The 65415-nt window shown below is 41.0% G+C and overlaps 4 protein-coding genes across 8 annotated transcripts; 2 read left to right on the top strand and 2 right to left on the bottom strand.

Annotated features, from left to right (window-relative positions):
• Positions 1-29298: 29298 nt before the first annotated feature.
• On the bottom strand, positions 29299-35238 carry cbx5 (chromobox homolog 5 (HP1 alpha homolog, Drosophila)). The gene is made up of 5 exons (XM_067592278.1): positions 35063-35238; positions 34337-34500; positions 33553-33781; positions 32726-32826; positions 29299-31108 (listed from the first exon to the last, which is right to left on the bottom strand). Exons 2-5 carry the CDS (start codon positions 34462-34464, stop codon positions 30967-30969), a joined length of 600 nt encoding a protein of 199 aa, XP_067448379.1. The 5' UTR covers positions 34465-34500; positions 35063-35238; the 3' UTR covers positions 29299-30966.
• Positions 35239-35777: 539 nt separating this feature from the next.
• hnrnpa1b (heterogeneous nuclear ribonucleoprotein A1b) lies at positions 35778-39973 on the top strand. Of its 2 annotated transcripts, XR_010928674.1 has the most exons (12): positions 35778-35897; positions 36432-36548; positions 37000-37146; positions 37250-37460; positions 37553-37645; positions 37731-37781; positions 37859-37927; positions 38014-38139; positions 38226-38360; positions 38453-38519; positions 39717-39771; positions 39853-39973. XR_010928674.1 is itself a non-coding variant. In XM_067592277.1 (11 exons), the coding sequence occupies exons 1-10, from the start codon at positions 35886-35888 to the stop codon at positions 38506-38508; spliced, it is 1017 nt and encodes a 338-aa protein (XP_067448378.1). In that variant the 5' UTR covers positions 35778-35885; the 3' UTR covers positions 38509-38519; positions 38702-39008. The 2 variants fall into 2 exon arrangements, 1 of the variants encoding a protein (XP_067448378.1); XM_067592277.1 differs by lacking the exons at positions 39717-39771; positions 39853-39973 and adding an exon at positions 38702-39008.
• nfe2 (nuclear factor, erythroid 2) lies at positions 39569-51766 on the bottom strand. 4 transcript variants are annotated; one of them, XM_067592275.1, is made up of 6 exons: positions 51655-51766; positions 47476-47670; positions 45093-45162; positions 42449-42527; positions 42171-42308; positions 39569-41438 (listed from the first exon to the last, which is right to left on the bottom strand). In XM_067592275.1, exons 4-6 carry the CDS (start codon positions 42494-42496, stop codon positions 40158-40160), a joined length of 1467 nt encoding a protein of 488 aa, XP_067448376.1. In that variant the 5' UTR covers positions 42497-42527; positions 45093-45162; positions 47476-47670; positions 51655-51766; the 3' UTR covers positions 39569-40157. The 4 variants fall into 4 exon arrangements, with proteins under 4 accessions (XP_067448376.1, XP_067448377.1, XP_067448374.1 ...); XM_067592276.1 differs by lacking the exon at positions 47476-47670 and having other exon boundaries at positions 51655-51752; XM_067592273.1 differs by lacking the exons at positions 47476-47670; positions 51655-51766 and having other exon boundaries at positions 45093-45279.
• Positions 51767-51833: 67 nt separating this feature from the next.
• copz1 (COPI coat complex subunit zeta 1) lies at positions 51834-58599 on the top strand. The gene is made up of 9 exons (XM_067592279.1): positions 51834-51940; positions 52406-52474; positions 53559-53640; positions 53731-53822; positions 56930-56985; positions 57082-57159; positions 57277-57328; positions 57410-57448; positions 57949-58599. The coding sequence occupies exons 1-9, from the start codon at positions 51923-51925 to the stop codon at positions 57994-57996; spliced, it is 534 nt and encodes a 177-aa protein (XP_067448380.1). The 5' UTR covers positions 51834-51922; the 3' UTR covers positions 57997-58599.
• Positions 58600-65415: the final 6816 nt, after the last annotated feature.

Raw genomic sequence — 65415 nt, forward strand, 5'->3', positions numbered from 1 at the left:
TAAGAGAGAGAGAGCAGTGCTTCATCTCTATAGTTCATATCCGTGTCTTAAAACAACAACAAAGTACATATGTTATTATGGTATGTAGCCATGAAGCCACTGAGTCATACAACCCTCCCACATAAAGTCAAAGACAGCCACAGACCTAATGTGTAAGTTCACTGCATACCGCTAAAACCCAAAAGTATACAGCATGCACAGTTAAGGAGGGGTATGTTCCGTCATGCATTATTTATGTCAACATCTCAAAAGCAGGGGCGCTGTGTTGCTCTGAAAATTCAAAACTAAGTTCAGAAGGTCAACGGAATACCTCACCTAGAGATCCCCCCTCCCCCTACGTCTTTGGCTACAAGCCCAAGGCAAATATGAAAATTTCAGTACCTGCGGCGCAGTGCCACGAGGACAGTGACAATGAAACCCAGATAAACAGCCACTCGTTTGACCTATGGAGAGCATAAATTTACCACCCATAAATCCTTGAGTGTTTCAGCTCCGTTTGGCGCATTTGCTGTGCCTCTCTACCCAGACAGAGAGAGGCAAGTGTCGGGTATCAGTGCTGCTGTATGAGCAGCTTTCATCCTGCTCCTGGTTCTCACATAACTCAGTCCTGCAGCCTTTATCACCGCCTCATAAATAACTAGGCTATCGCCTGATAATGTCCGCTTAATGCTTAGTCAATAAAGCCCACAGTAAGAGGGGCCTTTTTTAGCCTCTCTCCTGTACATAAATATAAACAGTGCAGTAGATTGATGTGATGGGCAGGCTCTTTCTACACTGGGACAAAAAGAGGCAGCGTGTGGGCCTGGGAGCTGAAGGTGGGCTGTGGGGCTGCAGGTGTTTAGAGGAGATAGTGGGCTGTAATGAGGGGGCTGCAAGAGAAGGGCTGAGTGGATAGCCTTGACTGATCACCTGTGAAAGGCACATACGCACATATACACACAAATGACAGCACACAGACACTAACGCACAAAGGCACATGCGCACATAGGCGCTCATTCTCACTCCCCCACACACACACTAATGCCATCATTAGTTAACCCATTGGTGTCGATGCCTGGTGCACAAAAGCTCATCCTCCCTATTTGAAGGGCATTAGAGCATTATGATAAAGTGACTCCCAGATGAACTGCTTTTGTATCTTGTTAGCATCTTTTCTTAATCTATTGACACATTTGCAAAACAGGCCATACACTGCTACCACAGAATTATATCTGGGGATGTAAGTTTCATTGTATTGTGCACATTGCACGGACAGTTATCGACCATTCACACTAGTCATCAGACCATCCAATTCCAGCATGGCGCCAGGGGCAGCTGTAGTCAGTGCGCTGGCTGGAATGGGATCAGACTTAGCCCTGGGGAGACAGAAGAGACTGACAGGGATGTTGCTGGGTTGAACGAGGGGGCTGATTGTGATCCATGAGTTAGTCAGTGCAGCAGCACCTGGGCTTGGAGCAGCAGCTGGGAGAGATGGGCAGGGTGACACAGAGTGGGTTCAAAATGAGAGGGATGATCCAATCAGCCTATATTGACATATTCGGTAGTGTGCAGTTGGTGTGTTTGGTTCTAATATGAGTGTTTACTCTGCACACATTTTGTTAGGCCAGTTTCAGCCCCAAGATGAGATTGAGCAATTAAATTGTCATGTTTTGAATTCCTAAAGTCAGTTTAATATGGATTTGTTTTTGGGATCATCATCTTTCATTGGAGCTTTCATGATCACTAAATGAGCACAATGGAGCTATTGAATGTGACCTCTCTGTCACTTCATCATGGCTAAGCTTGCCAAAACCACATTGGCTGATCATTCTCAGTTCAACTATGACTTTGAAGCACAGTAACTTCCAGTTGAACTCCAAGATAAAACAATCTGTAAATGTCTTGTTTTCAATAAACTGAAAGGGACTATCTTGGGGCATTTCACTTTTATTCGTTCACATGTCGTCTTACTACTGTGCTTTATCATTGATCTCATGTTTGAACTAATAATCACTTTGCCTTGCATTAAAAAAACAAAATTGTATGCACCAAAACATGCTGTTGACAAGCCTCAAACTATTATTTTTCTAACTAAAGTTGACCTCAAAACAAGGCATGTGGCAGCTGCCAACTTTTAAATAAGAGTCAGATAGTGACAGTATCGTCTTCATATCATTGTTCATTAACTTGGCAGATGATGCAGGTCAAGTTCCTACTTTATATTCCAGTGAGTTTACATCAAAACTGTGGACTCAAACAGCAAATCCACAGCAGTGACCTCTGAAAAACTGGCTCCTCACATGAACAAGCTGAAAAAGATATCATATTGTATATTTTATTCTAGTAATGAAGATACGTTGAAACTATCTGCCATGAAGCTAAAAGATATCTTTTCATCAGATATTAATTAATGAAACTACACAACAAAGCCAAACAGTGAAAACAGCAAGACCTTGGTATCCTCCCCGAAAAAATAATGACTTCATAATTTATACATAACATGTAAGGCTGTGTAATACAAATTAATGACTGACCAACCAACCTTGAAGTTACTGGAAGGACTATTTCCTCACCACAGAGATGCTAGTTGCTCTTAGTGTAGCTCCTCTCTTAATATGCTCGAGAGTTAGCAGCATAGCAACAGCTATTTCTCAACAGAAGGCAAAGAGATGGGATTATTACAGATGAGTTTGTCTGACTCTGGGAAAGTAATACAATAAGCTTATTTGATAAAATGTTGGGTGTACTTAAACACATTACCCAGCGTGTCTTCAAAAGCATCACTGTCATCTACCCCTTGATCTGGACCTCATTTATCAATATTTGCTTCAATGAATGGCACTGGGAGATTTTAAAAGCTGGACCAAAACATTGAATGTGCATGAAAACATTTCAAGGCTCAATGTTTCTTAGGTTTCTTGTTTGTAAATTCTATAACAATTTGGGTAGTGTGTTGCTTCATTAAAAGTTTTAGTAATTTGATTTTGAGTTCCCCAATGATATGTTTGGGGATGGAAACTCTGACAGAAATCGCAAAGAAATCTTTCAGGTGTTAGAAGGCAAAGCAGAATTCAAATGACACATGCAAACATCAATACTCTTTTTTACCTCATACCCATTTTACCTCAAATTTGCAAATTTGAGTTAAAAAAAATAACCTTAGCCTTGAGCTTCTTGCTTTTATGGTTCCCTCACAACCTCAGGCTACTGATTTCATCCCTGGCAGGTGTTGTACTAACGTAGGAGGTGCATCCATGGGTGAGGTGGGGCAGGGGCCAGATTTAGGAGGAAGGTGAGCTGGGAGGTGCCCGCAAACTAGTGGAGGCACCACTCCGAACACTGCGGCAAATGAATCTCCTGGGTAATGGAGACAGAACTATTGCAAGATTAGGAGAGACATTAACTGGGGTATCAATAAATAAACCTCTAATTAGGAAAAAAGAAGCGGAGCGGAGCAGGAGCAGCAGCACAGGGGGAGAATATCAATGGCACGCTCACATCTGTATGCAGGCACTGCTCTCTGGTGAGGGGCTGGACCTCATGGGGGCTTCACCAATGGCATTGGCTCACGCATCCATTCCTGACCCGCCCTGGCGGAGAGCGTGCCCACTCTTTGACTGTGCAGTGAACCCAGCGCACCCTCCCCCTCCCTCTAAGCCTCTGTCCAAGTGCAGCTCCCTGTTCTCCACCTTTTCCTCTCCTCTTCTCTTCTCTTCTCTTCTCTTCTCTTCTCTTCTCTTCTCTTCTCTTCTCTTCTCTTCTCTTCTTCTCCTCTCTTCTCTTCTCTTCTCTTCTCCTTTTCCTTCTCTAACCAGCTTATCTGCACAGTGCCCTGAGTGTGCCGCTGTGCTCTGTGACTTCACCATGATTGATTGTGGTGGGGGTCCTCCATTCCCTCGGTGAGAGAGAAAATGGAGGAGGAAAACAGGGGAGAGGGAGAGCGAGGGGAATGGGCAAAGCAGAGAAGCCTGGAGAGAGAGCCTATGATGGGCAAAATGAAATAGAGGCAGTATTTGTGTATGTACACACATACACACATGTATGTGTCTCCATCTATTGGTATGCATACAGTAGAGTATGTTCAAGTAAAATGTGTTCATGTTAGGAATGAAAATAGTGGGCAGTAAGTATCCAGTTATAATGTGTCAGGATTAGTTGGATGTCTGGACAGTAGGGGGATGTGGAGGTGCAACCTAGGTGTTGGTGGGGGCTGAGGGTGGAAGGGTGCGTGGCGCTGACCGCTCCCTGTCTCTCCCCCTCTGTTCCCTGGAGGGTAATAAAGACTGATGACACTGATGCTGTGCCATCCGGCTCCACAGTCTCCACTGCACAACCATTTGCGCCATCATTTATCCCGCTCCCCCCCTCCCCGCTCTAATTCTGCTTTAATAACCGCCAGCTCCATTCATCAGTGTATTGACGGGCATGACAGGCGGTGCGGCACACACTAACTCCCTGCCCTTTACTCCCTCACAGCCGGGGTCATCGCGAGGTCACATAGTCAATAATCACAACACACCTCACTGTCACCTTGGAGCGACTGCATGCCCTGCATATCTATCCTCACGCATGCCCGAGCTCCTCATTGACTTTACTGCTTAGTACCCAGCACTGTGCACATTTGTTAAGGTCTCAGAAGCTATGGGCAGAGTTAGAGCTGCACCACAGGAAGCATGCATAGCAGAGGAAGTGTTGATGCTGCTCCAGTGGTGATACAAATATGTGAACGTGGACTCAGAGGACTCCCATTAAACTGAGTTAGATTATTCCAGTCTAACCAATGTCAAAAAGATTTACTGCATGACTCCAAAGTGTGCATTCTTTCAACACAGTAAGTCTGTCAGACACAACATCATATTTACACTTTGCTCTCACCACTTGTGTTTTGAAGGGGAAGGTTTTGGAGAGGAGGGAGGGCTACAGTCATTTGTTACAGGTGCAGCCTCTCCCTCTCTCTCCTTGGGAATTCACCTCTTCATATGCAAAACATGTCCTGCTGTCCTCCGACTCCAGCACAGTTTGCTTCCGTGACACATTTTTTCTTCATTCCAGTTTGACAGTGACATTTATGTTCATTTGCTCTGTGCAATTGTGAGGCATCTGGAGAGGCTGTTTCCCTTTTTTTCTCCCTCCCCTCACCTCTTTCCTTTTTTCTCTCCTGACAAAAAATATTAATGCAGATTTGCATGCCACAGTGACTAAGCCCTTGATGAACAGTTGGATTTTTGGGAACACACAGAGGAAAAACACCTCTGCAATTATGCATGGCAAGTAGGCTGAGCAGGTCGATGGAGTCTACTGTTTTTAGATAGATTACAATGTGTGTGGTAACTCAGAACATAGCCAGGATCAGTGGCACTGGGAATCTGCACCAGTTCATGACTCTTGTGATGTTGCTGAGTATGGTGGAGCTGGGAGTTGTGGTGCACTGGGGAGCTGAACATGCTGCACACTGCGCTGGGCCAGGTGGCACCCACCCTTCTTCCCTGATCACATGATAGTCCCTTTCTTGACCCCTTCTGTTCACACATACAGGCATGCAAACATAACAGAGGGACAAGTACAAGCAGCCATGTGTGGCGCACACACACATGCTGAAAAAGAAATAAGCAACAACATTTTATATTCACTGTAAAACACACACTGTAAGACACACACATGTGCATATAGACCTCCCCACCCCCACCTGAGCCCTGCTTCACCTATCCTGGCCAGGCAGCAGCAGCAGCAGCCAGGGGTGTGGGTGCTGAGGGCTCTAATCCGCGGTGCAGGTCCCATCGGCAAGGATCATTGAGCTAATTAATAACGTGGCACAGAGAGGGATGGCAGTCATTAAGGAGCCACGGCTGCGTGTGCTGAGATGCTGTGGGCTTCTGCATGGGAGTTTGCAAGTGTGTGTGTATGTGTGTGTCTGTGTGTGCATGTGTGTGTGGGGCGGACGGAAGGGCGGGTGAGTGTAGGGAGGGGGCACTGCAGACACAGGGACTCACTCCGGCATGCAACCCTTTGATTCATAACTCACAGAGGCCAAGCAAACATGAAAGCACATCATTATACAGCCAGGCACACATGCACATATGCAAACACACATACGGCATGGGTATAAATGCTTGCACACAACACACACATGCAGACTTCACATAATTTACTGTAGTGAAACTTCAAATAGACTCAGTTGAATTTGCAACAGGGTCAGCCAGAGTGCAGCTGAGCAGGATTTCCTTTTCTCTTTGTATCAATGAAGACAACTCTGTGTGTTAGGCTACTCCAGTTGGACCACATTGTAACTCAGACACACCCGGAGCAGCACAGTGCTCCATAGGGCTCTGTATAAAACACTGTATTGCACCAGCAGAGCCTATCATTCCAGTCTGCAGCCATATGTTAGGAGGCGCTTTATACATCGCCAATATTTACTATAGGCTAGGGGACCAGAAGGCTAAGAGCACTTAGTTGTGTGAGGCAGCCCAATAGCTCAGCCTGGGCTAATGAAAGGAAACAACAGGAGCAATTAGCAGTGTAAACAAACAGCTCGCTGAGGCCCCAGTCTCCTGCCTCCCCCTGACAGCAAAGGGACTGGCAGCCTGGAGTAGGAGGTAATTGGGGGAGCTAGGAGCTGAGACAAAATCAATGGCAACGCATGCACAGACACAGCACGATTACTCACCACCCTGCGTCACAGCCCCGGGGACTCAAACACAACAAGGTATTGTAGCAGGTTTGACCCTGCCGAGCTTACACCTCACCTCAGGAAATGCTGCTTAACTATACCTCAGTGGTGTTTGAATGTACACACACTCATACAACCACAGTAGCATTAATTTCAGCACATGGACACAAAGACTCAGAGACAGACACACACACAAGCACTCATACTGACAGCTGACACGACACAGCATACAGGCATCGCACTTTGACCACTAGCCATACAGGGGCCTAACGACCTTCCTCTCAGTCTAATTGATCTCATCTTGGTGCCATTTATGTGTCTGCCTGTACACTAATGTCTCCTACTCACTCACTCATTGGGAAGCATCGGCGTCTACAGTGCGACCATGTGGCTGCGGCCTGCAGACAGCCATGAGGAAGTCACGGCCATACGTCTCCTCCCTTTCCCTGAGTGGAGACGCAGGGCAGAGGGGCATCACTAATGCAAGAGGCTGGCTGGGACTTCCACTCTGCAGGGCACATTCTGCTGTAGGCATGGGGCTTCTGCTGTCTGAGTGCTGGCCAAGACAATAATCAGGAAGAGAGACTTTCCTGCAGAGTTTTACTAAAGTCTCCTATACACTCATTATGGGATGTTTACCCAAGTACAGGTTTAGTCTGAGCCATGCCGGACTTGTTGGCTCCTGTCTTGGGCATTAAGATGACATGAATGAGTAGAAAGAAAACAAGCATAAACTTAAACGATGTACACAGATCATTTTCCTTAAGTGCTAAACAGCACAATGTAAAACAATACTCCATTACAAATAATAGTCCTGCATTCAAAGTTCAACTCAATTAAAAAGTAAAAGTATTGATGGTGCTGAATGGCCCTTTCATGGCATATTATTATATATTTTATCATAGATATAATATTCATGATGGATCAACATGTAAGCAGCATTTTAATGCTGTAGCAGGTCGAGGTGTTTTTATGTGATTTTGGACAATGTATTCTATGATATTGCATCATATTTAATAAGATTGTGAGTAAAGTCTGAATCTGTAAAGTAACTAGTTAACACAAAAAGTGGCATTATATGATGATATGATAATTAAGCTGAAAATATTTGTCGATTAGCTGATCATCAGAAAAATTATTATCAACTATTTTAATAATCAGTTAATTGTTTAAGTCACTTTTCAAGCAAAACTCCCAAATATTTCCTAGTTTCAGCTTCTTAATTGTGATAATTTGCAGAGATTAACTGCTTTTCTCTGGTTTGTATCATTGTAAATTTTTTTAACATTTTAAACTGGGGTAAACTTGGGTATGGGTCTCTTGGTCTGACAAGACCAAACTTTGAAGACATCATCTTGGACTTTAGAAAAATGTGATGGACATTTCTTTTTACTATTTGCTGATATTTTATGAACCGAATTAAGTATAAATAGAGAAAATAATGAGCATATTCACTGATAATGAGAATAATTGTTTGTTGCAGGATATTTGATTAAAAAAGTTGACTGGAGTGTAGAGCAGAGTACATGGGTTCATGCTTTGTGTCAATAAACATCAGCGCTGCTGAAGTGTCTTTTAGCAGGACATTGGATCCCTACATCTCCAGGGATGCTAAGTGTGACCCTGTGCTCTGCCCTGCCTATGAAAAGAAAATTTTCCAATGTAACAATAATGCACATTTTTATTATCATTATTCCCTCTTTACGTAAGTGATAGTAAAAAGAAGGATATTGGCTTATTCTGCTCTTAGCACTTAAAAGTTGCACTACTTAACAGCATCAGCAAAATGTCAAAACTGAGGCAAACTGAATGACTCAGGACAGTATTTCAAAAGGGATTCCAAATGGACATGAATTTTGAGCACACAGTGGAGCTTAATCTGGATCTAAGAGACTTATTCAATCATTTATGATTCAGAAAATTGGGGGGGGGGGACACTACATTCATCACCTAATTCAGCTACATTTCTGATTTAGTGGTCAAATGGATGGATATTGCCTCTATTAGTCCTCATTATTACTGTAAATTCTGCAATACCGCCAGGTCAGCTCGGTAGGGATTATGGACCATTATGAGCAGAGTGGAGACAGAGACAGAGATACCTTCTCCACCAGATGCAGCGCAGGCAAAGTGGAGGGGCAGGAAAGAGGAATGTGACCAGCCTCCATATAATGTTAATACAGGAGCCAGAGCTCTGATTGGGGTCCAACACAATCCCATTCAGCTATACTTAACAGCATCCTCGATAACAGCATCCCTCAGTTTGGAGAGCCAAATGTCTGGATGCTGGACGATGCACACACACACACACACACACTGCCTGCCCTCCAAATACCAGTGCATTACTGCCCAGGCGCTCATTGACAGAGCTGCCACTCAACACGAAGATGGATGGTCCTCTTGGGACAATTCCAAACCTCCTTCATTGACTAATTTGTGTTGCTGATCTAACTACCTTTGAACACAATGCTGAGGTGAGTGTGTGTGCTCTTTGAGAGTGTTTTTTTTTTGTGTGTGTGCTTTTCTGTGCCAAACAGTGACCACAGTTCCCACTCTCTTGGCATTGGTAAAACACCCTCATGGGACTGCCAACAGTCCGTACAGAATTAGAAAACCAACCAATCTTTTCTTCCAGTAACTTTAAACTAAAAGTGATGCTCTCTCTCCTGAGATGCTGCAAAAATAAGTCCTGTTGCTCATTTATGCATGTGTCCCTGCAAGTCCCTTGATTAAAAACATGTAAATGACTGCTTTAAGATCCCAGCTTCCCTGAGCATTATATTAACCTAAACAAGCCTTTAAAATTTGCATTTTCATTTTGATTTCGAGGAGCCTCAACAATCCTCCAGCCACCTGTCTCTATTCCACTTCACACTACCAAAAACATCTTTATCTCCTATCAGTCTCCAATTTGAGTGTGTTACGACCATGGACTACACACACATTTTGGCAGACATTTATCACACACTCCCAGCCATGTCGATAGTCACCAGGCTAAGCAGGCTCATAATGAATTTGAAGAGTTGCACACCTATAGCAAAGTCATTTACTTTATCAGTCCGATAAAAGGAAGTGATAAGATAGTGGCCCGGCACTGTAAGAGTATCAGCCTCACTCCACTATTCATCTCTCCAAGATCTACAAATGGCCAAGCTCATCGCTCAAGGCAGCCTCACAGAGCCGTTATCTATAGAATTTAAAGAAGGGCTAATATCTCATAAGAATGTGTGCTTATGAAAACCATCATTTCCATATCATTATCAACCTTGGATATGTGACTGCCGTACTAAGAGGCTTCTCTGGCCTCTCTGTATCTATTCTGCTTCTGGTTCAGGAACTGCTGGGAGAATACAGGTGCAAATATGATTTGGGCCTATTCCTCTTATGAAGTTGACCCCCTGTAATTGACACAGACACACTGGCAATTTGATTAGCTCTTCCTGCTGCTTGAGGGCATTTGGCCATAGCAACCTCAACGCCTGTTTCATGTACATAGCTCCACCTATTGGTGAAGTCAGAGAACAGCATGAAGATCAGGATAAATCTGAGTTCCCTGACTCACATTGTGTTTGGAATTAAGCCACTGGGCCAAATCCAAGAATATTTAACAAGCCAAGCCACGGCTGCACCTCACACCTAAACAAATTAATGATACAGGGTCATCCCTGCAGGAGCAAGGCTCCATAATACAACTGGAAATTATGTAAATGTTTTTTTTAGTTTTGTCATGTGCTGTATTATCAAACAAAAAGGATACATTTATTATGCCCTTTTATATTTCTTTGTTTTTCTAATGTTTTTCTAGATATATGTAAATGTGTGTGTGCATGTGTGAACATGCAGACATGCACACACACAACATGCATATTTGGGTGTGTACGGGTGAGTAAATGTGTGTGTGTGTGTCCACAGCCAGCTTGTGTGTTAGTGTGTGTGTATGCATACACTAAAAGTAGTTCATCCCGTTAATACAAAGAAAACTGATAAGAGGCTCTTGAAACACTTGAGATAAGCTTTCTGGCTTAAGTGCACTGACATTGTCACCAAACATGCAAGGCGTAGGAATGCAAGTCAAGAAAAATGGGAAAAACACACACACACACACACACACACCCTTCAATAGCAGTTTCATTCACAGCGCTGAACAAGAATGTGCTCAATAGCAAAACAGTGTGTCACATGAAGTGAAAATTACTGTACATCCATTCATCAAGATACATCATTAAGGCTGTCAAACATCAAAGGCTCTCTGATCACAGCTCATTCTTGAGAGAGACACCAATAGCCTCATTTATCATATTTGTTTAAGCAACGCGAGACAGAGTGAGGCAAGACGGGAAAGAGAGAGGAAGAGACGGAAGAGAGCGCTGAGAGTAAAAGTCAGGAAAAAGTAGAGGAAATTAATGTTCAAAGAAAGGAAAATAGAAAAATGAAATAGAGAGGAATACATGAAACAACAGAAATATGAACAGGAAAGAGAGAAAAAGCTAGAATAATAAAGAGAGATGTAGACAAGAGGGTGAATAAATAAAAGTAGTAGTATGTAGGTAATTAATAGCAAGCAGCAACAGAGTTTTTTAACACCTCTGTTTGTAGTGGGACGCCACCTGGACTGAGCTCTAACCCCTGAGGCTCTCCAAGGTAAGCATGCCAGTTCAGAACTTCACACACCTGCATGCACCAAAAATGTGCACAAAATGCTATCTCCCTTTCCATCGTATTATTTTTATTATCTACATCTCACTCTCACCTTTATTTGACCTCAAGAGACTTCCAGCACATCACTCACTTCAGTGCAGATTTATTATCATTTATTATTTTATGAACATGGGAAACATTTTGGGGGGGGATTGTATTGCTAATTTATATCCAAATAATGCTTGTAAGAGGACATCTTTAAAGTTTATGCAGCTCATGATCAAATGGTTTTTATATATCCCCAGGCTCTTGTGTTCTCCAAATTGCTTCAATAAATAACTTGTAGGTCTAATTATGCAGCAATTAATTGCAGCCAACATGGAATGCCCATCAATCTTGTAACTTGAAAAAGTCTTTTCCAGCACAGCCTGGCAGTCCAAATAAGAAATTTGATTAGATTCTGCGAGCATGTATGAGATTGTGTGTGTGTGTGTGTGTGTGTGTGTGTGTGTGTGTGTGTACCAGTTTGTCATTATGTGTGTGAATGCATTTGAGTGTGACTGTGTGTGTATGTGCGAGCGTGAACATGTGCGAGTGCCCATGGAGGTTACAGCCAGATCACAGTAGAGAGAACTCCATCCCAGCAGCTCTTTGCAGTCTGCTCTCTCTGCCGTCTCGTCCAGTTGCTATGGCAGCAGCAGTGAAGGCTGTATCCATGGCCAAAGGAGGAAGCTGGCATCCCCCAATAACAGACCTCCCACCCCTCCTCTCTCTGTCTCCCCCCGCCAGGCTTCTGACCCGCTGGTGAACCTGCCTGGGGGTCGGAGGTCAATGGCTCAGAGCTGCCGAGTGACAGTGAGGGATGATGAGGGAGAGAATGAGAAAGAGAGGAGTTACACCACACAGATGGGGAGGAGAGATGAGAAAATGAAAAGATGAGACCAAATTTGATTACTATCAAGAGGTGGGGGTGTGGGTGGCGATTCCGCATTTTAGAAAATGGCTGCTGTTTTGTCTTTAAAATGGAGGAGGAATGCGGGTCCTGTTGACTTTTTTTGTTCTATAATTTTAATTCAGCATCAGGGTTTGTTTATTGTGTATGTTTGTGTGTATGGGTGTGAGCTGATAGGGTTGAAGGGTAGGGGACAAGGGAAGGAGACAGACGGTTTGAGACGGTGGGGGGTTGAGGGGGGTTCTCAATCACTTCCACTTTTTTGTTTTTTCGATTCTGTGTGTGTGTGTGTGTTGCATGGGGCCACAAGTGAAAGTGTTTTCTCTCCTTGACTGTGTACAACTTGTCTGGAGAGAGTAAAGGTATGTGTGAAGAGAGTTATCTGTGTGTTTAGTATGTAGTCAAAGGGGTTGATATGGTAGGGGGGAGGGTGGTGGGTGTCAAGTGAGTTGACCCCTGACCTCTCTGCCTCTGAGAGGTCAGACAGTCTTAGGTTATTTCAGAACATGACTTCCTCACCTTGAAGAGTTGTGTGCTTTCATACCTAGGGGCCTTTAAAGATATGCAGCTGTTCATCAGCGTTTGTCAGTTGCAATTTCCCAAAGCAAAGATTTGCTGACATCCTTCCACATTTTTCTGTTCAACAATGAAATGTGGCTTTAATTTGGCTGAGTTTACCTGAACTTGTGTGTGGAAGAATTATTATCAAAGATCATTCCAATCCAGCGTGCAAACACTTACACATGTGGTTTTGTAAAATCTTTAACAGAGTGATCAAAAAAGAAAAAGGATCCATAGTGCAGAGCCAGGAAAGAGGGGCCGAGGGAGATGATCCCCCCTCTATAGACACACACCAACACCTGCAATGTTACAACCTGTGATAATAGATTATCATCAACCCTGTTGCCAATATGAACCAGGAAATCACCCACTACTCCCTGAGATAAGAACTACAGTTCCACTGGGGAGCACAGAGGCTCCTTTGAATACTGTGAGGATAACATTACCCCCTAGTGGCTAATATTTGCAACTGCACCCTAGAACTCATGGGTATGACTGAATGTCAACAGCAACCCATACAATCAATCTCCATCCGTAACACTCTGTGGTCCATACAGTAGCTACGGAGGAGAGGCTCTAACACTCTGCCTGTTCCATCTGATACATGCAATATGTCAGCACTATCAGACATAACTATAAAATTTTCGTTAATCTCTGTCATTATCATTGGCTGATGTGGAGTGCAGGAGCCAGTCAGTTAGGACTGTCAAGCAGAGACCCACACAGTAGCCCAGAGGGCAGGACAAAGAGTGTATGTTTGCTTTTCACACACAAACACACACATACACGCTCAGGGCACTATGCAGACACTTTACGCAGTCCCCTCTCACTGCTGCATTCTTTTTCTTCTGCGTGTGCTCCAGATGTCGTGTCCTCTTCGTCACCCCGTTTCTTCGCTCCGCTCCGCTCGGTTCCCCCGCCCGGAGACTTGTCACAGCCCCTAACCGCATCAGGAGCACTGCTAGATTGGATATACATGATCTGTCCATCCATCAATGGGGAGAGGGAGGGACAGATAAATGGTATCTGTGAAGAGTGAGAGAGAGAGATGTGAGGAGAAGGAGACAAAGTGAGGCAAAGTGTCATTTGCAAGCATAAACAACGCAAAGCAAAGAAGACATACATGTTCAGACACAGAAACATTACAATGATATTTTTACACAACACACGGGAACATGCATGTGTGTATCCCAAGCTCATGACAAGGTTTACATAAAAATATTTTCTACTCTAGATTCAGTGACGCTTGGATCCCTGTTCCTTATCGCTGTTATTGGTCAGTAATGTGATTAGCGATAATGTACATCTGTGGAAAAGTGGATTGGCTGGCAGACCTGGCACATCTGTGTTGCCATTGGAAGCTGTTCACAAGCTTCCCTGAAAAGTGGAAGGCAGTTTCAGACTTCATCTGCTTGTCTCTGTCCATCATTATCTGTCTCTCACTGATGGTTTAGCTGCTGATGCTGAATCACCACTCCACTTTTTCCTCTTCTATCCTGTGAACTGAATGAGCGGAAACATGTGTGTTATAGCCCCTGTTAGATGTGTTACAACACGGTCACTCATTGTGTAAACCTCTGGGAGCTGAGCTAACTCTTGCCTCTATGAAAGGTAAGATTATCCCTGTTGTACACCAAGTTAATCGAGCAAATCAGATTCTGCGTGGAGTGATGATCTGTGAGATATTTGGGTCAGATTGTACATTTGCCTCGTTGGTTCTGACCATGTTTTGTATGTGAGCTATTCAACTATAATCATGTTTGATATATTATATTTTGAAATTTGAACCTAAGGAATTAAACTAATAAGGATTTCAACAATCTCTAATACCAAGCGTTATGAGAACAATAATTCTGGAGATGCTACCATGTCATTTGTAAGAGTGTGGTTTCAACTGACAAATGAATAAATCTAAATGCAAAACACAACATCGGACTGCAATAAAAACAATACTGCTCCTGTCATTCCTACTTGTGGTATTGCTTCTTATAGCTACAGACATGTACTGTTATATATTTGTGTGATGGTTACTATACAGTAAGGAGGGTTCAATCTGAGGTTGCCCCAACACTCCATCGTCTTATCTTGTGATATTCATCTATGTCTGCTCCTCTATCTTTTCCATACATTTCCAGGTGATGCGGTATCATGAGCACATCTGTACATCTCCTCCTTCTCCCCTCTGTCTCCATCTTGTTCTCCTTATTCTCCCACTCTCCTTCCCTCTCCCCTCTCCTTCTGTTTTTCCTCCCACCTTTACCTCTGCCTTCTCCTATCTTTCCTTCCATTTTCATACTGACGCCCCCCACGCCCCTCTCTCCCTCTATCCCTCTCTCCCTTTCTCTCTGTCCCCTCTCCTCTCCCTCTCTCTCTCTCTCTCCGCTGTGCTCTGATGAATTGCCTTCCCCTCCCGGTGAACTCGACCGATAATCCTGGGGAAGCAGTAAAAGACCATCGATCAGCCCTGCAGACAGGCCCACAAGCCACAGCACAGGAACAACACGCTAACAACAAGCCTCTGCACTTGGCTCTCAGTGTATGTATATATGTGCATGCACGAGCATGCACGTGTGTGTGCATGGGCATGTATGTAGGAAGAGGAGGTGGCTAGCATGACTGTCCAACTTGAGTTGGAAGATGGTTTGTATGTTTGTTCTTTCACTCATGTGAGCCACATATAATACATGAGTCCCAGAGAGGTCTATCTCAGAGAATGCTTTAAGTCTATCACTGCTGGTAGTGTTTCATGTGCTATGTTTAGCTGCATGTGTCACCGGCATGCTTAGCATACACTGAAGAGTTCCCTCTGTGCTCATCCTGCTTCCTCACGCACGTGATTCACTCCCTGCTGTGTGTCATCCACTTGGAATGTGTGCATATATGTGCTAACGTGCATTTCTATGTACGTGTGTGTGCGTGTGTGTGTGTGTGTCTGTTTGCCTCTTGAGTGTGTATGCTTGTCAGCATGTGTATAGTATTTGTATATGTATGCAGCACACACAGGAGCCATAAATCATCTGGCATTCTCCAGGCCCATCCTGAAGGAGAAGGGTAGAGAATGCACATGATCTTGGGCAAAGCTTGATGGCTATGAAATTGACCAATTGATTGATTGAAACAATTAATTTTGTACCATGCTTTTATGGCTGAGAAGCCAAGTGATCATTAGTTTGCAACAAGCAAGTGAAGACAGTTGGATTGTTTTATAATTTCTACTGAAACATAGCAAAGAACTAGCTACTGCTCCAGGCTTAGGGTAATAATAAGCTACCGGCTATTGGTTTAAGTTATATGACATGATATGATAGCTTGGACTGTGCAAAGTCATGTATGAAGTCCATTCGTCTTCATCCTCCATTTTGCACACAAAAATAAGCCAACTTGAGCGATTCAAGCACAAGGCAGCCAATGGTCATTATTCTATCCCCTTAAATATGACAAATTGAGGACTGCTTCTATTGAATCCCATTCTTTACATGCCATATTACAACGCACTGCTGTTCGCCAGTGTGGAGGAGCTTGACCATAAAAAGCCAGTTGCTCGGAAAATAAATCTCCACTTTGACAACCGGTGAACTGCTTTTCATTGAGGAAGCTCACCATTCATACTTTATCTCCCTTTTTATTTTGGAAGTGTTTGTGAGTTGTCCTTCAGTGCCTTTCTCTCTGCTGCCTTTGTTCCTAATGTACTGGCAAGGCTGACTTCATTAAGCTCTGTATGCGGCAAACACATTTATGTCCAATTTTCATTTTTCCTATTTCATTTTGCCGTGATACACCACAGCACTGCCACCAAAGCGGAAAATAAAGCCCCTATCAGGCTTGAAGCCATATGCTCTTTGTGAGCAAGGTGACACCTTGTGGCCAAAGTGGAGAACCGCGGCACCAGCTGAAATCCGGCACACACAAAAGGGGGGAACAGCTGACATACTGTACAATGCAACTTGTCCCTACCAGAGAGCTACCCAGCAATTATAAACTTTAGAGAATGGGCTCCACACAGAACAAGAGCAAGGCACGCACACCACCCCACTGACCTAAAAAGACACCTGCAACAGGTATCTGTGGTATTCCACAACTATGAGAAGGCGTTTCGGGCCCTGATTCTTCTAATACTTGGGGAATGACTCAATGTTAGGGTGTGTGTGAAGGTGCGTGTGTCCCTGTGTGTTTTCCTGAGAGTGAAACGCCACTACGGACATTGACAGATCGTAGGGGAATGTTCAATTGCAGGTTGTTGCGTCCTGCTGTCATTGGGCTCATCTGTCACGGGGCAAGGCTAGCTGGGAGGCAGGAGGAGGCAGAAGTGAGGGGCGTCACTCCTCCCATAGATGATGATCACACCGGGGCTCCTGCCAAGCAGGCTGCTGGCCCTGTCTTGCTCCTGTGGTCCCTTGGAATTCTTCTCCCTCACAGTCAGCCAGAGCAATAATATTACAGCTTTGATAGAATACACTGTAGACAGCCGTATGAAGCAGCGAGGGATTTTCCCACTTGAATACACTACAGCTCTGTGTCTCTATCTCTCTATCTTTTGGCCAGGGCGTTGTGTTGACTGCACCGAATCTTTGTTGAGATTAATTTGGCAGCTTGGGGGATTATTTTGGCTGGATGATAAGATATTTCTTGCTACAAATGCCACACACATCTTTTTAGAGATGAGTCAATACGAAGCCCTGCAGGAACATAACTGATCTGACCTGCTTTCCCTCACTCTCCCTGCTAGTTTGCCTTACCCGTCTTGCACTCCGATAACCTCTCTTGTGTCTTTCCCACCTAACCATTACTTCCTCTGTCCTTTGTTTGTTCTTCCTGTAAAGAATCTGCTGTTGTCATACTGGCACAGCCTTGTTGCCTTTGTTGTTACATGAGAAAAGATACAAACAGGAAGGCCAATTACAGCCCAGCAGTCATCTATCTGTCAACCATTTGACAGGAACATAGCACAGCCAAATATATGGCTCCCCCATAAATCACAGCATCTCACTCTAACTAGCCTGTCTTGTGTGAGTAATTAGTAGTATCATGCAGAAGCATTTCAGTGTCCCGAAATACCATTAGATCATTTTCCTTTTGATTTTCAGTCACTTTTCTCCAAAACCCACACACTCAAATAGCCAAATGTTACTGAAAATTATATGCATAAAACTGATTTAGGAGGCACTCAGGAAATCGATCATGCAACAGAATCGTTTAATGTTTAAGGAAGGGCTGTATGATTTGTGGATGTTGAAACAGAGTTCATATTCCACATTTAAAGATTAAAAAGAGGACCCTGTATTTTCATAGTGAGCCCTAACCACCTCGTACCCCCTTGCAGCAGTCCCACCCTGAGAGCTCCATTGCTATTGCAGATGCTTTATGACGGGCAATTTAGCTTCAGCTGCTATCTGAGCCATCTCAGGAATGGACGCGCTTAGAATCAAGTGCAATAAAGCAGAGAGGGAAGTGGAGAAAAAAAGAAGGGGGAAGAGAGAAAATAAAGAGACAACAAGCTCGTCTGGACAGCCCCTCTGGACAAAAGGTTTGGGGGTAGGGTCTCCAGTGGACACACATATACACACAAGCACAAACCCTGGTTTCCCATGCAGTCTGGTAGACCAGGAAGAGGCATACCTGTTTGTTTTTGCAGGAGCTTCCAAACAAGGCCAAGCGTGTGTGAGTGGATTTATGCACACATGCTGACCTTTTCTATATATATATGTATATATGCATACATTTTTGTTCTGGGTCTATACATTTTTGTGTGTGTGCATGCATGCATGTGTGTGTGCATGTGAAACATTTGGTCCTCCACATCGGCTAGGCTTTGTTGAGTCTGCTGAGCTCCAGGAAATCTCCTGAGACGGGGAGACAGATTTACACCCTTTCCCCTGAGAGGGCTTTACAGCCTGGGACCCAGCAGAGCAATGGAAGGGCCAAGAGCGCCAAGTGAAGAGCAGTGTGATGAGACAGAGACAGAAAGAGAGGGGGAGAGAGGAGAGGAAAGGAGGGAAGGATAAAGGGAGAGAGGAAGGATGAAATATGGCAGAGATCGGGAGGAGGGGATTGTGATATCGATGGAATGCAACATGGCTGCTATTTGCTTGCTGCCCTTCGCCTCCACTCACATACTCTCTTTCTCCTGTACCTTGTGTCTCTCACTCTCAATTTATCCCTTCTGCTCTTACACACACACACACTTGCATGCATAGACACACATGCACAAAGGGAGGCCATAAATCTGCCAGTGAGTGCTGCTGGATAGAGACACCCAAGACAGGCCTATGCTGTGTTTGGAGAGAATGCAGATGTACCTGCCTCCAGCACATCATCCTCTGTCCTTCTTCCTCATCCTCCTTCTCCTCTCCGCCCCTTCATTTTATCCTCTCGATCTCTCTCTAGAGTTTTCTGTCTCATGTTCTTAACCCCTTTCAACCTTAACTCGGCTCATCTCTCCACTCTACTCCCTTTTGCCTTTTAGTCTCACTTTAAAGACTGACGCTCTCCCACTTAGGGGAAACAAAATGCTCCAATGGAGTCCAGTGGTATTGTTGTGCCCAGACAAGGCTGAGGCAGAGGACGGACAATAGGGCGAACAGAAGGGGAGACACGGCTCGCTCTATAGGCGGCACCTTGTGGGGAAATAATGGTAACAAATACAGGGTCTATGCAACCTGTTTTCTACAGTTCCTCTGTCTGAGAGCCAGTATCCATCATCCAGTGACAGGTCTAACTACCTGCTGAGTGATACCTGATGTCCTCTGATGGGCTACGTTCACAGCCATCCACCTATACTTGATATGTCTGGGATAAAGACAGACAGGGACATCACAAAAGAAACGGGAAAAGTCTTGAGTAGGTTTCATGTTTGCTCATAATGTACAACGTTGACAGCAGGTGTAGGTATTGAGGGGATCTATTAAAAGCATCTCTATTAGGCAGACAACATAATAACCATAGCTAATGTTTCAACCCATCTGTATCAGCTGTGATGGCCTCCAGAGAAAACAGACCTTCAAACACATGCATGCACCCTCACCTTCACAACAAAGCATTAACACCTATGCTTGACATTAACACAACCCGGCCTTGCATAGTCTCCCAGTAAAAACAAGGCCTCAAACACAGGGACACACATGTAAACACACACGGTCCAAACAGACGTGGCCTGTATGACCTGATTTACAGCGAAGTAAACGGTTTAAGCCGCACATCTCACTCCAACACCTAAACACCTGACAGGCCTCTCATAAATAAGACTGGCCATAGACTACCACATAATTTACACCTTGGCTATCTCCTAAGCTAACATGTAACAGGTCTCCACTCCATATTTCACCACCCTGAGCTCACCACTCACTGGAAAAGATAGACGTGCAAAAGTTAGTCCAGAAGAAAGGGGGCAGGGGAACTTCAAAAGAAAGAGGTTTGGATTTTGGGATGTGGTGTGGGGATTGAAGCTCTGTGGGCTTGGAGTAATGTGTGTGCATGTGAGTGTGTGTGGGAGCGTGCATGTGAATGACCCTGGCCTGGGGCATAGCCTAGCCTAGCCTAGCCACAGCCCAGCTCAGATCAAGGCCCATAGCCAGGAGTTCCACTTCTTCGTCTGCCATAAATCGTCCCGCCTTTGTCTGTTCTCTCTTTCACTGGCTGAAACTTATCCTCCTCCATTAAGAGTGATGGATCAGCGGCTCTCAGGGCGTAAGAGACTCTGAGGTTACAGGTCCTTGCAAAGATTGTACTTTACACTGCAAATGTGAAAGAAATATACACACAGGCATACATCCACATACGCCCCTACACCAAACTGGCAACATGAGACATTAAATAAATTTCAAGGCAGGGATGTGAAAAGAAGAAAAAATGGAGTTGTTTGATGTTGAAATAACTTCACAGCAACTGATATGCATCTGCAATGATAATGTTTTGTCTTATGTGTAAGAACAATGATGTATCTTTTTCAATGTTTTTAGTTGCAGCCTAATGGTTTTTAATTGTCAGGTGGTTCCCTTGGATTTAACAGCATCTGTGCTCCCTCTAGTGGCTGCTTCCTGCCATGGTCACCTGATATGTTTCCATGCTTATCCATATAGAATAGGACCTACTATAAATCTGTGTTCATAAGGTCTTAAATAATAATCATTTTAAATTTACTACAAGATAAGTGCCCATGTCAACCATACATGTAATATCACATTATCAATTAAGGTCACCAAAGAATGCCATAATTTGTTTTAATTGTAATTAATGTACATCTAAAATTATAGACTACTGTTAAAATAACATGCATTATATAACCATGAAGACAGGTAAACAGAATGCTATCTCAGAGTTTTTGTTTTTGTATCCAAAGGAGTTGGCTGTAGGTATGGAGCTGTTTTTCCCACAGCATGAGAGTGATAATAGTTTGGCAAGAGATGTTACAAAACTTCTCCACATGTTACAACAACGACCTCAGATCAGCAGCTGTGGTGTGTGTGTGTGTGTGTCTGTGTGTGTGTGTGTGTGTATGTGTGTGGGTGGGTGTGTTTACTTTAAAAGTGTGTAGCAGTAACCCATGAAATGTGTTTTGCTATAGTATGTTTTGTAAGTGTTGAAACAAAGGTCGGTTGAAAAGATTAATAGCTTTGATATCATCGCAGACTATTTAAGATGTCAAAACCCTTAATATAAATGGAACTGTTCTGTCATTAATAAACAAACCAAACCGAGCCCAGAAGAACTGAGGCTTCTGGAAAAATGCCATTTTTGTGGCAAACTAAGGAAATTGCAATAATCCTTTTATCTGCATACAAATGCAAAGACAGCCAGCTCAGACTAAATGTAGTAATCCTCGAGCAAATAACAGACCTAGACAGCAGAGGCAAATAAATATTCTAATACACAGCCAAATGTTATTTGTAGAGCGTGTGCTGTTGCATCAGGCTGCAGCTGCAGGCCAGCTGAGTGATGTTGCCCTCAGGTGGTGAAAGTGCAACACAGCAGCAGTGAATGTGAAGTCCATCAGCCAGCTGAAAGATTCACTACTGATGCTTTCATCTGCTCGCTTGTATAGTACCCCATTTGTGTTTGAATGAATCGTGTTTTTGATTTAGACTGTGTGTGTGTGTGTGTGTATGTGTGTGTGTGTGTGTGTCTTGTGTTGGAGGTGGAGGTTGTGTGTAGCACGCATGCGCAGTGATCGGGTGAGCAGTGGCCTTTGTCTAGGAATGTTGGCCTCATGCGCTTGCGCGTTGCTCCGCCGGACAGCGGAGGCACATAAAGCCTGGTAAATTGCACCAGGGCAATAAAATGGCAATAAAATGACAACAACAGTGCATTAATCCATCACCAGGGAGCGCTGAAGGTACTGTAAAGAGCTCTGGCTGGAGTCGGGAATGATTTCTAGGGTTTATCAGCTCAGCGGCTGCAGCGCTCATTCAGCATGCCAGGGGGCAGTGAGGAGCTGAAATTCTCCCTCCCAGTGGACTAGGCTTATATTAATATCAGGCAGGTAAGAAACATTAATAAAAAAGATGCAGCAACTTTATATTGAGTGGACCAGCTTCTTTTAATTAGAAGACAGTATTAATAAAATGAAGGAATGGTGCTTTGAACAAGCAGGGGGGTGATGGAAATCCCCAGCTCTCTGCCTGTTTTAGCATAGTTGTTGCAGTATTTTCCATGACATGTTCTCACAAGGAGGCAGAGCTTCACTGTTGCAGCGGCGCAGCCCCTCCAGCGTGCAGCCTCCCCGCCGGCTCCCTGTGGCTCCTGGAGAAAGAGAGCTTTATTCAGGAGCACCTGGATTTATGTGGGGGAACCAGAAGCAGCAGGTGATGGAAACTGCTGGCCCAGTAGGTTGGCTGTGGCCAGGGGGTTCTGGCAAGCTAGTAAGTGGGCCCAGTGGGTCACACTGTCATTTCCTGTTTCTCTGCCCCTTTACTTTCTTTTTTACCGTCCTTCTATCCCAGCCTGCCTTCATCTACTGCCCCTGCCTTCCTGCCAGAATCACTTCCTCCAATAGGAAACAGATGAGTAGCTCAGAGACTGTGGTGGCCGTGCTTTGCCCTTCTCATCATCAAGGCAACACATCTGACATACATTTTCACATAGTTGGGGATAAAATATGCCTTTTAAAGTTGTCATTTTGAAGTAATGCAGTCTTGCTAACAAAACTTATCAAAGGTTATGTGTCTTGGCCAGTTAACATCTACAAAATACTTTCTTTTTTAACAAGATTGTTGATGCTGCCTACAGGTGAAAGCATTCTCTTCAGGTTTCAACATGGATACTTATAAGAGCTGGTTTACCAATGACAATGAATTGTTGGTTTTGTGCCCGCGTCTCAGTGTAATTCACTGCTGACATGACAACAAATTTCAGAACACATCTTTGAGAGAGAGAGACTCTGTGGTTTAAACATTTAGACCTCCTCTCCCCAGATGAAACCACTCGCTGGTTTGCCGTCAGCTATTCCACAGAAACAGCATTCTAAACTGAACCAGGTGTGTACATGCCACAGTGGAGAGGTCAAAAGTGGAAACACATGATCAACTCTTTCTTCTTCTTCCTGCTCTTCTTCCTCTAATAACCTCTCCCTGGTTTTAAAAAAAAATGCTCTGTGCTAAAATGCACCATTAAACCTTCCAATAATGCTTATGTAATGTGTAGTTCAGTTCATGGTGAACAGATTTCATACTAGGGCAACACAGTGAAATTGGAAGAGGGAAATGAAAGAGAGAGAGAGAGAATCAGACAGTCAGGTAAAACAGGGGGATAGGAGTAGGAGGTGTCCGTGTTGTGGAAAGACATCTGTTTGGTCTGCTCTGCTTCCCAGATTCTCTCACGTTTACTGGACCCCCGCCACACTGCTTTGCCTGGGTTTATTTCTGGCCAACAGTTGAGATGAAGGACTGAATGTTTAGACATTAGCTGTTTGGATAAATTGGCTCATATGTGTTACAGATCCTGCAATTGAAGCCCTGTATCACTCCTGCGCCCTCAGAAGTATGACACCTAGGACACATTATATTTCACACAGATTCTACCATGAATCAACGTGCAGACTATCCTCCTCTATTTCACTAAGTTTTATTACAAATGTGTTTACTGCTAATCAGTGTAATGGACTCGACTGTGAGCGCTCGAATGTGTGTTTAACGTATATATCCTGCAGGCCTCGGGACATGACAGGCCCCTTACAAGGATGGTGGTTGTAATATTGAATTATAAAACCTATTCAAGAACCTGTCAAGAGCCCCTTTATCCTGTGTGGAGTAACATCTTCACCTTCTTTTATGTGTTAGATTTGTTATGCAACTCGGCTTTATAAAGTATTTATCAAGGCTTTATAATCCACTAAAATTATAATCAGTCCAGGAGCCACCTTCAGCAGCAGACCAGCCCGTGTTGCTGAAAGCTCTCTATACCGAGGCCTGGGCAAGCCTTGCAGCATTTTAAGTGCTGCCAGAAGTATTCCTTGTGGATCAGTTAATGTGAACTTCAACATCTCCTGTTGAAATAAATACCACCACAGAAAATCCCAGGGATTTCATGGCCTCTCTGAACTCTAATCCTTGATGAAACTTTATGTTCATTTTTACATCCTACGATTAAAATGTAAGATGTGTAGAGGCCTACAGTAGACAGATGTGATTTTTCCCTTCTCTGCCAAAATGGGTCTGTCGCAGCTGGACTTTTCTCACTCGGTTATAAGCCTTGCATATTAGACCTCAAGCATATAATACTTCACATTCATATACAGTGTAACATTAGATAGTTTATGGCGTTATATTATGTCCAGGCTGGCTATGCCTGGGAGCAGAGGCAGGAGAATGTTGTGGTCAGTGGTGGGTCAAAGTCGGTCAGAGCTCAGGGCTGGCAGAGAGCCAGCCTCTGTACGTGTCTGCTCTGAATGTTAATGGATTATCGCTCGCCACACATACAGCTACACTGGGAAACTCAAGATGACTTTTAACGTGAAAGGCCGCCAATAAGTCGCCATCATAAATTCAGGGACACATGCTGTCTGTGGCAGCGCGACAGTCAGGCGTGTTTCCTCCGGGAGGCCATGGCTGAGGGACTGTGTGATGGAGAATGGGGGAGCAGGTGGGCTCTGCATTGGCTGACCTTGCCTCTCAAGCCCCACAAGATATGATCAGAGCATGCTGGCAGCTGTGGCCTTGCTCAATAACACCCAAGGTATCATGTAGAGCAGGTACTCCATTGCAGTTTTCCACCTACAGACTACTATGCTAAGCTTACTGTCACTGTTACCCTCACTCACTTTAGAGCATCTTGTAGTCTGTATACAGTGTTTTAAACTCAGACCCTGCTGATTTAGCATTTTCCACCACAAGAGAAGCCCATTCTGTTGCATTTTTTCTTTTTATCTTAATTGCTTTAAGCAAGTCACTTGGGCTTGTCTAATGTGAATTTCCACATGGCAAAGAGAACTGCGGTTGTAGTGCTCAGGCAGTGTGCAGCGACAGCCACAATCGCTATGTGCAATTTAGCAGCAGGGGACAATGAGCTAATCTTGCAGGAGAGCATATACTCCCAATTTAAAATCAATCAGGATGCATTTGGTTTTTTAGGACCTCTATTCGAGCTGTGCTGTAAATAAGAGCTAGGTCTGAAGCGCACAATTGTTGTCTGCCTGTGCGGGGGGTCATTGTAAACCCACTGATGGATCCACAGCACATTTCACTGCAAGTTTCACACACATTTTGACACTAATATGCCCCATTTTTCCTAATCATTTTGCTGCGGCACTGCAAGTAATTAGGTATAATTATGTCAGTGGATGATTTCTAGCCATTTATTGAAGAACTGACTTACAAGCAATCATTAGCAGCCGCATGGTTTTAAATACTTGCAAGAAAAACAAGTGACACATGAAGGAACAGAAAACTTATGGTGTTGGAATTTGTAATCCAATTACCTTATTCTACTGAATGAAACACTGAGCTGTGGTTGCCTATGATTTTCTGTCTCCAACCACGGAGGACTTACTTAATGCTCTCAATCTTTTTTGCTCTCTCTCTTCTCTGCAAATTAATTTATGGTCTAATTACAGGACAAGCCTCCAGATATGAAGGAACACAAATCACTGGTCCTTACCAGATGGCAGAAAAACGGCGCAGGATAATTGAAAATCTAGAAGTGGATCAATATTTAGAAGCCCAAGGTTACACGAAGTATGACACTACTATTAAGATGGAAATATGATGCATTACATCCACAGGCAAATTGGCTTCTGTTATTTGGTGGTGAATGAGTACTGAATGAAATGCTTCTAGTTCTGGCTTCTAAATAACAGAAGATACCAAGCTAGCTTCAAACAAGCACACGTTACTACCACTGCTACTCATACCCATACACATCTAGCTTTTAAAAAAGGTGCTGTTTCAGCCTCACATGCATGCCTACAGGCATATGTGCAAACTGTTGGCTAGTGGTGTGTGGATCAGGTCTGGAGGTCTCCTTTCTGACAGAATGTACCATGAAGGCTCAGATCCTCACCGTGTCACAGACTACCTCTGGCACACCCCACCCTTCTCTAGCATTTACCTCTGGCCTGTTAAAAATGATATCAGCTCATGGAGGGCAAGCATTAGCATTTGCATTTTATTGGAAGCACAGAGATTTAGAGCAGAGGATATATCAGCTCTGAGCAGACAGAATTAGTTAACAATGCATTACCTGCCTTTTATGGCAGCTATAACTCTTTCCCCTGGTGGGGAGAGGAGATGAAGGGAGGAGTAGGGGAGGGGGTGGCGAAGGGGAAACACAGCCAGCAGAGGGTTGGCGGTGAGAGCTGTGGCGCAGAGGAGGAGGGGGGCATTTAAAACGAAGAAGCTTTGTCTATGGTGCTTTACTGCACATTAAGTGTGATAGCCACCCAAATTAGAGCATCACATCACAATCACCTTCATACAGATCAGTGCACTGTGCTGCGAGATGATGCACCAGTCATCACTGCAGAGCTTTATATCTGGTTGCAACAAGGAAATGGAGACACAGCTGTTGGGCAGCTGTGCCTACACGATCACAGCACGAGAAAGGCCACATCAAATTACATCGGCCTCTGTGATACTCATGACTTACAACACTTTGAGAATTTTTTCACAGTTTCACTGAGGCCATAACTGAAGACTATGAATCTTTTTCTTTTTTTTTTTCTTTCAGGGATGCATCATGCTGTGTGTTTGCGTTATCTGTGTGAGTGCACATTTATTTGTTTGTTGTTTTGGTGGTATCCTTGAACAAACTGTGTAACACTGATGAGGCCCACTGCAGCAGTCCCTCCCCTCGCCACAGCTGCACAGTAGCTCCCCCGACACTCATTTAGTGTAGGCTAATGTGCTGCAAGAAGACCCACCTCTGCCGTGGGCAATACCCGGTGGAACTCATTTGCACTACAAGTTACGGGTACAGAAGGGAGTATGTTTGAAGTGCAGAGGCTGCGGTGAAATAAAAAATAAATTTACACTAAATCTGTAACTATATTTCAACACATGATGCCCATCAAGGCAAAGAAAATACTTTGCAGGACAGAAATGGCTATAAAAGCAGAATTATTGTTTCCAGTTAAAAATACTGCAAATGACATGTGGGCTACATTTATATACATGAAAAATATCAAATAATACTTTAGTGCAATGTCAAACATCTACAAATGCATCACAAAAAGCTTATACTTCTTAGGTAAACAAGGCACAGATGGCTTGTTATTGACTCTGCCGCACATAAAGTATGCGCTCATTAGTAGTACAATGCTAAAATCAGATTTTCCTCATTTTGATGTTTAGCTTCAACAAAGCTTCACTCTGCATGCCCATTGACCACGCACCAGAACTACTCCTACATCTGTATTTGCCACACACATCACAGGCAGAGCTCCCATGAGTGCCACTGTGGCTTTCCCAACCAAACCCACTGGCCTGGGTTTGTCAGCAGACAGCTCCAGGCTCCATAAAACAGCCTGCTGCTCACTCTCTTTGCCCAGCTTAATGGTCCCAGGGGCTGGAAATTTACTAGTGACCTTTGCATTCCATTTGGAGTGTAAAAGCCTTTTTGCTAGGAAAATTCCATCACTTTAGACGTAGCTGAGCAGCACTTTGTGTGTATGTGTGTGTGAGCAGGAAAGTCACTATAAAAGGCAGCAAGAAAGAAAAAGAGGGTGCTAAGAGAAGAACAAGGATTAGACTCAACCTTCAATGCGGTTTATTGCAGCTCTCCCCCGAAGCAGAGACAGTCTTAATGGACATCTATTTTCTTTATTATAATAAACTCAGATTTTAATAAATAACTAAATTCCTGTTTTTGTTACGGCCCTGTGGCCAGGTTGTGATGAAATGGGGGCTCGTCTTACATTTTGAAATCTAGCTTTACTGGATATTAGTTGGTGTACTAGTCAATTTGAGAAATTAATCTTTTCCTCACACTTCAGCACTACATATCTTTTGTAGACTATTTGGTTTGTTATTAAAATTATGTTGTGCTTTCACCAACTGAAAAATTCAAACTTATATAATTTTATGGCTGCATGTTTACATCAAATGGAAGTGAGGTTCCCCGGTGGTCCAAAGTTTTAAGGGCTCAATCATGCATGAACCACAATGTCCCCGGTTTTCATCCTGCCGGAAACCTTTGCTGCACATCAATACCTACCCCTCTCTCTCGTCATTTCTATGGATAAATATCCCCATCAATAAAATGTCCAAAAATCATTTTCAAAATAGAAGTATCTGAAATATTTTAGGTGTATTGTACATTATTTTAAACACATTTCAGCCTGACATACTGTACCTGGTATCTTAGGAAACTTTGGGAGCTCCACTGTAGATTAAAACAATTGTGTGTTAGTCTGTGTTTCACTGCACAACATGAGTTTGTAAAGATGGACCTTCAGGTGGATCCAGCTGATGTTAAAAAGAGTCAAAATGATTTAGAAGACAATTAAGTCCAACAGAAAGATGTGATGTTGGTCAGTAAACTCGACATGAAACCATGTCCCTCAAAAACATGCTTAATAATCCATAAAGGATCTACAGAAAAGACTCATTAAAGAGTTGTTGTGGTGAGAAAGTTTAAGTATTTGAACCTGAATGACTTGCATAAAATTAAGTTATGACTTTTGCATTGTTATTGTCCAACAGCACCATCTGCTGGGTGAGAGAAGCTGGTGCTCTCAAAACATTTCCTTCAACAAAGAAGTTTTTTTTTGTTTTTGTTTTTTTTAAAAAAAAAAGGTCTCATCTCGACAGAGGCCACATTAAGCAACATCTGTTTTGCGATACATGTGACTTATAGGATTTTATTGTTCCCCCAGGACAGATAGTTATTTTTCTCCACTAATGTTAAGAATTGTCCTGATGTTAAACTATTGTTTAGTTTATTATTCCAACAGTTCCCAGCGAATCAGTCATTTTAACAATTCTCAACTTTCAAAAGGTTTAAATTAAAGCAACCTATTCTCTCTACACAATATTCCATTCACACCTAAAATAAAAAGCCAAATAACAGCCAATTTAACATTGAAATTGTTTATTAAAGGGTGCTACTGTACACATATTTGTAACATTTAATTCACAAGAAAAAGTCTACTTTTCAAAAATTCTGCGCCAGCAAAACTGAGGACAGAATTCAAGGGTCTGAAAGGACAAAATATTTTCATGAAAGGAAATTACACCAAAAACAGTATCTAATTGATATCAAGGGCCGTGGTTAACATACTGCATGTATGAAAGGAGAGAAGGTCACAGCCTTCATTCACAATGCTGATCCAAGTCCAAAAAAACAATCATATCTCAGTCTGTAGACACTACACATTTGGTCCTAAAAGTCCACGTGGAGCACAAGAGATCAAGCAACAAAACCGTCATCCATCGTATATATTTAATTTGATCTCTGCATGTCAGGTAGAAACATTGTTCCAGAAAAAAAATGTAATACTGCAGGGAACAATATAATTATTCACCACAATAAAACCCACGATATGCATAATCAGATCAGAAACTGGTTTTAATGCTTCAAATGAACATTACAATGATATCAAGAACAAATACTCCAATTGCTGAGTAGATTTTACCAATTGAAATCTTTAAAAAATAAAATAAAATCTATCAAAGTATCACACTAACTAACAAGATTAATAATACCATTAAAACTGCAGGGTTTCTATCATAGAGATTGGTCACAGTCAAGAAATTCGTTTTATGTTTTTAGCCACAAGGTGGCAGACCTCAGTGACTGTTGATGAATGCTGGTTTCATTTCATGTGGATACAGTGAAGATTGTCAATGTTAATGTGAGACTGGTCCAAAGATAACTCTGCAGTTAAAAGATTATTTAAAAAAGAACAAAAGGAAAAAAGGTACAAAACTGAGCAAAAATGTTTTATTTTAATTTTCTTGAACTAGTGAAGAAATTAAAAACACCGATTTGACACATTAAAACTTGGAAATATGGGGAGAAAAAAAAAGACAGTTAAAAAAAAAATGAACAAGGATATCATAACTACTTTATAATAAAAATAATTGGCCGGTGTCCCCTGCAAGTTTGCAAATTGAGTCGTTACATCCCAGTAGGCAGGACAAACTGACAAATGTACGCGAGATAAAAAGTTTAAAAGGAAGTGATTATGCAGTCAGGAAAGTGCTGCGGTGGTTGCTTCCTGAATATTAGTACTACAGTCTTATCCTCAGTGGTGTTAGTGGGTTCTTAAAGCAAAGAGGTGCACTGCTTATAAAGGCTTTAGAATGGCTGTTGTGCACTACCCTGGAACAAGCTCATGGTTAACAAAGCTTGTACTGACTCTCAAGACTATATTCAGAGTTTAACAAATGGCCACCTGTGCTTGTGGATGCAAAATACCTTACTGACATGATCATATCCCATAAGCACTAAAACATGACATGTTAAGACATTAAAAGAAGTTAAAGAATAAAAAGAGAACAGCAGAAACCCTCCCCAGTAGCATATCACCCATGTTGCACAGCTTCTCCTATCTGATGCCTCCTCAGCAGTCTGGGCCCTTGTGCTCCGATGGGTCATGGATGGAGATCTGTGTCCGCTGTATTTGTGTCGTTGTTGGACATGGTACAGAGGAAGTATGGGAGGATTGGGTGTGAAAAATGTCTGACTCAAGGTTGTCCCTGCAGAGGAGGAGGTACCGTTTCCTCCTGAGGTGATGCACTCACGCACTGACAGCGTCTTTCTCCTTCTTGTCACTGTCTTCATGCCAGGTGAGACGTTCCTCATAGAAGGCTATGACAATCTGTGGGCACTTATGATTGGCCTCCTTTGCGAGTACGAGATCAGCCTCATCAGAGTCTTTCCTGCAAGACGTAAAGAACACAGTTTGTTATTAACATTAGTTCAGAGCTGTGCATCTATGCACAAGTTCTATTATATTTTCCATTCATGTGGGAAACTACCAATATATTGCATACATGTTGGGGTATGCATAATATAAAAAATGGTCCTCTGACCTTTAAAATATACCATGCATTTGCCTGTGTATTATTGTAAATTCATTGCACATGTTGCAATTATGTTTATGCATGTCCAAGTCTGTCCTGACTTTACCAAACCTAACCATGCAATCTGCAATAATAAAAACAGTGTGGTAACATTAAGTTCTTTTTTCCCCCATTAAAATTCACAACATATTCATATAAGAATACGTAGTCACATTCAGACTGTCATTCAAAAAAAAAAAAAAAAAATTTTTCCTAATTCTGGCATTTCAGTGTACATTTTAAGCATAAAATAAGGGAAAAAATATCTGCTTTGGGTGGAATTTCTTAACAGATGAGATTGTAAATAGTGCTATTCATTATTTGACTACCTTTTAATACTTAAGATAATGTTTGAACACTAAATGACTTGTTTTCTTTATAGTTACAGCCAGTGCTTCTTACAGGCAAAAGTGGGCAGATGGAGCTTGTAAATCTGTTTAGGATCTGTCTGTGTTTACATTTATTTTCCCATGTAGTTCTTATCGTTTTATCCTTGTTTATAAAAAACAACAACAAACAAACAAAAAACAAATCACAGTTAGGGTACAACCATTGCCTCATTTTGAACAAGCAAACACCCTGGAATGGGGCTTAACCAGACATGAGTGACGATGTACCACACATATCCATCTAGCTAATATGGAATGACATAAAATTTTATGGTGTGGCTTACTGTTTATATATGAATGGACAGCTAGGCTATTAGTGCTGCTAATGGGTAATTTGCCAGTAGTGATCTGGCACATTGAGAGCTGCCGTCTGAAAGAATCATGGCTTAACAAGTTGCAAGCAGTTATAGTACAGTCTGTAACCATTGCAGACAACACCTGCAGTACCAAATGGGTTGACATGCAGAAACCAGAGGTTCACCAATACCGTGTTTTTATGAATAAATACCAATAATGTACACCAGATTTAGGGGAACAACCAATACAGAGTACTTATGAGTCATTTGTGCCAATATCAGTAAACAGAAGGATGTTTCGGGAGTTGACAACCAACAATGTTTTCACTAATTAAATTTAAAACAGCAGACTATCCTTCCATACAACTGTAGCTTAAAAATTGTGACTCATGTCATGTATTACTTATGGTACTTGAAACAATTACAGATACAGACAACTGTCTGCGTTAATCTAATGCAGCAGATAGTGAAAGTGCACCTCTGCCTGAAAAGTCCCGAACATTCAAAAAGAAAGCAGTGCGTCTTCATATAGCCCCAAACCACTAATACGTCACAAGTACTGATTGTTTATAATACATTTTTAAAATGGAAAAATTGCTTACTATTACCATTCAACTTCAGCTGTGTACATTGTGATTTAATATTCAACTCTGTGGTCATCTTAAGACCTTGTCTTTTTAAATATTGATATATTTCACATAATATTAGGCCACACCAAGTTCCACATGCACATATCAAATAAAACCTACCATTTCATAAGAAACATTAGATCACCACACGAGTCAGTTGCTCCAATGATCTTCTCTGGCTCAAGCCCTCTCTCAAACCCACGTGCGACGAGAATGTCATCCTAAAAAAACAAAAAAGGAACAAAAATACTTACAATACTACAAAATATCTTGAGCATGCTACAAGCAATTGTAAGACTGTAGACTAATTATGTTTAGATACACTGACTAAAAAAAAAAAAAGAAGAAAATCCTCATTTACATAATGCAGATGTTGGCTGAAGTGTGACGATTTGCACAGGCTAACCTTCCATTACTAAATAAATCACGTTAACATTTCTCGTAATTTACGCTAAAAACCCACTAATTCAATGGAGGTTCACTGTATGCCAAATAAAACTGGTTTACAAACTCAACAAATGTTTTAGCAAATAAATGAAAATCTGAATCTAAAGTGTTTCTTTGGAAATATATGTAAAAGTAAGCACATTTCCATCTCTCCACTTTGAGATGAGACACTCGTAAACACTTAATTAACATATAAATGATGATCAGGAATTAAGCTATTGTTTCTTCCAAGAATGGAAAGCTGTGTGGTAAGTGATTTGCATGTCTGAGGTGTTAACCTCAAACATGCAAATCACTTTCATGAACTGAATTCTATGATTGTGTTTTATATTAGGTGGATCAAAACGCCTACATTTCCTGTCTTGTTAAGAAAAAACAAACAAACAAAAAAACAACAACTTGACTGCACTTTTGCACTTATTGCAGTTAAACATGTTTCACATTTGAAAAAAAAAGGAAAAAAAGTGAATTTTTTTTAACAGCACTGTCTTATCACTTACCTCTTTTTTCTTTTTGGGCTTACTTCCACCCTCCTCGTCATCAGAGCTCCTTTTCTTCGAGCTGCTTGAGTCTTTGGAGCGTCCTAGGGGGCCTGCACTTGATTTGCTGCCGCCACTGCTAGGTGTGGAGCTTCCGCTGCTGCTGCTGCTTTTCTTGTAGGTCTTCATGAATTCTGAAATAAGCTCAGGGCAGTCCAGATTCTTCTCTGGTTCCCATGTGTTGTGTTTACTGAGGAGGGTAACAGGGGAGCAAGTCAGTACCAGTATAGCCATAACTCTAAAATCAACAGCACTGCACCCCATTCCCTAAAACCATCTTCTGGCTAAGATGACTTAAGTCTCATTGTAAGTCTAAGGGATAAGTTCATCTTTGACATATGCTTTTTGTAAACGAGTCCCCGATCAGATCGATGATTGAAATAAATACCATGATATGAAACATATCATCTGTGATTATCAAAATATTGTAGTTGTTAAAATACTGTAAATGTTCTTATCTTGATCTGCAATGCAACATTACACTACAGAGATGCAATCAACTGTGACTGCTGTATCTGGCTCAAAAGGCAGTGAACGCCTCTTCTTGCTTCACTATTGATACCCACATTACAAACTGTTAATGACCACTTTCCCGTTTTCTTTCTTTGTAGAAACCTACACCAATACACTCAAAGACGTGATCAGATATTAGTGATATTTAATCTTGTCTTTTGCCCGTGTTAAAACTGTAACTTGGTGATGTTCGTGCGAGCAATGCTTAGTAAACTAGCAGGAGTAAACTTACTCTGAGTATCCCTTCCACTTCAGGAAGAACTCGACCCGGCCTTTCACCACCCTTCTGTCCAGCACTTTCTCCACAACATATTCCTCATCAGAGGATGAGGATGCCTCTTCACGGGACTTTTTGCCCATAGCAAAGTTTGTTGCGGTATACTTCAGCACAGTTCGCTGTACATGAAGAAGCGACAGAGACCAATGTTAATGAGAAAGATAGTCCTTTGCAAAGTTGTAACGAATAACCGATACAGTCGGCGCTAAATAACCAAACAGAGAACGAAGTAGGAAGTTATTGTTACTGGTCCGTATACTGTAACATGAGCCAACGCTAGCTAGATAATGTTACTATCTTAAACAAACAACTGGCATCACTTCATTGTCATATCTCCAGTCCACAACAGGCACGACAAACTGAAGATTTCCTGACCTATCTGGTGTGCAAAACACCCACCGGCAACTGTCCACTCGCCTAAAATAACGAAAGATTAGACAACGTTGCCAGAAAACTTTATCTAAACGTGCACATCGCAGCGAATATCTAGTGCTGCGTTAGCTAGCTACTAGCTACTAGCCAACGTTAAGCAATGGGCATGAAAGGCAAACTCGCTAAAGCAGGTAGCCCAAAAGCTAACGCTTCAACGAGCTAACACTAGCTAACTTTGATAGCAAACACGCAATGTAGAACAATACTAGCAGCAGCACGAAGCGCTGCGAGGTGGGAACTATTTCTTACCCTTTGGATGTGTACACCACCGGGCTTTGACCGGTAAACCGCAGCGATAACGCGTCTTTTGTGGCTCTGTAGTCTGTGAAGGCACCGCTGAGGCTAATTTAGCATGTAGCCTGGATCACATAGAGATGTTGTGCGCTTGGCTGTGCGTAAAAAAGCGCGCGTTAAAGGCGCACAATGAACGTACCCGCCCCTCGGTCAGCTGATGACCTATATATCCTGCAGGTTGATATGCTCGTACCTTGACTGTAACTCCATTATAAACATGTTAATTATAATACGTATGTGTTATGTGTCTCATCAGAAAACACATTAGATATAAATGTGCTTTTGGTTGGTATTTTCCACTGATGAAGCGCTGTTGCAGTGAGAAAAGCTCAGCCCCTCCTGCAGCCAAAAATCATTTAAGATTGGTGATTTCTGGTACTTTCCCTCAACATACTCATGGAATTAGCATAGTTTTTACTATATTGATCAATTATCAATTATATGTTTATTGACAACATCGTGCACAAACAACAAAATTTGGAAGAAAAAAAAATCCACTATGTAAATAATAGCCATAACCAATTTTTTATCGTCGGTTGTGAGATGGACGCCTCCCGTCAGGTGATTGGACGTTGGTAGTGATTGATTGGATGTAGTCCAATCAAAACTCAATCACTGCTGACGACAGACTGCAGCGGGAATTACTGGCCAATCGCTGTGTAGAAGAGGTGTAACCAATACTATTTATTGTACTGTGGAGAGGCTAGTGAAGCTCGTCTGACGCAGATCGTCTTCCTCCGCTCAGTTTACGAGGAGTCGTCGAGGGTTTTGCTGCAAGATGTCTAAAGATGTGAGTAGAAGCATTTTTAAAAAGAAAAAAAGCCGCGTATATCTTCTTCCTGCATATTACGCGGATGAAATGTCTTTTTTAAAACCGTGGACTAAACCCAGTGCTGTAAGCTGACTACGTTTTCAGCAGAGCTGCAGCAGCTATCAAGCACTGCAAAGCCGCCATTTTATAGCAGTTGGGCCTCGTGGCCTTTTGTTCGTGTTGTCAGCTATATACGGAATTAACTAATTTCTCTTATCGATTTGCGCCAGTATTTTGCATACACGTGGCAACGCCACATTAGCAGACACATGCGCTTAGTGTCTACATGTAATTGTTGCTAAAAATACTCATCATTAAAGTCTGACCGGTCTGCTAACGTTAATGGCGGCGATGTCTCCCTCCGCCACCCTGTCCTGGTTTTTGATATGTGACGCAGGGCAGATTAATGATTAGTGCATTGGTTATTCACCGTTATTGTTCTCTAAAAGCTCAAATTGCACCCACTGCTTACTAAATTTTATGTATTTTGTTCTGTCTTTGTCCATTGTCTAGGTCCCACGCGAGCCAGAGCAGCTTCGCAAGCTGTTCATTGGGGGTTTGAGCTTTGAGACCACAGACGAAAGCCTGCGGGCTCATTTTGAGCAATGGGGGAGCCTTACAGACTGTGTGGTAAGTGGATTTCATTAAGACAAGCATCACCACCTTTGCTGCTGCTCTAACATAATTGTAAGAATTGGAAAGCACTTGAGCTGCAACGATTTATCGACTAGTTTCAAGTATTAATCACCATCTGTTTTGATCAATCAGTGGTTTCGAGTCTTATGAAAAGACACCTGAATTCCCTGGTTCAATCTTCTTAGATGTGAATATCTTCTCTTTAGTCTTCTGACAGTAAATTGAATCTCTAAATCAAGACATTTGAGGACCTCATCTTGGGCTTTAGGAAACAGCGATCATCGTTTTTCACCATTTTCTGATATTTTATAGAGCCAACAATTGATTGAGGAAATAATGGTCAGATTAATTGACTGTGAAAATAATGGCTAGTTGCAGCCCTAGAAAGGATGTGTATGTAGGGGTTTTGGTTAGAGCTGGGAATAATTGAAGCCTCATCCTTCAGGTCATGAGGGACCCCAACAGCAAAAGATCCAGGGGCTTTGGCTTTGTTACATACTCCTCAGTAGACGAGGTTGATGCTGCCATGGCTGCCCGTCCCCATAAGGTTGATGGAAGAGTGGTAGAACCTAAACGGGCCGTCTCCAGAGAGGTATGTCAAACTCGGAATATTTAATAGTCTTGAAAAACTTACATTTTTACAAAAAAGGAGGAGGAAAAAAAACACTTGCTGTAACAAAACTCTCTGAACACAGGACTCAAACCGGCCAGGTGCCCATGTAACGGTGAAAAAGATCTTTGTTGGCGGCATCAAGGAAGATACAGATGAGTCACATCTGCGGGATTACTTCCAACAGTTTGGTAAAATCGAGGTCATTGATATTATGACTGATCGTAATACTGGGAAAAAGAGGGGCTTCGCCTTCGTGACTTTTGATGACCACGATGCAGTTGACAGGATTGTCAGTAAGTAGTGACTATGGTAACTGATCTGTAGCTGTCACATTTAACTGAACATTGTCTTGGATAGCCACTTAATTTACTTTTCCACCCCACAGTCCAGAAATACCACACAATCAACTCTCACAACTGTGAAGTGAGGAAGGCCCTCACAAGGCAGGAAATGCAGACTGCAGGAATGGGTATGAGAGGTAGGCTTTATTTGTGCTGTAAACACAGTTCATATTGGCACAATTAAGTGTTCTAGAGTTAATAATTGTTTTATTCCTTTTCCAGGCAGGAGCAGTGGTGGAAGGCCCTATGACTATGACAGAGGCTTCAATCAGGGTAAGACATCTTGGACCATTGGTTTAAACACTGCGGTGGTATGTTTTATACCTGACTCCATGATTTGGTTCTTTCAGGTGGCAGGGGTAGATACGGAGATGGCCCTTACAATTGCAATGGAGGAGATGGTGGTGGTTGTGGTGGCGGTAAGTTGGCAATTCTGTTATGGCTCAAGTGTTTTCACTATCGCAGTTGGGCAACATGTTCATAGATGATTTATGGTTCGTTTTAGGCTATGGAGGTGGCCCTGGCGGTCCTGGTGGCTATAACAATGGCGGCAACAGGGGTTATAACCAGGGTTACAACCAGGGTGGAGGCGGAGGCTATGGAGGAAACGGTTATGATAGCAACGGTTATGGTGAGTATTTTTGACTCACCTTCACTAATATAACTTGTCCACGCTGAAGATATGGTTACTGAAGAATTTCCTACTTTGTTCCACAGGAAACTGTGGTGGTGGTGGAGGCGGCGGTGGCGGCAGTAACTACAATAACATGGGCCACTACGACCCCCAGGCCTCTAACTTTGGCCCAATGAAGAACAACTTCGGAGGTGGCGGCGGTGGTGGCAGGAACTTCGGTAAGTCTCTAAATAGGGATACCGCCTGAAACAGCACTTTGAAGGATCTAAATGTGTATGTGTGTATAATGACTGTTCCTTGTTGTTTCAAGGTGGCTACGGAGGTGGCTCAAACAATGGTGGATATGGCCGTCCAGGACGATTTTGAAATGTGAAGCGGTATGTATTTGAAGGCATGCTTGAACCACCAATTTTGCATCATAAAACCAGAGTTTGTAGTGGCAGGGAATCGTCGTACAGTGCAGATACCAATATATTTAAGAAAAAAAAAAATCACTCTGGATCTCAGGTCATACAAAGTCAGTGCACAGTTAACAATGTTGTTCCGTATTGTTCAACAGGACTGAGTACTTAGGAGAGGAGAGCAAGGAGAGGAGAGCAAGCGAAGTGACAGGGCAGCTGCAGGTTCACCTCCTAAATCTGCTCAGCCAAACAGTTGTGGCAGGTTACAGCTGCTGCAAGAAGAGATGTACAGTAGATAAATCATGGAGGGTCTTCATTTAAACGTTTTGTGTTTTTTCATTGACATGTGTTTCTGGAAAGCAAGCATTCCAATGAGGTTTTATGTAGATTTTTTCTTCAAGTCTGGTTTTTATTTGTATCTGCATCCAATCAAGCTGAAATAAACAATCTTTCAGTTTTTTTTAAGTCTTGTTAGCGTCTTTTAGTGGTTTGGGAAAGGGAGGGTTCACCATTAGAAGCTCTAAAAGATGGGGTAAGGGCCATAATTTACATGGTGTGAGGGGTCTGAAAATCTGTTTACCTAAGGCATGAATGTGTGAGAAGCCATGCTGTAGTCACCACATATTCCATGAGTCATAAATCAAGACCATTTACAATAATACTGGTTGAGGACTGAGAAGTGGTGTGCAAATGCATTCATCATAAAGAGCCCATCACTTGGTACAAACTCTACCCTGAGTTCTGCAAAGATCATCTGGAGGATGCTAGCTTACATGCAAAGTCTTTGAGGCTAGCCATGGAAGCCAGCTGAGGGAGAGAAGTAGCAAACCATCGCCAGGATCATTGAAGCAGGGGAGAGTGAGAACAGAAGCCTGAGGCTAGCAGGCAGCAGCTACCAAAAGGCTTAAATGCTGTCTGTAGGTAAGACCAGACTTCTCAACTACTGATAGTATATCTTGCTTTTGTCATGTAGCTGGTAGTGAGTTGTGTAGCCCAGTAATGACGTAACATTTTTGTGCAAACAAGTTTTATTATGACTTACACCAATTTTGACTGGTAAACTGGGCCTCCTAATTGCATAGTGGTCCTACAACATATTGCATGAAGTGAATAAATGAACACACTTTTCTTTGAAAGACTGCATTTTACTCACTTGGTGTTTCTACTTTCTAGGAAACTACACATGGTCTCCAAAACCTGACTTCATTTGGCTTCATGGCTCGATCAGGTACAAATCATCAAAACCTTGCATATTGTTACATTAAAGTTTTTTGTTTTTTTTTAAAACCTGATTTCTGTCTCGTTACAGGTTTACTGAGAAATGCTGGTGCTGAAGACTTTTATTACTTTTTTCTAAGAAACTGAAAAAAATGAAGACTGCTGTGCAGTGTCTTTTTTACTTTTTTTAATAAAGTATTTTTTATAACGGGCTCCGGTGTGGTTTCAGTCATTGTAGAGAAAAAAAGTCCATTTATACATGTATGACAAGTCTTGCTTACAAGGGTTAATTCCTTGAAATGAACATGTAATTTCCAGCCTGTAAAGTACTTTCAATTGGCACAATAAGACAGTATACCTTCTGTAACAGAATAAATAGGTAATGAAGGCCATTTTTTAGCATTGCTCCCTCTTTTGCATATTTGTGTGAGGTACCAAATAGACTTTACCATCAGGTGTCTGTTGTAGGGAGTATTCATCTATTGAATATGGTTGTCCATCTTCATCTCGTAAGTGAGAAAACACTTCTGCATAGAGGTCTGTAAGGCGACATTTAATAAAAGCCAAGCTGCGCTGGAACTGGAGCCTTTCCTGTGCCAGGTTCTCTCTCTGGGCCTGCAGCTGGCCCAGTTCTCTTTCAAGATGAATGATGCTCTCAAGCTTCCTCTTCCTGCAGTTCTGAGCTGCCACTTTGTTCTTCCCCCTCCGTCTAATGTCCCTGACCAGTGCTAATTGAGTTTCAGTCAGAGAATACTGTGTCAGGAGCTCATTGAAGTCATCCACAGGCAGATTGATAATCTTATCCATGGGGAAGGGGATCTTCAAAGCCACAGCCCGCCTCTCATCCCTGCTCAGTGGTGCAGGACTGGAGACACTTCCTTGTGGTTTTGCATATATGTTATGCTGTGAGCTCCCTCTGGTGGACACTCCGGAGTCATTGTACAGGTCATTCAGAGCAGCGACCTGAGCCTGTTGTTTCACCGACCGAGGTGTCAGAGCATTAGGTTGCGTATGAGATAAAGTGGGTTGGGGTGGGAAATAAGAGGGGTGTGCACCTGAGTGGAAATATGAGTGAGATTGACTCTGATAGTCCATTGAGTAATGGATGTGTGCTCTTCTAGTGTGCTCAGTCATTCTGTCTGGCTCACCATCACTATATGTCATACCTATGTCTACATTCTGGTAACCTGGTGCAACACCAACAGCATTATCTGGCGAAGCTATCGGCGGACTAGAACCCAGAGACAGACCAGAGTCCGACTCCAGATCATCAGCTGAACGAGCATGTCCATGTGTATTCCACAGCATGTGCCGACTTACACCCTGAGAAAGACAGGCATTGGCCCTTCTGTGCCCTTGATTGGTACCTGACATGTTCATCTGCTCCCTAAGAGCCATGAGTGAGTGCTGTGTTTGAGAGGAGACAGGGGGCATTCTTTGATTGAGGTGAGATTCAGTGTGTCCGTACATTGCCTCTGCATTGCTGCCTAGACGGTGACAGACAGGCACCTCTTCAGAGTAACATCCTTCGTAGGTGTCAGAGGTGTTGAGCTCACAAGCAGCAGGAGCAGGCTCAGAATGGGACTGAGCCATCCCATACCCCCCCATAGGGACCATGGGCTCCATGGTTTGGTACTGTGCTGGAGCGTAGGAGCCTTCGCCAGGAGCTTCAAACTCCTGTAACAAAAAAAAAAACAAAAAAACAATTGACAAGTTTTCATGTCACAACAATGGAAATAAAAAGAATGAAGGCTATTATTAAATTCATGAAACCTCTGGAGTCTTTTTTAAAAATTCATCTGGTTTGCTATAGAACAGTTTGCCCCCACTTCTGTATGCCACCCATAGCCTATGTAGGGCTCTCATAGATGTGATCAGGTTTCACTTGGAAACAGATGGCTATTGTGCGGTGCAGGGGGGCCGCCAGCAACATACAGCACTTGCCCCCTCTCACAATCTCTTCATCCTGCCATCATTCAAATGGACCATTGTTGCCCACCTGACCTGAGCTTGTATGAGTTTTTCAACAATGAGCACCACATTAAAATCGGTGAATATGTATCTATTCCACTGGCATTCTGCTAAGTAATTATAAATTAATTCATGAGCCACATTTTTAGCTGTTGTGTTTCATACTTTATGTACCTCTGTCACTAATGAAAATTGATCAATGAAATGCATTTGTCTGCTGAGGTTTCTATAAACCTTGGTCAGTTTGGAGCTCAAAAACATTTATATGACAGAAATAGCATTTGTTAAAAGAATAAAACCTGCACCTGATAGTTATAATGCAACATGGCATGTCATGATAACATAGTAAGCATATCTGGAATAAGACATAACATATAGTAACATTTTGCAGTTATGATTTCACTACATGCTCTCTGTGTGTCAATGCTAAAGAGTTACCTGCAGCTCTGTGATGGCCATCAGTTCCTGCCAAGCCATATCCATCTCTGTGTCCTGAGGAGCTCCATGAGGCCTAGCTCCAGGGAAATTAGTTGGCATGGGCACTCCACCACACAGCCTGCCTGGAGTGGCTAATACCTTGTAATAAAAAAAAAAAAAAAAAAAAAAAAAAGAAATCATTATTCATTAAAAAAAAAAAACCTAGAACATTCACAAGTCTATTAAATGCTTGATTATGGCTTATGGTGTCTGTTTTCCCACCTGTTAAACAGACCTACCTCACAGGTTCTCCTCAGTGGGAGAACATAGTTGGCTGTTGAACACATTCAGGACAGGCTCTTGCGGCAAAAAATCAACCTTGACGGGACACAGAACAGCAAGTTATTATCACCTACCCCGCCTCTAAACTTCAACGTAGATGAAAGAAGAAACCTAAATAAAAAATACATTCACTCAGGTTACATATCTGCAAACCGTTACAACACAACACGTCTTCAAAAACGCATTTGCAATACATACAGTATGTTACATATTTGTAGACTAGCTGGTGCTAAATAAATGCCTGTTTGGGTGTCGTGTAGGTTCTTCTGGAACACATGAAATGTTCAGCACAGTTGACTCCTCCCATCAGCTGTCCCGGGGTGCAGCTATGACAACCCCTGATAAGACAATCTGCGGGAAAACAGCGGGCTCTACAAGGCAGACTGGGGCCTGATGGCCGCTTTGGAAAATTTGGTGTATGTCTAATATGTCTGCAGTAATAATTTGGCTTTTTTTGGGTAAGCTCTGACAGTCGACCTTCTTTCAAAGTTTTAGTGTCTTTAACTTGTATTTCAGAATTTTTCCGTTAAAGATAAGAAACGCCTTATCACATGAAATAAAAACACAATTTAAAGTGTTCAATACAGAAGTGAAACAGTGGCTTAAAAACGGAATGTGTTTTGAATTCATCAACTTGTCATATACATGTGCACCTACATACTATTAGAGCTGCAATGATTAATCTATTAGTCACTGGACAGAAAATTCATCAACTATTTTGATAATTAATTAATCGTTTAAGTAATTTTTCAAGGAAAAATGCCAAGCACTTGGTGGTTCCAGGTTTCCAAATGTTAGAATTTGCTGCTTTTCTTGGTCCTACACTATAGTAAGCATAACATTTTTGGTGTTGGACTGTTGGCCGGACAAAATAAGACATTTCAAGATGTTACACTGGACTTAAGGAAACTGTGATCAGACTTTTTCACTGTTTTCTGTTGTAATATAGACTAAATGATTAATCGATTAATCAAGAAATTAGTTATTTTCATCATTCAATAATTTGCAGTATTAAATGATGAAAATAATTGTTATTTGCAGCCCTACATACTGTATACATACAGTATATACTTAGACTCATACACACACACACACTCTTGCAGCTATATGCCAGTGCATACGTGTACAATACATAGACACATCATCACATGCATATACACATACACACAGTCTGTTTTATCTGTTCTGTTGTGTGTATCCTGAATCTGCTGTAGTAATTTGCTTGTTTAGTTGTTTTGTTTGAATTTAAAAATCTACCCAGGGACAGAAGCTGCATATCAGCTTCAGATGACACAATCCAGCACATACAATACAGCTGTTGCGTTACTTCTCCTTATGTAACGGGGTTTATCTGAATTGTCCCTGTTAAATGAAATAATAAGTAAATAAATGTGAAGAGTCTAATACTTAATGTATCTGTTGCATGAACAAGAATTCTGATTTCACTCTAATAATTCAACATTTACAGTGGAAAGATCACTTTAATGATTTGCGTAAGTTATTCTCAGGAGCATGTTAACCGAATGAATATTTTTGAGCGAGAGAGTTTCCATCAATAAATGCAAAAAGGGATCATTAAGCGGCAGCATCAGGCTGCACTAACAATACAACTGACACTACTTTGTAGTAATGACACTGACAGTCAGTGTCTCTAGATGCTTGAAGATACATTTTAAGTTAGAATTATTTAAAATGAAAAAGTTGACATGACCAAAGATCAAAGTCAAGCTATTTATTTGGCAGTGGAGTAACTGCAACAATGGGCTGTGTCACACTGAGGTATCACAGATTACAGTTTTGGGTCTATGGGATTAGCCACTGAAGAGACTTTCATGGTCTGCATCAATTAAACTGTCTCAGATCTGAATAAAACATACATGCAAAATTTGGTAAATTCCAGTATATAACATATATTTTTAAGTGTCATCCATGGCCAGAATGCAACAGATATGTTTCACTTTCTTTTTAAAAACATATATATGTATATATATATATATATATATATATAAACATACTTCTAATTTCCTCATCCTGAGCGACAAAACAGATTTGTGTGCATTACATGAAAGACTATTAGCTATCGTTTTCTACATGTGAATTATTCTGTAATGTTTAAATGTGCTGGAACCTGGTGTTATAACTTTCATATCCTGCTATAACCGGTGTTTTGTTAGTGGTGAGTTTCTGAAGACTGTTTCCTTTGCTGTAAGGAATCATAACTCACTGTCAGCACTCAGTACTGTATTTATTGGTTCAGTCAGTAAAAAAAAGAAGTTGACAATACAGTGAGTCTAATTAAGTCAGGAAGATCAAAATTCAAATAAATAAGATCTAAAATGTAGCAATCTATTTGTTAAAATGTAAAGACAATCTGTGTCATAAATGTAAGTATATTCTTTACAATTTAAATGAATGGAAGTCTAAGTGACAATATAATTACATTGTTTAGTAGTTTAACTTAACATAAAGTGTGATGTCATATTATCTGAAATGTTACATTTACTTAAATATAATGCAATATACATTTAATGTAAATAGGAAATTTGTATCCTCTCAACATAGTGTTGCAATAGAAAGTGTGTCAAATGTGAGTGAACATACCTGAGCAACATTCTCTGCGTCTTCAACAGGTGATGAAGGAAAAAAAGAACTTCAGACGTGAAACACAATCCTGGTGTTAAGAAGAAGAAAAACATTAGCAAAAGGAGAATCTATTCGACATATGTTGTGACGCTGCTTACTTTCAACAGATCATAAGCAGTAAAACACACGAGGCCTCTCCCTCTATCTCTTATTCAACTGTCTGTCTCTCTCTGTTCAGCTACACATACAGCCACCGGCATAAATGGGATGGCTCTGTGCAGACAAACGCAATCTTCCTGTAAAGCACCCACACCACAGTTTTTCTTGTATCCTTAATAGCACACTTACACCCTAACCTCCAAATTTCCCTTTTGCCCACATGACAAACCAACAGTCTGGCATGCACCACACAGTCATTCTGTCAGTCCACACTGAAGTAGGTAGATGTTTACAAATCCCCCCCAAAAAAGAGAAAAACCTGCAAGCAATTTTGACTCTAATTTTGTGATGACAATACAAATATATTGATCTGATTAAACAGCTAAGAGTGAGTGAAAACTAGCCGCATGGTTGTCTCTGTCCTGGTCAAACCGTACAAGAACAGTGTCCTTTCAAATCCTCCCAAACAAAAGGTATGATGAGTGTTATATGGAGCACCTGGTGTCAGAAGTGGCGTTGCAGTGAGGGCCCTGTTCAAGCAGAGGTGGGTTGGAAGCTGGATAGAGACTTAGTTTAGTAGAGATGGAATGTACACCCTGCGACAGGTAAGAAAGACTACATTGTTCCTCTGTCTGGCAGAGCACCCGCCAAGGGAGAGAGAGGAGCAGGGGGAGAATGGAGGGGAGCGTGTCTTACATAGCAAGTGACCATTAAAATCCTTCACAAAAAAATCCCCTCATTGCCCTGATCTGAAGCACTGGGAACAGTGAACTCACAAAGGCTACGTGTTGCCCTATTGTGTAACATCCTTCACACAATCACTAATGGTAGAGATGTTGCATATTAATTGTTTTATAAAGCAATACCTTTTTTATTTTCATGTGCAGTGATAAAAGTGACTCACAGTGACAATGATGATTTTGGAACTAACTGATTTCATTTTTTGCAGCATCTGTTGTTGACGGCATCTGTTATTTGAGCTTCTGTGGCTACACATATGTTAGGGCCGACATATATTTAAAATAAACTGCAAAGTCTTTGTAAAGTAAGTTGATGCAAATATATGTTTGTAGAATTACTTGCATAAAAGAGATCCCCAGCCCATTTTCTGAGAAGAAAAAAAAGTCAGCAGTCATTCTCACATAAAACAGCTGCTGTGTGCAACAAATGCACACTTCTCCGAATACATGGCATTTCTTTTTCGCAGAAAGTGAAAAAGGGGCGAAAGCAAATGTCATTATTGCCCTCTTCCTTGAATCGCAGTGGGTCAACATTTCTGACACTAATAAACAGAAAAAAGTTAACACAAATTTCCATGAACTGCACAAAAATATTCTCAAATTGCTACAGATTTTTTAAATTTAGTTAGTACTCTTTACTACTAACACATGTGATAAGTTGAATAACTTAAAAGGTGTTCATGTTCAGTTTATTTTGCCAGTAATAACGGCAGCTGGCTTCTTCTATGATGAAACTTCTTAAACAATAATACAGAAAAAATGTCTAAAGGGGGTTAAAGACTTTTAAAAGCAATGTACACATTCTGCTCGTAAGTGTATAAAAACACAACATGATTATACTCATTCTAAGGCTTAAGGTTTTGTGAAAGAAATACACATTTTAGGGCTGGTAAAAAACAAAAAAGGGAGTAAGGAATTTCAGTGAGGCACTGTATATTCAGAAAGCATGAGAACATGGAAGGTTTTGTGCGGCCTATTACAATATCACATCCCACTGAGACATAAATCACAATGTTTTCTCTGTCATTGTTCTAAGATGGAAAAAGTAGGTGGCTGACAGAGTCAAGAAAGGTGAATGTCTACCAGGAATCAAAGAAGGGACTTCCCAACCCAAGTTCCTAGCACCCAGCCCCTGACTCAACCACCACCACAGCATGCCAAAGAGCACCCTGTTATTACTCCAACCACAGTGGTTTTGAATCTGGACACAGTTCCCAGGTCAACGCCCACGTTCCCTGTTTGTGTTTGTTTGCTTCAATTAGTCTTTGACATCTCTGCTTTCCAGCTTGCATGAACCTCTCAGGGCTGACAGCCTTTACTCAATGTGCACCACGGTGCTATGAACATCTCAACTTCAAAAATAGACCGGAAATGTTGGCTGGGAACTGCCATGTTGACTCACTTAGGCTTAAATTCTCTTAATGACCACATCATTTTATATTATGGTGTGTTAAATCTAAGCTGAAACTCATGGTTAAACTTTTTTTTTCTTGTTTCCTCACCTTATATGTGTATCCCAGTGTTTCCATGGCATTTCATTTGTCCATTAAAGATGGAGGAATGTGGCATCTTTGGTTTTTGTTGTAATCCAGAAAGCTGTATCAGACATGAGTGGAGAAAACCACCTCACTACTAAACAAAATGAGTGTGTGTCTTGGGTTGTGGTATCAAAAAGGGAATATTTTTGAAGTCAGTTTCTGGGAAAGGAAAAAAAATAGTGAGGTCAGATGGAATAGTATTATTTTTTTTCCTTCCAGCATCATATTGATTATTACTGAGTTGCAATTTTGATCTGAAATATTAAAAACCAAAGGAAAGTTTACATATTGCTCCCATGTTAACTTATGAACTTAATAAAATACTACAAATAAAAGGCAGTATGTTCAGTAGTTCATAGTAGTGATAGGTCGACTAGAACACAACTGGACTGGGTTTGTGAACTTGATCCACCATGCTATAGGTGCTCTGCATGGCTGGTATCCTATTTCACATATTGGCCTAATCCTGCTGTGGACAAAGACGCACATTCAAATTAATGCAGTTATCATCTTCTTACAATGAGCAGGACACAAAATTATCTTTTTTGCATATACAGTTCTTCTCAGAATTATTGAAGAAAGATAGAAATGGGAGATGACCTTGCTGTATCTTAGAATGTTTTTCATTATGGTTACAAATCATCACTACCAGAAAAATAGCAAATGAGGAACCTGAATATGCAGCATCACTACTGAATGTCTCAATAAGGCCTTATCTCAAGATGTTTAGATAAAGATAATGTTTTGCAACAGCAGTACTGTATTTCTTGATTATTTTTGCGATAATCTTAGTTTCCTCTTTGTTTCTCTTCTTACAAAGCCACCCACTATATAACTGGTGTAGGAAAACAGAATTACTAAGTAACTAGAATTACTACAGAAATATGTAATATTTTTAAAAAAAGGGTCTTTAAGTGCTGTTGTAAGTGTTTGTGTGCATGTACATAGTAGATGTACACATGCGATTGCACGTCCTTATAACAATGAGTGCCAAGGCTGGTTGGTTATACAGAGGCAGAGAGGGAAGGCAGGGAAAGGAGGATGTTGGTCGCCGGAAGCTCTGCTTCATACTGATAAAAGGAGCGCTTGGTTCTTAGGAAGAGAACTGCTAACTGCTGTGGTTGCTGGCATACACAGAGGAGAGGGGAGCACCCTGCACTATCACATTACTTTATCCTCTCAATCTATTACTGTGTTATTGTTTAATTAATTTCTACTTTTTAATCTTCTTGAGCAATATGACTAATAGGGTGTAGTAAACATTTAGAAAACAAGGGATCTATAAGAGACCTTATCAGTCTCTTAAACAGTTCCCCTAATGTTTTTCTGAGGGGGACTATGTCTTAAATATGAAAGAGGTCAATTTATCTTTCACTCATGGCTTATTCCTTATGGCTCCTCAACTATGATGTGCAGGTGCATACATTTTTACATAACTTATTTAAAAGAAATCATTGGTGTGGTTCATTTTTGATGCCAGTAGCATGCCAGTTGTGATACACTTTTTGGGTTCATTCATCATTGATTCATCATTCAGTTTTCATTCATCACCATTGCCAACTCTGCCTGTCATCATCATCACTGTGATGGCTACATGTAGGGTATGAAAATAACTATATAATATGTTTTACTTCTGAGATGAGGTGAGATGACAGTGACAGTGAACCTTTAAGTGTCAGCTAGTTCAAGGCAGCACACTGTTTCCTCTACAGTCGGGGTAATTTTGAAATCTTAGCGGCTGAATTGTGTAAACATTGTGCTGTATTGCAACATTTCATTGTCGCCCACAGTGCTGTTGTGAATGCACATCAAAAAAGACTGTATCTTTTTACCATACACTGGTCAGTAGAACTGTACGTATTCCAATTTTATTTGAATCTCAAGCCCCAAAATATCTTACAGTAAGACCAAATGGTGATGTCATTTATGGACTGAGATAGAGGGAAATCCCCATCAGCCTGGGTTTCCAAATGCTTCCCAGAAGTGGGAACTAAGATAATTGGAGTTGGTTAAATGTAGGAGGATCCTGAAAAAGGATGTTGATGAGTACGAGAAAGCTAAAATGGCTTGTAAATGAGTTACCATGCAGTCCTACAGAAAACATTTGTCATCTCAAGCTACTGAACCCATAATGTATGGAGGGTTTTAAGGGCTGAAACCAACCCCCCCCCCAAAAAAAAGAAAACAGAAAACAAAACAAAACAAACACACAAATATATATATATATATATATATATATATATATATATATATATATATATATATATATATATATATATATATATATAATTATATGATTATATAATAAAATACTTGGGTAAATGAATAAAAAATAATAATGTAATTCAATGCTCAATAAATATGTAATTATATAATAAAAAGTTCAAATAAATGACTAAAAAAATAATAATGTAAGTCAATGCTTAAGTGTCACCATAAATAAATCACAAATTAAATGAGACATTCAATATATAAATGTTAAATTTATTTGTGTATTTATTTATTCATTTATATATATATTTATATATTTACACATTTGTATATTTATTTATTAATTCGTATATTAATGAATTTATTTACTTATTCATTTATTCACACATTTATTCATCTATTCATAATTTTATTTGTTTATTTATACATACTTTTCTTTATCCATAATGTAGCTTGCTGTAGAGAAATAAATAAATATGTCAGTTTCATCCATCAAAAGTCAGGGGGCAGGTTAAAGCCTCTGATTGGCAAATGAACAGTATTCGAGACCAAGCACAAGTGGCATCGGGGCTGAAAAATGAAGCTAATGCGGAAGTGCCAAAAACTGCAGTACTTCAAATGGCCACTTGAGGCTGGCTCCAAGAGTTTTTTGTAACTCACCCGTTTCAATTAAAGTAAGTCATAAAGTTATGCATAATCAAGGAGTGACAGGTCGCTAGCCGTTAGGTGGATTAGCTGGGAATTAGACAGAGTCAGGCACTGCCAAGATGGCGACAGCTGGAGCTGCCCACTTTGAGTTTCAAAACTGCTCTTCAAAAACCAATGGGTGACGTCACGGTGGCTAAGTCCATATTTTTTACAGTCTATGACCCAAGTGACCTATGTGAATACAGCTTCATTAATTTCTGAGTCAGTCAGGGCCAATATCATTCCAATTTGTTCAGCGAGGCCCTCAATCAGATCTAAAAAAGCACAGGAATTGGTGTTTGCCTCCATCTGTTCAGCTACAGCCAACATATCTACCATTGTAGTATGCAAGATTTAATTCAGTGCTGTCATCTTGGATTAGGCAATGGCAGTAGAGTCAAGTTTAACCACCAATTGCAGGGCAGAGTCCACCCCCTGACCCCTACAATTGTGTAAAGATTTGTAAATATTTAAATATATATGAAGATCAAAATTAACCACCGCATACTGAAATTACTTTACTGTGACTTTATTAGAAGTGAACGTGTTTCGCCTGTAGCTTCTTCAGGTTCACTCAAAGGCGAAACGCGTTGTTCACTGCAAATAAAGTCACAGTAAAGTAATTTCAATGTGTGCTGGTTAATTTTGATCTTCATCTAAGATGTTCCTGCGACCAACCAACACTTGATTGAAAATACTGGCTGTGGGGAGTTCTGTTCACTGATATGAATATATATGAATGAATGAATGAATTCATAAATGAATAAATAAATAAAGTTGACATTAAAATATTTAATGTCTCATTTAATTTGTGATTTATTTATTTATTTATGGTGACAACTAAGCATTAAGTTATACAATTATATCTTTTTTCATTTATTTAAGCATTTTATTATATAATTATATATTTATTCATTTTAAAGCATTTATTTATACAATTATATATTTATTACGCATTAAATTATATAATTACTTATTTGAGCATTAAATTATATAACTATTTATGTATTTATATATTTAGTTTCGGTCCTTAAAACCCTCCAAAACAATGTACCATTTGGTTTAACTACCATAGGCTACCCTACCCTTGGCAGAGTCCCCATAGGTATCATCACCAGGGAATTACATATGGGAATTGCATAAATGATTAACTTTATGTGAACTTTGCGTTAATAAAAGGGACAGGCCACGGATAAAAATTATTAAAAAATATTACAGGTTCATAGAGAACATGTTTTACTTTACCTGAGGGACACTGTCAAGCTGCAACTTCCCCTACTGAAGGGTCAAACGTGTTACAGTTACTGCCACGTTTGAATGTACTTTATAATAAGCCATACATGTTCATTTTCAGCATTTATGATATGCTCTTTCTTTCGTGTCTCCGCACCCGGTAGTGAACTGCTCTTTGCCCCGTACGCACAACGCCAGCCAATGGGAAAGAGCCTCACTCACTGTACGTATTACGTAGGCCACTATTAGCCAGCTACCTGGTTTGCTAACAAGAAAGAAGATGGATTCTCCAATACTGGTAATGTATTTGGCAAAAATAATAATTGGACAAAGCATACGCGTCATTCAAGCCGTCAGTTATAACAACATCACAGAATAATGTAATGGTAATTGTTTCTCGGAACGGTCTTCAATGTGGCAGTTTAGCAAGTTAGCGTAAACAGGATGGCTAAGTAGCTAATGTTAGCTGCTTGTAACATTACATGTTTGTTGGTGATGTGGAAGTATCATGCCCTCCTTTTAATCATATTGTTGACTCTGGTCGGATGGCTTTTTGACTCTTTCATCTCATGTGTAGCGTCTCCACTGCCGACCCCGGGAGAGTTTGGTGTCACAACTTCAATTTTTTTCAGTTGTTGTAAGATTGTTTGGCGACTTCACCGATTAGCGCTGACGAGTTCTAATCAACTAACGTTAGTCGGTGCTCAAATGTAACAATACTTGCCTGAAGTAAGATAATGCTTTATGCCTGCTACCTTCACAGGAACCATCCTTGTATACTGTCAAAGCAGTTCTCATTCTGGACAACGACGGAGACAGGCTTTATGCCAAGGTATGAATTAAGTTAGGCAATTATACATTTAAAAATACCTATGTGAGTAAACTTTTCCTAACCATTTCCTAGCTGAACTTCTTGGCTCTGGACCAACTGTACTAAAGGATAAGTCTGGTGACATTATCATTGTCATTGTTGACAAATCCTATGAAAGGACCAAAACCATCAATTAATTGATCCAATAGCAAGTGTTGGTTGTAGCCAAAGCCTGGTATAACTTTATTCCTCTGTGCCACAGACCTCTATTGTTGAACCAAACTTTTTAAAAACACATCAATGAGCCATGCCGTCACACTGGGTGACGTGTTCCTTCAGTACCATGTAGGGCTGCAACTAATGTAATTTTCATTATTAATTAATCTGTTGATTCTTTTCTTGATTAACTGATTATTTGTTTTGTCTATGAAATTTCAGAAAATGGTGAAAAATATTGATCACTGTTTCCCAAAGCCCAAAGAGACGTCCTCATATGTCTTGTTTTGTCCCGGGCAACAGTCAATAATCCAAAGATATTTAGTTCACAATGATAGTGGACTACACAAATCAACAAATATTAATTTGTATTATATTCATTGGAGACACTGGAACCAGAGAATTTGACTTTTTTTCTTAAAAAAAATAATAAAAACAACCGATTATCAAAATATTTGGCGATTTATTTTTTGTCAGACTAATTGATTAATCAACTAATTGACTAATTGTTGCAGCTTTTCACTAATGGTGGTCACTAGTGCACCAAATCCATGGCTGAAAATGATCCCCAAAAATGTACCATTTACTCCTGTTTGAGTAATGTTTGCTAAATGCTATTTTAGGAAAATATTGAAAGTATATATTTGTAACCTGACTTTAAAGATCTATGTTTTCATTTGGAATTTATGCGTGTGTGACTGAGTGCCACAGGCAGAGCAGAGAAGTTGGAAAGTTGGAGAAGTTGAAGACTGACTAACGCACTGGTGGTTTTGGTCTTTTTTAGAATATCACTAGTTGTATCCTGTAGTGGGAGTTCAACCTAGTTTAAGTGTGCTGTGGGTTATAGATTTACATCAATATAACGTTTTTATTTTAAATCCATCCACAGTATTATGATGATACATACCCGACAGTGAAGGAGCAGAAAGCATTTGAGAAGAACATATTCAACAAAACACACAGGACGGACAGTAAGAGATGACATTATTACCTCATTAAATGCAACTTTTTCCTCCTCAGTACATTTCTAACACACATGGTTGTTTTGTTTGTGCTCTAAGGTGAGATAGCGCTACTCGAGGGCCTCACTGTTGTCTACAAGAGCAACATAGACCTCTTCTTTTATGTGATTGGAAGTTCACATGAAAATGAGGTAAGCTTAATTAATTAATTCTTTTTAGGCATGAATTGTAGCTCAACTATAATGCGATGAGCAAAGTCACACAAATATAAATCTACTAAAAGTGCTCCTACTCACATCTTGTCTCTTATGATGGTTTGAATCATAAGAAACCAAAGAGCAACCTCTGAGTATTGTTATCATACTAAGTGTAAAACAATATTCTAAAGCCCTAAAACATCAGTACCGTACAGTATTTCAACATATTATTATTGTTTTTTCTGATTCAGGATGACATTTATGTAGAAAATTGATTTATGTTCAGATCAAAAAGAAACAATGGATCTATTTTTCAAGTTTTTATTTTCTCATAAATTTCTAAATGCCAGATTCAACTTTGAGTTATAGTGCCCAGTTTAACTAGATACGAGATGTTTTGGCTAGGAGTATCCATTACATAGTAGGGTCCAAAAGTCTGAGACCACTTTCCCCGAATGGGAAAGTGGTCTCAGACTTTTTTCCCATTCAGAGAATGTGGTCTCAGACTTTTGGAAGCTACTGTATGTACTCTCTTGAGTTGTGCAACAGCGTTGTTTCACATTTCAGATTATTTTGGTTTAGTCTTCTTAATATTGTGACATACAGAACATGTGGCTCTAGAATGTAAATTATTATGTTTATCAATGTGAATTAATCTGTATTTTTGAGTATTACGAATCATGTGATATTATCCATAATATTATTCTTAATTATATTATTCAATATTATTTATAATCATCTTTTTTTAACAGGAGTTGGATGGTAATTATGTAATGAATAAAGTAATTTTATGAATTTGACACAGGTCATGTAAATGGCCTATTCCGTTCAGATATTCTGAAGTAGGCCTTATTCTGAATGTAGCATTGTCTCATTAAGACGTGGGATATGCTGATATTATTCAGGTTTTAGGAGCATTCTTTGGACATGTATACAGCGCATTCTGAATATGTGTCTCAATCGGGTTTTTACCACAGTTTGTGACACACGGCCTCTTGTCCGTTTATGGTGAGCTCTATGCGTTGTAAACAAACCAGCTAGCCAACAGTTTGTACGGCTGGGGTAGAGATGTATTCCCAAAAGAAAAGCCCACATTTCTGGTCGGAAGGAGAAACACACCTTTTAAACATTTTGAAAGACTTGGATATCAACAGATTGCTGGATATACGCAAATATTGCAACGCCAACCTTTTCAAGAAGGTGGTTGAATGAATGAAAGAGGGAGGCTGTGTTCTCATGGTTGGAGAAGTCCACCACCAGCAGAAAACTTTAAAAAAAAAAACCTATTTAGACGCAAAGAAGAAAAATGGCACAAGCAGCTCCACCCGTTCCACTTTTCTATATTTTGATGTGATAAATGGAGTATGCAGGGCTGCATGTAAATGGGAATATTTGTGGAACATTCATTTTCATTAGCCATGTGAACTGCTTAGTAGGAATGTTGTCTTTTTCGGAATAAAGGCAAAAACCAGAATATTTTATGCATGTAATCTTAGTCAGGGTGGCATGTGCAAAAGTTTGGGCACCCTAAGAGTTCTGAAGTCTCGGGTTCTTTTTGCAAGATCGCAGACCTTAATCAGCTTGTTAAGTTTGAGGCATTGCAACACTAGGAAATGTTCGTTGTTGCCGGTTTTAAAGCTTTACAAATACTCTGACTCTTCAAACCTTGTGCGAACACTCAGCAACCATGGGTTCCTCTAAGCAGCTGTGTAAGACTCTAAAAATGGAAGTCATTGATACCCACAATGCAGAGGAAGGCTACAAGAAGACCGCAAAGCGTTGTCAGCTTGCAGATTCCACAGTGCGAAATATAATTAAGAGATGGCAGTTTAGGGGAACTTGCGAGGTCACGATGAGATCTGGAAGACCAAGAAAACTCTCGGATGCTGGTCAGAAAGGCAAATCAAAACCCCCATTTGACTGCAAAAAACCTGCAGGAAGATTTGGCTGACTCAGGAGTGGTGGTGCACCGTTCCACCGTGCAGCGATGCTAACACAAACAAGACCTTCGTGGAAGAGTCAGTAGAAGAAAACCTTACCTGTGTCCTCATCATAAAATCCAACGTCAAAGTATGCAACGGACCATCTACAAAAGCCTGATGAAACAAGTGCTGTGAACTGATGAAGTTAAAGTTGAACTCTTTGGACATAATCAGCAAACATATGTTTGGAGACAAAAAAGGAGCAGCATTTAATGAAAAGAACAGCTTGCCAACTGTTAAGCATGGGGGTGGATCTATCCTGCTTTGGGGTTATGTTGCAGTCAGTGGCACAGGAAACATTGCATGGGTGGAAGGAAGAATGGATTCCGCTAAAGTCCAGAAAATTCTGGAGGCAAACATCCCACTGTCTGTAAAAAAGCTGAAGCTGAAAAGAGGATGGCTTCTACAACAGAATAATGATCCTAAATCCATGAAATCCACCAGTGACTACCTCAAGAGATACAAGCTGGAGGTTATCCATCACAGTCCCCTTACTGAAACATAATTAAAAATCTGTAGGTAGATCTTAGAAGAGCTGTGCATGCGAGATAGACCAAGAATATTGCAGAACTAAAAGCCTTTGAAGAATGAAGAATGGAAGAAAATCCCAAATACAAGAACTGAAAGACTTTTAGCTGGGTCCAAAAAGCGTTTGCAAGCTGTGATATCTGCCAGAGGGGTGTTACGAAGTACTGACTATGTGGGGTGCCTGATCTTTTACCCAAAGTTTTGCACAATGTTTTTATTCTTTTAGTTTTGTTCAATGTATGACATAAAAAGTAACTATACATTAATGTTTGCTGAAAATATTGTGTTTTATGTTCCATATCACAGAGAGGCTGTGTGTTTACATCTTTTCTATTAAAAAAAATCACCAAAATATTTTATTTGTCAAGGGTGCCCAAACTTCAGCATACAACTGTACCAAGTAAATATAAATTGGAAGATTGTGTGCCTTAAGGTCTATAGAAAAATTGAGAACAACATAAGAAGTGATTCCACACATGTTATTTCTTGAGTGATTTTTTTTGTTGTTGTTGTTTTTTCTCCCGATATATAAAAATACTTTGGACTTATTAGACATGAACAAATTCTAATATAATCTTTTATTCTCTACAGCTTATGCTTATGGCAGTTCTAAATTGCCTCTTTGATTCTCTCAGTCAGATGTTGAGGTATGTTTCTACAGTGTTTATTTTGCAAAACCTTTATTTCTACAAATCTTTTTCTGATGACTACAAAGTTAAGCTTTTTTCCCCCTCACACTGCAGAAAAAATGTTGAGAGGAGAGCTTTGTTGGAGAATATGGAGGGGCTCTTCCTTGCTGTGGATGAAATTGTAGATGGAGGGTGAGTACAAATTGCGCAGCTTGAATCTTTTGATGCTAAGTCCTGTCTTGTTTAAATGACTGCAGTATTAGTGTAGCATTACTGATCATTGCTCTGCCTCTTTGCTGCCTCCTGCAGGGTGATCCTAGAGAGTGACCCGCAACAAGTTGTGCATCGTGTGGCTCTCAGAGTAAGCTCCTCTCCTCTCAGAAATATTTTGATATAGTTTGATGTCATCTCAACTGCTAACGTAACATAATTGTACTTGTAGGGCGATGATGTGCCTTTGACCGAGCAGACCGTCACCCAGGTGAGAAAAACATCCCTGCCTTTCTCTTCTCTCTGCTATAAAGTTTAAAAGCTCCATTAGTTTATTGACTGTTAAAATACATTACTTCAGAATCTATTAATATGATATGAATAATATAATAAAGGACATTATTATAGCCTCATTCTCCTCCATTCCTACTTTATCACTCACTTCTTGGTTGTCATATATTGCATTGTCTTCTGTGTATGACAGTGTACATGGTTACTGATTATTCAGTGGTAGGTAGCCAACAGTGGTTCCTGTCTTTTAGTTCTTACATGAGTCTGCCTGTGTGTGAGCTCCTCTTGATTAATGTTGTCATTTAAGAGGCCTGAGACTGGCTACCGCCATCCCTCCTCTGGCTGTGATTAATGACTAACCCCCGATCCCCATACTTTATGGTTATGATTCGGCTTTCATTCAGCGAATTAAGATGATTAATTAGATCTTGCATATTTATCTGTTATCACTTGTTGGTTAAAACTAGTTTCCCTCCACAGGTTCTTCAGTCTGCCAAAGAACAAATCAAGTGGTCGCTTCTACGATAGAGTCACCCTTCTACCAGTCTACCAGTGAGCCGCTGTACAGCCCAGTCTTCATGGCACTGATCCACATACTCCTCTTCCTATGATTTCCACTCCTTCAATCAAAGCTGTGAGGAGTACCACTGGCTGAGTCAGTCACACTCCCAGGACTACTGCTTGACAAAATTTCATTTTTCTATTTTTTTTTTTTCTTTATCCTTGTTGCACAGGCTTGCATTGTATGACATAATCAACAGGAGGAAAAGATATGGTGTACATTCCATACCAGGGCTGGCCTGTTTTGTTTGTTTGTTTCTTAATTACAGAATCCGGGTGTTTATTAAACCAGCATATCTCTATAAACATTGACAAACTTAGCATGTGACAACATTCCATTGTCTCTAGGAGCAAGAATTTTATCTGTTTGACAGCATCCTGCCGTCTCCTCCAGATTACTGTACAAAGTATTGAAGCACTATAACTCATTTAATTTACATGAATATTGTGGTTATAAAATGTACAATTAGTACTGTAATCATACCACTGATTGCAGAGTTATGTTTTGCATTTATTTTGTCCGGGGACCTTTCATCATCAGATACTTTTAATAAATGTTTGTTGACACTGGTATGTGAACTGCTGTGGTACTATCTAACACTATATGCCGTAAGTGTTGTACTCCCAACAAACATTGGTTTGTTCATGATTGTTTTATGAATGTCACACATAGTGTTATAGTTATTAACTATAGACTAGCTTTCATGGTGTTGACATGACTTGCCATAAGTTATTATGTGCAAATTTAGCAGGCTTTTAAGAGCTAGTGATTCCTCATTTCAGAGCTTACGTGCTGGGTGTTCTTTGTCCCTGATGACCTCAGCAAGAGCTAGAGACACAAGAGCAAGGGCTCCATCTCCTGGTGTCTGCATCACAGTGCAAGACTAGGGTACACAAATATTCAAGACATGAGGGTAGAGAGGGGAGGAGACTCATTCATGCAGCTACACAGAACTGTGACATACAGATAAGTTTTATGGAGTCGTACTTGATTCATTTCTACTCTGTAGAGAGCCAGTGTGCATCATGAATTGTGTGCTTTCATGTATGCACCCCCACCTTTACACGGTAACCTCATAAACTCATTTTAATGCAAATGAAGGATACACTTCAGAGGAAAATGGATGTGAGAATAGGCACTACATCATGCTGGTACCAGGTGCCTATTACAGGAGATGAAATGATGTATCTGCACTCTTCCATCTAGGCATCCCCATATGTTCTCATGCAGATCACTTGAAGATATTTTTTTCTTGCAGAGATTTGTGCTGGTTGCACAGCAATCAGATCCAACCATGCCTAATTTGAACCAGAGTAGGTAGCAGGTTGTGTTACAGCTCAGGTCTCCTTCCTTGTCCTTAAAATCAGACACCTCATCCCTGGAACTACTGTACTTGGCATGTTGTGACATGTCTGTTGGCCAAAGTCAAAAGCCATTTAGCTACAATTTATATCCTTTGCATTACTTGGCATCTATGATGAGTTTGCCAATTCTTTAAAGTTTCTTTCTCTTATCTATACCTAGTCATTTGGCTTAGACATCAAAGTAAGAAGCAGATGAAGCGAGGCAATACTCTTCATGTAGAGTTGTCTATGGCCTGGAGCAGTTAGAGAGGATCACACACATTAGTGGTTATGTCGGAATGCAGAGAGTAAATTTGAGCATTTCACGCATCATTTGCCCTATGGAAAGTCAGTGAAATGTCTTTGATTGGAGCTGCTTATCTCAATCACAAACATTGGAATATAAAAATCAGCATAAAGAAAGCTTGCTGTTTAATTCTCACTGGTTTTACTGTTGTCTGGAACATTGCCCTGGATGTACTTTCTATTGATGATACAATAGAAAGTATAATTACATTTTTGTATGTCCTGTATAAATGTATAAATGCCTGAAAATTTAGAAAATAGAACTAGAACTATAAATTAGCGAGGCTTATATATCATTATTAGCTTATTGCAGATACATTGATATTAGTGTAAACTGTATGCTGGCTGATGAGGAACAACAAAATTGCAGTACAGAACTGCCAGACTATGTTTGAAGTAATTTAGAAACAGGATCTGCATTACATAGTTTGTCCATCAGAGAGCAAAGTTTGTTTTTATTCTGTAAAATGTTTGTTGGTCACAATTCTTTAAAAAAAAAAAAAATCTAAGGGATCTGTTCAACATTGTTTGTGTTAAAAAAAAATTAGTAACAGCTGATTTATCTTGATCATAGTTTTGAAACCTTCAGTATCAGCCCCAAAAATCCAGTATCGGTCAGGTGATAATAAGAACAATGTTCCTTGCATGTTGTGTATCAATCACAGTTAACCGGTGGCAGATAACAGTTGATACATACTAAGCCAACAGGATGTGTGTGTGTGTGTGTGTGATTGCGCCTGGATGCACACATGAGGGTTGATGTTGTCACAGAAAGGAGTATAGTCAATGAAACTGTTATTGGCTCTGACCTGTGGACATATTGTCTTGGCTTTGCTCCAGTTTGATTCAGCCCTTGAATCTGTGGCCCTTTATAGCTGCAGAGATAGCATGAATGGAGGCTATGTTGGTGCTACTTGCTAAGTGTTTTACTGGAGAAAGAGCAGTAAGAAGGGAAAGGTAATCATTATAAATGGACTCCATTATCACACCAGTTTACTGTTATCGCACCAGTTTGCTGGTATAATGAGGACAGTCTCTGTGTCTGTGTGTGGTTTCAGTGAGAGGGGGATGTAACATGAAGGTTAAAGAGGACGAGGTTAGCAGAAGGAGGCAGCAGTAAATGTGATTAGATGAGATCCTGGCGAGGGCACACCAGGGAAGAGATGGGGTTAAAACAGATCCCACCCCAGGTGCCTGTCCAGACCCTCACTTTTAATCTAGATGCCCTACAGCACCATTGGGAGCTCAGTGACTCGTTTTCATCCGCTAATTACAGTTGCACCATCATAAAAACCAGTGAGGTAATTTATATTAATTATACAAGAATGAGTATAACAGTTTGAAACGCCATGTTTTGACATGCTGTACATAACATGCAGTAAAATTGTCAGAGACGTGTGGGCTAGAGCCTTGTAATTGATCGATGCATGCACTTGTGTGTGTGTGTGTGTGTGTGTGTGTGTGTGAGTGGACTGTGTGAATTAGAGTCAATAAATTATCATCATCTGTAAGCTTACAGAGTCTTTATGTCATAGTCAATGGGCCTGAGCAGCCATCCAATGGCTTGCCCTGCTAAAGAGAAAACACTGGGGAAAACAATGACAGTATGTTGGATCCAATACGGTAAACATATTAAAGGAAGTGCTGTTATATTGTCTGAGCAGGACAAAGGGCAAGACCCACATGATATTTAATGACCCACTGTATTAAAATTAACAAGGCTATTTTGCCCCTACTGCATTCACATTTCCATCCAGTAGATAATGCTAACATCAACACAAAGACATCAACATACGTTTTTGTATTGGAAGGAAATCAGCTCTTTGATTGTTTATTAATGAGCTGCAGTCACTGAGTTTTAAAAATAGACTAAACCGATATCAAATCTACAGAATCATTGTAAACATAGCTTTTTTAAATAGGTCATTAAAGGCTGCTCCAAGCGCATGTGGTTGTGTGTTTGTGTACATGTGTGCAGCCACAGAGGAGGAGGTATGCGCCCAGGCCTGCTCGCTCTGCCTCTGCAGCATCTCGGCAGCCTGACGTGGTTTATGGCCCCAGTTGCCCTCTCTGGGTCTGTTTATGGATTCCCATAGAATAGAGAATCATGGCCACTCCAGGAAAAGCTGGCCAAAAACAACACCTTCACCATTGCACTCTTGCCTGCCTTTGCCATAATTCATCACGCTGTTTATCTTTTTGAAGGAAAAAAAAAGTATTCATAGTAATGACATGAGATGACTGTAAATTCTGATGCTAATGTTTAATTTTTTTGTTGATGTAAGATAAAAATGTCACCACAAATGTGGCTGGTTTATTGGACGTCGTTATAGGTTGGTGAAAAAATTGCGGGCTTTGTTAAGGGTAAGCTGTTTTCTTTGGGTTGGAATAGCATTGCCTTTGCAAGACCAGTTATTTTATGATACTTATAGGATTTATCACATGAAAATGTTCAACTTTGATAGGATAATCAAAGTGCTCCACCAAGGGCATTGTTAATCGAGGAAATATTCTACCTGATGTGTTTTCCCTCTGCTATTTTCCCCTCAGTTCCTTTGTGCCAGTGCAGTCCATTATTCTTAACCGAAAGCATGCTTCAGAACAGTGATAGTGGATGCACGCTGGATGTGAAAATACTCTGTTCAAAAGCTGGCTCTGCTTAGATGGAGCAGAGCCATGTTATGTTTTCTTTGTGGTTAAGTGGCAAAACAAAATCCTCAAGACTAGCTGTTCAGGTTTTGTTGTGCCGCAGGGGCAAGTCTATCTTCCTGTGAAGCTGCACAACTGGGGCACATCTGGTTAGTGGATGGGCTCGACTGAACCCAAGGCTTCCCCTCCTACAGACCCTCAAGGACAGACTCTAATCCTGAGGGCAGCGTGTAGCCGGGCGCCTGCTGTTGCTGCTGCTGCTGCTGCTGAGGGTGCTGTGTCATGGCAGTCAGAGGTTACTGTGTTACCGCTGTTATCAGTCAACACTAAGTTTTGGTCTAGCAATGATGCAAAAGAGCACTAAAGAAAGGCCATCAGTCATTTTCACTGTAGACAGTCAACATAAGACACAGCCTTGCTGGCCGTAAAGCTTTATGAGTGTTTCTCCTTGTGTTATCAACTCCCACTGCATCCATCAGGGAAACATACAGCCTGTTTCAGCTTTTTTTCTGGCCATGTTTAGTCTTGTTTTGCGTGAAAAAATTCCTGCACATGTCTCCCACTATTTTTTTACTGAATGCGAGTATGTATTTTCATAGCGCAGCCAAAGAATGTAAGGAAAAGCATTCTCTGTGGCATACCCCTGAACCCTCAGTTTGTTCCCTCCTCCCTCTGTCATCCACTCTTTCTCACTTTCTCCCCTCCCTCCCCGTGGATTCCCCAACCACACCACAACACCCTTAACAGACTCGGCCCTGACAGATTTACTGCCATCGTCTTTCCATTGGCCGCCAGCGTGACAGCTGAGATTTAATGCTGCCTTCTCATTGGCCAAGGTTTGACAGGTTAATTTATGGGCGCACTGTGATTTGATGCCTCCTGCCTTTGAAGTGAGTTACAGCTCTGTCGCTTATAGGACACAGAAACGGTGTCAGGTTGCAATCGTAAAATCTTATCCCTGAAGGGAGGTGGCACTGGAGTGCAATAGTCCTAACGTCATGAGAGGAGAAGAGACCTTCTTGTGAGCACAGAGAAATGTGTGATAGGAGAAAATGCTTGGTGTCTTTCCAAAAAATACTTTAAATAGTTCACAAAATATTCTGATAATGTCAGAGAAAGAAGTCCCACTGTGCTTATGAATGCATCCAGTCACACATACCATCTTCCTGCCTCTGATTTGAGGTTTTTTTTCTACCTGAGTGCATTTGTCTAAGCCATTGTCTTTCTCCTCTCATTCCACATCTCTCATGATCAGCAGGTTTTTGTTTGACTTGGGGGTCAGACGATCCTAAATGAGTAAATCACCATATAGCATAGCTGATCAACAGCAGCAAACTGTCAATGTCACTTTGGCGTCTGAATACTGTATCTGCTCTCCGCAGCCCCAGTGTTCGTGCAACGCTATCATCTATCTGCAGCCTATCTCTTCATCAGCCTGACAGTCTATCCTGACAAGATCAAGAAGAGCGAGAATGTGGCCCCGTAACAGCCTTGACCCATGGAAATATTTAAGGGTAAATAGCATGGCTGCCCCTGCCCTGTCTATCAACCTCTAGTGAATTCATGCACCGTTTCCCTTGGATATCAAATCCCTCTCTTTACTCTTTCACGTCACACGTGAGGTCATCTGCTCCAGTGGAAAACTGTCAGAAAATAAAGAAACAGAGAGGAAAGCCCTGGACTTGCCTTGTCAAGTGGGATTGCATAATTTCATAAGAGACCTTCTCGTGAACTTGATAAGTTGGGGTTACACAGCATGCCCTCTGACAATGTGCCCCGTAAGAAAAATATTACAGGTTTTACATCTTAAAGAGACATGATCCCTCTGAACTCAGAGGAATGATGGATAGTTTGGCGGTGTGTTAGAAGAGGCTGAGACAAACATACCTGTATAGAGTTAACTGTTTCAATGAGGCCTTTTCTATGGACACGGTGCTCTGTTTGTGTGCTTGTGTTTTTGCTATTCTGCTCTTTGTAGTATGAATATTCTTCAGTATATACTGCAATTATGGTTCTTTTTGTTTGTTAGTGCTTTTAGCACTATTCCTGCAGTTTTGAGGTCATGGAAACATCTGTCTGATTGACTCATACTAGAGAGTAAATTGATGGTTACATTTTTACTTCTCCCTATTTTTGTTAAGTGTGTTTCTATCCTATAGAACTGATTCATAGAGATGAGGATTTCCTAGATACAGTAAATAACTTCCCACAGTGCAGTGAACATCCAGCACCTCTGAAGCCCAAAATGTTGACTCATCATATTATGATTCTAAACACTGATTTAAAAATGGCTGAGTCTGTTCAAACGGTTCTACAAAGACACAGGTGTGAGAATCTACTCATCAGCTGATTATTGACATACGTCTGATTATCTCCTATCTTTACATGGTCAGGTGAAACTACAAATAAAGCCACAGATTTGCTCAGCTCAGCTGTAGATTTGTTTGCAATAACAACCATGTGGTGTCAGTGAGAAGGCCTGTATAATCCTGCAGTCGATGATAATGAATCATCCTAAGATACTGCATACACGTAAAACTTTAACAGCATTGTTTCCTCGCCTACCATAAATGATGAGAAAGTCCTCATGAAATTGCTATATTGCCCCTTTCAGGACACTATAAGATGTCAGAGTGACCTGCAAGATTAGAGGAAGGCAAAACTGTGAAGCTGGCGCTCACACTCAGGGACCCATGTTGTGGCTGGTTGGCTGTTCCCTACAAAAGCGTCTTAGTCCAAACGTGTCCCAACAAGCTGTAGATTAATAGGGTGGCGTAAGGCCAAGGCATGTTAATGTATCTGTCGAGGCTAAACGCACTTCAGTTGGAAAGTGATTTTTACAGACTCGACAGGGCGCCGGGGCGTCCATCCTGTCAAGGGGAATGTGGATGACTGTTTGGCTGAATAAATCTCCGCAGCAAGGTCCTGCACAGCTGAACTTGATCCTCGGTAATACATCTGCATACTGGGAACACTTAGCAAAGGTGTGGAACGCGGTGCAGGATGCCTTCATACAAACATAGCAACAACAACATTGTTCTCGTTGCAGCAGATGATTCAGTGACTTGAACTGAGGTTGTACAATCT

Source organism: Thunnus thynnus, chromosome 6 (genome assembly GCF_963924715.1).
Source record: "Thunnus thynnus chromosome 6, fThuThy2.1, whole genome shotgun sequence".
Lineage (NCBI taxonomy): Eukaryota > Metazoa > Chordata > Actinopteri > Scombriformes > Scombridae > Thunnus > Thunnus thynnus.

Excerpts from the sequence above, each read along its gene's own strand:
- cbx5 (XM_067592278.1), bottom strand. The coding sequence starts at position 34,464 with ATGGGCAAAAAGTCCCGTGAAGAGGCATCCTCATCCTCTGATGAGGAA. Across the intron at positions 33,782-34,336 it reads AAGTGGAAGGGATACTCAGA|TAAACACAACACATGGGAAC; the intron begins GTAAGTTTACTC and ends TACCCTCCTCAG. Across the intron at positions 31,109-32,725 it reads CTAATGTTTCTTATGAAATG|GAAAGACTCTGATGAGGCTG; the intron begins GTAGGTTTTATT and ends TACGTCTTGCAG.
- hnrnpa1b (XM_067592277.1), top strand. Across the intron at positions 37,147-37,249 it reads AACGGGCCGTCTCCAGAGAG|GACTCAAACCGGCCAGGTGC; the intron begins GTATGTCAAACT and ends CTCTGAACACAG. Across the intron at positions 37,928-38,013 it reads TGGTGGTGGTTGTGGTGGCG|GCTATGGAGGTGGCCCTGGC; the intron begins GTAAGTTGGCAA and ends GGTTCGTTTTAG.
- nfe2 (XM_067592275.1), bottom strand. The coding sequence starts at position 42,496 with ATGTGTTCAACAGCCAACTATGTTCTCCCACTGAGGAGAACCTGTGAG. Across the intron at positions 42,309-42,448 it reads CACTGAGGAGAACCTGTGAG|GTATTAGCCACTCCAGGCAG; the intron begins GTAGGTCTGTTT and ends TTTTATTACAAG. Across the intron at positions 41,439-42,170 it reads TGGCCATCACAGAGCTGCAG|GAGTTTGAAGCTCCTGGCGA; the intron begins GTAACTCTTTAG and ends TTTTTGTTACAG.
- copz1 (XM_067592279.1), top strand. Across the intron at positions 53,641-53,730 it reads CAAAACACACAGGACGGACA|GTGAGATAGCGCTACTCGAG; the intron begins GTAAGAGATGAC and ends TTGTGCTCTAAG. Across the intron at positions 53,823-56,929 it reads GAAGTTCACATGAAAATGAG|CTTATGCTTATGGCAGTTCT; the intron begins GTAAGCTTAATT and ends TATTCTCTACAG.